The following is a 72089-nucleotide window of genomic DNA, read 5'->3' on the forward strand; positions in this document are numbered from 1 at the left end:
TCCTTCTGGCCTTCCTTTTTAATCAGCAGGATATTGTGTTCTTCTCATGCAAAAGCTTTGCAAAGGCCTGAGTTTCTCTCAGAAAGCAATGAAGCTTTCTCCTCTGCAGCTTCACTGATTCCGAAATGAGTCCCTTTATGCACCTGGATAGCTGCAGCCATGCACTTGCAGGGGGAAAGGATAGACTCCAAAGGGGAACTAAAGGCTTTTTGTTGATGACCTGATCCATGAGACACAATAGATAAAGGTGGCCATGCTTAAAACCAGGACACGAGGGTGTGTTTCTTTTGAATACTAGATATGATTTTGTAACAAAGCAATAAAGTTGTCACTTAAGCAGTCTCACTGGTTCAAGCATCCTTAAGGAAGTCACCATGCTTGCATCCAAACAGTAGGGCAGGTACTGGATATGCTGAAAGGGTCATTAATACCCACAGATCAGTTAATCAGTATGTCCTTTTTACCTCCCTCTCCCAAAATGTTCCCCCCCCATAGGACAACTGCAAACACATACAGATTATATTGCCATGAGACAACATGGTTATCTCGACTTTGTGGCAGCAGGCATCCTCTTCTCGGAAGTGGTATGCGCATGAAACAAAAAGCCCCCCTTGAAACCGTTATGTTTGCCTTCGGAAACTCCATAAAATAGCCAGATCTTATTAGTTGCATTATGCCTCTTATCATCCTGTTCCCTGATTTACTGGGATCATACAATCATGCACTAAATTACAAAATGCACCAAATCCCAAAACCTTGGGGATCCTGCATCAAGGCAACAGCAGGACAGGGTAACAGTGGCTGCAAAAATGTGTGGGAAAGTAGGGATTGGGATTGGATTTTGTTTTTGACCCTTGCACCCCACCTCTCTGGTTTAAATGGCAAAAAAAGTCATAAAATGAAATAACACCAACAATTGATGCAACTTGTTATTTACTATGAATTTTATTTCTTTCCCCCCCCCCCCCCATGTTTGGCTGATATCTTTGAATCACATCTATTAATCTTTGTCAAAAATCAACATTTCACAGCCACAGTGGTATGTGTTTAATGATTTGGTAACCTTTGCTAAGACCTATCCTGGAATTGCAGCTTAGTTCCCTTTTCTATTTCTGTCCTATGGCTTTATTGAAAGAGGCAATGTAAACCTCCCATTTTCAATCTTTTTTCTTTTCCCTGAAGAATGCTGTTCCCTTTCTTCTCCCGGTCAACCCCCTGCTTTAATACTATCACTGATGGACAATAGCAATGTAATGCATTAGCTGTTCTGTCCATTGTGATCTAATAGCAGAAACTAAGGGTTATAGTCTCATCTCTAATTGACACTTAAGGGAGATTGTGTGTATCTTTCACAGTGCATGAGATGAGAATATGCTCCCTTGATTCCACGTTCTTTCTCTGATTAATAGGTTATGCAGTGTACCTCTGCTGTATTCATTTATTCTGAATGTTTTAAGTTCTGCAGCTGATGCACTCTGTATTTTTAGCTCTAGGAATAAGCCTGCATTCAGTCACAACGAAGTAAATTGACGGTAACCGCACTGAAGCCAATGTAGTTGTTTCTTGATTTGTACTAAGGTAGCATAGGCAATCTTTGCTCAAAACCCAAACTGATTGGAAAACTCAACCAATATTTTGTTAAAAATATCTCCTCAGATGAGAACTCAGGACGCTAAAAATAACTGCATTAAGTAATGCAGTTAGGCTAAAAGAATCTCCATCCTTCAGTTTTTTCTTCTGTTTTTCAAGAGTTTCATCAAAGCCAGTAATATCTTGGAATCCCGGGCAGAAAGCCAAAACTCTGTAGCGAGCTGTCTACCAAATTTAGCATTACATTCAGGCAATAAATTTATCAGCACATTCAACCCATATTTATCCACACTTTGAAAATGTTCATTCTACCCCTCTCACCACCACCACAAAAAAGAAAGCAAATAAAAAAAAAACACACAACTTTATAGCACTATCTCAATATAATTTCCTTTGTATTCCTGGAGAATGGTGAGAAACAAGATCCAAATACTTGTGTGATTAGAAAACTCCAAGTGAATGAAATAACAAGTACTGTATAGTCAGCTCTTGATTTAGCACAACAACCGTGCTGGTGGCAGGGCCAGAGCATGTTGACAGGACAAACTGTCAGAGCTGAGCTGTAGGCAGGCAGTGAGTGATGTCTAGGCTCCAGGAACCAGAAGTCACAGGCTAGAGGTCAGTAGCCAGCAGTATTGCCAGAAGTTAAACTGGGTCAAATCAGAAGTCAAGCCAGGAAAGTCGGAAGGAGAGAACAGGCCAGGACCAGCAAGGGCTGCTGTTACCCTGGCAAAGTCTTAGCTTGCACAATACTCTTTTGTCATTTTTCTTGTTGAGAGGAGCCAATAGCCAGTTTGGATGGATAATGGTCCCTCTAGAATCCTTTATTGCCCAGGGACTGTCCCAATCTGCAGTCCTGATTGCTCACGACCTGGGGCAGTTGTTCCATGAATCAAGAACAAACAATTCTAATGGGGCTAACTTAAGAGTAGAGTCTGGACCAGAAACAAGAATGGTGCTGGGCTACACACCTCAGGTTACACCAGCACTACAGATCCCATCTAATTTAAATGACACAACTTCCTCACAATTGTTCTGCAGGTCTGTGAAAGTGCTAGGGTTATCATGGTATTCTTCATACTGACACAAAACTGCAGTTCCCAATGCTACTGTGATAGTTAATGAATTTCCAAGCATTTGTCATACATTGTGGAGATGCGCTCATAGTTTTCAGTCTCAGAACCTGTAAAATGGTACATCTTGCTTGCACACTTGGAGGACAGGATAAGAAGGCCTCCCTGTATGCAAATAGGACCTGGGGTTCCCCTGAGCCAGGGATGCATGTTAGCTTCACAGTAAATAATTAACCTGTATTTAACAAACTAGAAACCATGGATGTTTTGTGCTTCATTAAATATTAGTCACATACATCTTGAACATGCACATACTCATTGACTTCAAGGCATTCAGCTTTAATGGACTTTTTCATGACAGCCCTTCTCCCCACATCAGTCCCTTAACTAGAAGTTACTCTAGTTACTCTACAAGTTACTTGTATCCAGCCCACAGTGCTCCAGTGACAGACAGATCACTGTACACAAGACCCTCACATGGCAATGGGAGGAATTGTGTTTGAGGTGGGGCATCCAGCCTGCAAGCCCTTGCAGACCCAGGTTCAGAGTTGCTCACAACTGGAACATGTGGAGAGTCTGGCTGGAATGAGCTTATATGATAGGGGTTCTATAGATGGACATGCCTGGAGGATCCCCTAAACAGTCATATTTTTCCTATGATATATAACCCAATGCGGCAATTTAGCTGATTCTTTCCTCCAGCTTGACTACAAGAGCTTCGATAATGGCTTCAGGGATCCCTTTCTCATTTGGATTTCATTGGTAAAGGTACCTTAATGCACCACCCTGCTCCATGCCTAACAGCTCAATCATGTCGCTGCCCCTTAATTACTAATAAGTCATCTCTTGCTTCCTGTTAAGCACATGTATTAAATCTTCATTCAGTAAACCATATAAACAGCTCCGGGAATTCCATGTGACTCCCAAGGGACTGCATCTTTAATTTACCAAGTACAAATGGGTTTGTACATAATTCTTTTGTCTACAAATGTCAGAAATTACTATCAGACAATTAACTAACTACTATATTTCAGATATGTACATTTTGGAGGGTATAAAAAAATGTTTAAGAACAGCCCCACTGGATCAGGCCGTAGGCCTATCTAGTCCAGCTTCCTGTATCTCACAGTGGCCCACCAAATGCCCCGGGGAGCACACCAGATAACAGGAGACCTGCAACCTGGTGCCCTCCCTTGCATCTGGCATTCTGAGGGCAGGAGGTCTGGTCTAGAGGGTAGAACCTCTGTTTGCCTGAAGATAACATCCGAAGGTCACCAGTTCGAGGCCACCGGCACCGTGAACAGCAAGACCTTGAAGCAGCTGTCAAGCCAAGCCAAGTTATGCTGAGTTATTCCACCTGCTCTTTGGCCTCTGTCAGCCTGTGTGGGAGGAAAATGGAGGCCAGAATGTAATACCAGATCATTAAAGATCCATCTGAAATGTTGTGGTTCTTGAAAGACAGAACCTTCTTCAATTGTAAAAATCCCTATTGGGATTTAGTATTGCCTGCCTATGTAAACCGCCTTGAATTAAAGTCTGAGGAGAAATCTGACGACCAAGAAAGGTGGTATATAAATACCTGTATTATGATGATGATGATGATGACATAGCCCATTTCTAAAATCAGGAGGTTGCACATACACATTATGGCTTGTAAGCCAAGCTGTTCACCACCACCCCAAGATCTCTCTCCTGATCTGTCACAGACGGCTCAGAACATATTAGCCTATATGTGAAGTTTAAATTTTTTGCCCCAATGTGCATAACTTTACACTTACTTACATTGAAACGCATCTGCCATTTTGCTGCCCATTCTGCCAGTCTGGAGAGATCCTTCTGGAGCTCCTCACAATCACTTCTGGTCTTCACCACTTGGAAAAGTTTGGTGTCATCTGCAAACTTATCCACCTCACTGCTCAACCCTGTCTCCAGGTCATTTATGAAGAGGTTGAAAAGCACCGATCCCAGGACAGATCCTTGGGGTACACCACATTTCACCTCTCTCCATTGTGAAAATTGCCCATTGACACCCACTCTCTGTTTCCTGGTCTTCAACCAGGTCTCAATTCAGGAGAGGACCTGCCCTCTAATTCCCTGACTGTGGAGTTTTTCAGTAGCCTTTGGTGAGGGATCGTGTCAAACGCCTTCTGAAAGTCCAGATATATAATGTCTATGGGTTTTCCCGCATCCACATGCCTGTTGACTTTTTCAAAGAATTCTATAAGGTTCGTGAGGCAAGACTTACCATTACAGAAGCCATGCTGATTCTCCCTCAGCAAGGCCTGTTCATCTATGTGTTTTGAGATTCTATCTTTGATGAGGCATTCCACCATCTTAGCTGGTATAGATGTTAGGCTGACTGGCCTATAGTTTCTCAGGTTCCCCCTTTTTCCCTTTTTAAAGATCAGTATGACATTTGCTATCCTCCAATCCTCTGGAACCATGGCCGTTTTGAAGGACAAGTTGCATATTTTAGTCAAGAGATCAGCAACTTCATTCTTCAATTCCTTAATAACTCTTGAGTGGATGCCATCAGGGCCCAGTGACTTATTGATCTTTAATTTATCAATGAGGTCAGAAACATCTTCTCTTTTAACCGCTATCTGATTTAATTCCTCGGTCAGGAGGGGTTGTTTGGGCAGTGGTATCTGCCCGAGGCCTTCTGCCGTGAAGACAGATGCAAAGAACTCATTCAATTTCTCTGCCATCTCTAAGTCTCCTTTTATCTCCCCTTTCCCTCCCTCACCATCCACAGGGCCAACCGCTTCTCTGGAGGGTTTCCTGCTTCTAACATATTTGTAGAAGCTTTTGTTATTCCCTTTAATGTTGCTGGCCATGCGTTCCTCATAGTCTCTGTTGATCTCCCATATCACCTTCTTACATTTCTTTTGCCACAGTTTATGTTCCTTTTTATTCTCCTCATTAGGGCAAGACTTCCATTTACGGAAGGAAGCTTCCTTGCCCTTTACGGCCTCTCTAACAATATTAAATCTACAATATTAAATCCACAGTCACCTGTCCTCTGGTGGGCTCCAGGACTAGCTGCTCTAAGGCACAGTCATTTAACATGTCAAAAAATCTGGTCTCCTTTTCATGACCAGAACACAAATTGACCCAGTCAATTTAGTCTCAGTTTAGCTGAGACTCTGCAAAGGACTACTCTGTACTTCATTCCCTTACCAGGGGTAAGCCTCTGCAGCATGGGGGGGGGGGGTCTACTCAGACCAGTGCTAGCTAAATAGCTTATACCCATGGACCCATGTGACAAGATCAGGTCCAGGAAGGGGGATAGAACTTGGCAGCTACCACTGCTGCCAAACCACCCACTTCCTGGACACAATCTGCCCATCCCTATCCCCTCCTTGCTCCCATTTTACCCCTCCACCTCCGTTCTGCGCTCCTCCATCCCTCTCTCTTTCCCCAATGACTTACCTACTCCAGCATGTAATGGGGGCAGCAATAGCACAGGTGGGAAGATGCAGGCCTTCCTGCTGGGGCTCCTGGAAGCATGCTGACTAGCGCACTGTCAAGCATCTTTTACGACCAGCACTGACTGCTTTACGGCAGTCAGTGCCAGCGGGGGACCCACTGTTATGTTGCAAGGTAAGTATAAGATTGAGCTGTAAGATGTTTTAAAATGCCAGTTACTCCAGAAGGCATTAAATGGGCCCTGCATATTTTGTTATTCCTCATAAAATACTGCGGCACGGGGGAGAAATAAAAATGTTACCTGCACCCCATAAAACTCCATTCAGACTGTTACCTTGTTATACGTATTTTTGACAGTTTATCTGAGACCACTGCACTCTCGAAAGAATGCCTGAGTTTATAATGCATTAACAGCTCTCCATAAAAGCTGGGCCGCCAGATTGCAGTGCTGGAGGGCTTCTGACTGCATACAGCAGTCTGCCTGCCTCTTGATAATAAAAAAAAGATGCACAGCCTAAACGTACTGGGCACCGCATTCTGCCCTGGATTGAATGCTTTTGTGTTGGAGCAGTAAGCAAAAACATTGACCACTGAAGCATCTTCACACATTTTAATGGAATGATAACCATAGTTGTGCTGTGTGGTGTCACTAATCAAATCTCAGGGGTAGATTACACAGTCATTTGAGTCAAGCTGTAAAGCTTTTTCTGGACTGTACCATGTCAGGCTGCAGGTGGGGCACCATATTTTTAATACACTCCTCACTCCCAAACCCTCCAAAAACCCATGAGCCAAAGGAAAATAGCCAATGACACCGCAAATGTGCAACAGCTTGCACAACAATTCACACAGTGTTGTAATCAGATGGTTCTATAGTTGTGCTTGGCAGAAGAATATCTTTGGATTAGTCTCCCTTTCCTCTCACCATGTTCTTTCAGTGAGATGTAAAGCATCCTTTTCATGAACAGAAGATATCTTCTGCATGGTTGAAGGATACCTTTGGCTCCAGTCCACCATAGGTCAAAAAGAAGGGGAGACAAATCATTTCTGAAATCTTACATATGTGCAAAACAGTGTGTATGTGTGTGTGTAGATCCAGAACCTATCTGGATCCTGAAGAGTTACTGTCCAGGAAAACTTTATAACTTGGACATTAAATGTGTACCCTGGCCTGAAGTTCAGAATCTGAGCACAATTTGCTTTTCCATTAATGATTTATACCAGCGTTTTCCAAACTTTTTAGCATGGCGGCCCACTTTTTAAAAAGACGGTCTATCCTATCAGGACCCACCTAACACTTAGAACCAGAAATGGTATCATTAAGTTGCTGATGACCAGAGATAAGCATTTTGTTCTCATTCAGGTATGTATTCATTTTGGTACAAATAAAAATTTAACTGAATTGGGACCATTCAGATCAATTTTTATTCATTTCTCAGTGATGGTCTCTATGAGAGTCAAATAATCATTCAGTTTGTTCTTTATCTCTATTCATTTTTATAATTAAAGGGGGGTGCACAGCTGAGTGATGAGCCTTTTGTCTTAAATGGAGCATCGGAATTTCTTCTGCTTGCTATCTCCCCACAACATCTATGTCCCTCCCCCCACACTCATTGCATACCTTGCATGTTTTGTTGATTCAGGGCATTGGGGGGGGAGAGGGAGGGCTGGTGGATTCCAATTGGTACCATCATGTTTTGTGGGGGTTACCATTTTCCCTTCCACAATACCCGAATAAAAGCACCTTTGGGGGCATAGCAGGGGGGGAACCATCCTGCCCACTAGAAGGCAGCTGCCAGAAAGACCTCTGCTAATAGTGGTAGAGGCAGCACTTTTTTCCCCCTTCTCCAAACTGGGTAAAATTAGTGGATTGTGAAAAACCCACCTCCCGAGCAGGGAAAAAAGGAGCTATTTTCCCCTGTTCTGAGGTAGCTAGAAACAAACAGACAGAAAGGTGAAGGGAATTATGGAAGTTGAGGGCTTTGTGAGGAGTACAATACTTCTCACCAGGGATGGTGGTGGTGGTGGTGGGTTGAAGCGGGAAGGGGGCAGAGTGCACTTCAAATCCTGCTGCTGTTCCCACGTCAGTTCCACCTGTATGGATCAGCACAAATTTATGCCAGTGATATTGCAACATGGGTAACAAATGTCTCCTTACCCCAAGGAGGCCTCCAGCATTCAAAAATCCCCCATAGGATGCAGTGCAGCCTGGTTCGGCACTACTGTGTTGCCATGTAGGGATTTAGTTAGGATTGGGTTGGAAGAGAGGGGTTCCTCTGCATGGCTATAAATAGTCAATGGGAAGAGAAGTACAACCATTTCTGTTAGGCACTTCTGCAAACCTTATGAAATTCAAACTCTGTAATATCACTGCAAAATTCCTAGGTAAACCAGCAGTCTGCTTTGTCCACTTCTGAACGAGAACACTGGAGAAAACTGGCAATTCTTACTGAACAGTGAAAATTCAGAGCAAAGTAGCAGAAGAGTCATTTTTACCCAAATCTAAGACTGTTCAAATGTTAAACTATACCCAGGTACATCTGTGCACCCAGGTATACTCACTGTCAGTCTGTACAGTTATTCACATGTTCAATTCAATGCAGATAGAATCCAGTGTACGTGGATTGTTGATCTGTGAAAATCAACCCAGGTACAGTCGTTCAGCACAGACATTATGTATCTGAATACAGTACAACATGCAGGGCTGGCCCATCCATGAAGCCAACTGAAGCAGTGGCCTCAGGCAGTCTACTGATGGGGAGAGCCCATTTCTGTCTGCTTATCTGCTTCTACTGCTCCTCCTTCTATTTTCAGTTCTTGGATTGGAAAAGGGAGCAGAGAAAAGAGAGGAAGAAAAAATGTGGAGAGGAGCAGAATGCTGAGCTAGGATGTTAGAGAGTGGAAAGAACAGAGGCTGGCACATAATTGGAAAAGAGGGGCAGCATTTAGCATGCTGTGTCAGGCATCAAGAAGTCTTGGACTAGCCCTGACAGCATGTGAACAGCCCATAATTTTTCTGTATTTCACCTTTGTTATTATGAATTGAGCATTAGCCCTGCTTCAAATTGGAAATTCACTCAACACCTGGATATCACATTGGAAATTTGAATGTTTGAGATGTTTAGCTATTTACATGGCTCTCATCCCCACAGGATTTACATAAGCAATGTTAAATACCAGTACTTACGAACAGGGCCAAAAAGGAACACTGATGGCATTCCAGATTGGCAAGAAGATTTGATGAGCCTAGCCAAGGGTTTATGTCTGTGATGGAAGTGCATTACACACTGAGTATTCCAAGTGGCCATGGCTTCAATGAGAATGAGCTGACCATAGAGACTGAAACAGCAAAACATCATTTTCCTTGTAAGTGGCAACTCAATATTGAGAATATGAAGGTTCAATACAATTATATCAAAGATAGTTTATATACCTTATCATACATACCTTGGTACATATTTTAATGGTATGTAAAATTATGGAGAAGTTGAATCTTCCTTCAAACTTGAGTCTATCTACCTTTTTCTGTGAAATCCATTGATTCTTTTGGCTTAGTCCTCCTCCCCAACTGAAATAGGAAAAAAGTATGTATGCACACATTTGCTTCCACCTATCCATGTAAGTCTTCTCTTTCTCTCTTTCTCCCCCCCCCCCCTGCTCTTCCTTTACACCCATGCTGGCAAACTTTAGATCACAAGTCCCTTGGCATAACCACCTGTATTTGAGATGACAAGCTGCCCCTGCTGAAATTCCCTCTTCTATACAATTGTTAAAGGTCCAGGATCCCTGAAGTTGAAAGTTTGTCCACCCCCACTGCAAAGTACCATATTTACTGAAAGTACTGTATATATTTATTATTATGACTTATATACAGCTTTTTAACAAAAATGTTCATGAACTGCCAAGCCAATGGGCTGTGTACACTGCCAGAATCTGCGTTCTGACACTGTGCTATGCTTTGTGACATTGCAAAATGTGATGCATTGTTGCTCACTACCAGGCCGCTGCCCCAATGGTGAATGGCGAGGTGCAGATGGCAGTGGCTGCTGGAGCTGCAGGAACCCCAGTAAGATGTTGGGGGAGGTGTGTGATGGATAGGGATGGGGAGGTCAGGGTGGATCACCGGGTAGGCAGGGGCAGACAAGGGGATGGAGTGGATCTCAGTGGCACAGATGCTATCCCTTTCCCTTCACTTGGTCCCTCCCCCTTTTTTCTCCTTGGATTTATGCCAGTGCTATGGTTGTTGTAGGTCAAAGGAGAACCACAGGAGCTTACTCCACATCCTATAGGAGTCTATGCCAATAATGTTTCTGGTGTTACTGTCTCTGAATTAAACTTAATGGTAAATTAAGCTCCAACTTCTGTAAGAGCTCCCCCATTCATTTCAGTGGAAGGACACAAGATACATGCAAAGAAATATTCATATATTCATTCCCTCATTCAGGAATGGCAGCCAACAGGCACACACAAAAAATCCATGCCGACATGTTTCTCTGGATGGACAGGGGTGATTGACGTTAATGAGATTACAGCAGCAGTAAACATAGATAACAAATTGGTCCCTGGAATGAAAAGAAGAAGAAAGTTGTAGCAGGATTCCTTTCAAAGAATTTCTGCTTCAGTTCAATTTCTTACATTTCCCTCCTGTGCTTCCCTCTCAAATTAATATTTCTCTGTTCATCAATGCAAGAGGTATGTGGATAATATAATTCCCCCGCACATCCTTTGCCAAATACCAAGCTATGCTGATATGCTGAAAAGAGCTTTACTGCTGTAAATGAGCTCTGCAGAAAGGATCATCCCCTTGCACCTCAAACTCATAATGGGATTACGAGAGTCGTACCCACTCTGCCCCTGTGTTTGGAGATAACCAAATCTTTATGGATGAGCCTCAGGCATTTTAAATAATTAGTAATACAGTATGCCAGCAATCCTAGAGCAGTCATTTGGGTGCGTGTGTTTAATTTTCCTTGCTACTTGAGCTTTGGTTCACCACTTTCTTCATTTTGAGTCATCAGCAGATTTTATAAGTTTACAGTTGGCCTTTCCTTGCATTAGTAGTTCAAACAGTAGAGTACCAAGGACAGGGAGCATCATTTATGAGAGTCACTGCAAAACCACACACTACACTTGCTTTGCCTATCCTTTCCATACTCTCATGTTTCTGTTTTACTGATACCTAATCTCAGCTTTATTGATTGCCTTAATTTCCCAGTGAAGGTTTTTTGGTGTGTGTGGGAGTCACTGTACTCCTCAGTTTTCAAAATAAACTCAAATGTTATGATCATGTATATTGTCTCTATGTATGATATTGTTTTATTTCTTTTGCGATGTAAGTCACTCTTGCCCCAATCATATCCCCCACTATTGGCACCAATGCAGCTGTGCCATGGAATCATGTGCTGAATCGAATCCAGTGGCGATCAAGAGGCATCTGCAAGGTAAGGGAACAAAAGTAAATAAATGAAGCGTATTTAAGGCAAAGACCCCTGATGTCCTGTGGTCCTCCTCCTTTTACTTAAGGAAGCCTAAGATTGCAATCCTATACAGGTTGAGTCCTGGTATCAATGAAGGTTCCATCCACGTGGGTGCCAAAATCGTGTTAAAGGAAATCCATTTAAAAACAATGTCCCTTTGCTCAGTGATTTAGAAACAGCCTTGTTGACCTTTGTAATGAAAGGCAGAGTTATCAGGCAGGCAATCATTCTCTCTCCAGATGTAGAAAGACTTGAGGCAGACACCCCTCCCTTCACCTGGAGTGCGGGGAAGGAATGCAGAAAGAAGAGATGATAATCACTTGCATTCTTTCAAGTGCTCAGGGGGAAGGGAGGGGTAGCTTGCCTGGGAGTGAAGTTGCTCTAAGCATCTGGAGAGAGAATGATTAATGAATTGTCTGCAGGCTGCACTCTCCCCCATTAACAAGGCTATTGTTAAATGACTTTTCCCCCTTTAATTTAAAGGGCCCTTTTCATTGTGTTAAAACCACAGGTGAAAAAAAATCTGTGGATAATTAGGTTATACCTGTACATGCTTACCTGGGAGTAGATCCCCTTGAACTCCATGAGACTTACTCCTGAGTAGACCGGTATAAGACTGGGCTGTAAGTTTCTTTTAAGAAGCATATTTAGAAAATAGCTGGAATAAAAACTGATACAGAAATCTCTCTCTGTTAGGATATAAAGAAGTGATAGAAACACCCATCTCAGAATGTGATAAGAAGATTATACAGATTTTTGATAAGAGCCCTCTTAGGCTGCGACAATAAGTTCTGCTATGTGTTGTCAAAGAGATATGGTAGCACTTGAGAACAGCACAGGGCTGTGCAATAGGGTTTTATATCTAAATCTGGAAGACTGAAGAATCCTCTGAATAACCTGCATCTGTGTATCCCAGAGGGAAAGAAAGGATTTAATAGACATTTATGAAATCTTCAAGAGCTAAGATGATATCAGCTGGAACAACTATTTCAAGCTTCTTAAAGATCAGACAAGAGGGCATAATGAAATTAATATGAACACATTCACAGCAGCTATCAAGAAGCTTCCCTTTCTCCTCGCTAGCAGGGAAGGGAGAGGGACCTCAGTGGTTGTTTTGCCACATAATCCTAAAATGGATGGGAAGCAGGAAGAAATATTGGGATTTGTGTAGCTTCTCCCTGCGCATTAAAACTGCATGTGTATTTCTTATTTATATGTATTCTTATTATGAACAGGTCCATACAGTCTGAAATCTTCTTAATGAAACTGTTATGAGGGCAGCCAAGTGGAGGAAATAGCATCTGGAGTGGCCACATAGATGGGACTCACTTCGCACCAGCAAGTTTTGTGAACATGTGACTCACAAAGCACCTTTGGGAAGTGGTCCTTATTAGTATAGCTGCACTGGATCATACATTTCATCTTCCACTTGGCTGCAGCTAGTGCATTTAGAAAATGGTTGAACTCTTGTACTGACCAAAGACCTAAGGAGGAGCAACTCCAGCTGTTCTTTGGAGGGGTGTTACGTGAAAATCTCCTTTTCCCTTCCAAGTTATGATTTTGTATGTATTATGGACTAAAAACTCATGCAGATCAAACCTCAGAATACAGGGCACTCTTCCCCCCAGTCCAAGGCCCTGGTAGAAGTCACAAGTTTGCAAAGCTCACTGTGATTACATCCCCCCCTCCAGTCAAGGAATGTCTCCTGATTATGCAAAACAAGCATGCACCTCCTGAGGAAGAAGTCTTTTGTTCTATTGTTGTAGCTTTATCACTCTTAAACTCCTTATGCAAACTGCCTCCCTCCCCCAGTCATGGCTTATACCCAGTCATCATGTTCTTGCATGCTCCACGTGTACCATTGTGTGTACTGAGCATGCGCATCTAGGACAGCTGTAGGATACTTCCGGGTCATTCTAGGTCAGCCATAACCCTTTACGAGGAAGCTCGGGCCACATGATCTCTCTCTCTGGCTGTCCTCCCAAGGGAGTGGTCCTTCCTAGGACTCTTTCCCATCCAACTGCTCCCCGGGACAGGTAAATATATCTTGCATCTAAAACTCTCTCCCTTCCATCCTACCTATTTCTCCCCTTCTTCCCCCATCTTTAGTTAGCAAACGAGGTTAGGCAGACCAGGGACCCCTAAAATCCTTCCCTACAACCTATCCTTTTTGGATTCCTTATCAGATACACCAAATACATAGCACATGCAGCCATCATAAAGCTAGGTACACTGTATCCAAGTTCTAGGATTACCATTTTCCATGTGTATTATGTTTACCTTTGTGTGTTTTTGCAATAAAAATATAATCCTTTGTTTGAAAGTTACCTTTCTCCCAGCCTCTTCTTTAAGCTAAACAAGGGATTTCTTTGCTTTACGCTATCTTGCTATTCAGCCTATGGTCCTAAAGTTTCCCAAAGGGTAATATAATAACTCCCTTAAACATAACAGCCCTTTTTGGTAACAGGGAAAGGCAAAGACAAGCTGACAAAGTTGTTATAAACCAGTGGTTCCCAAAGTTCCTACTCGGACTTTGGGAACTTTGTAAATCTTTGGGTGGTGGTGGGGGAACAGCAATGCAGTTGCCATGATTGTGCTGCTTGCAGACAGGGAAGGGTTTTTGTAACTTACCTGGGGGTTGCCATGGCTCTCTGGAGGGTCTGGGGAGCCTGCATCCCCCCTCTGCAGCCCTCCCCGAGGCTTGGAAATGTTGAAAAAAAGAGGGGAAAAGACTCACTTCCTGTTTTGGGATGGAGTACAGAGCCGAGCCTCAGGTATTGAATGAAATCCATGAGGAGGTACATTTGGAAGGTATCCATGTCCACTGTTCCCTCTAAGGTGATCAGCTGAGGGGCTGCACACCTCCAAACTGAGCTCTGTGCAGTGTGGAACTTGGCAACCCAGATGTTCAAGAATGACATGATGATGTTCAGTATATCTCAAAGTATTTAAGGCTTTAACGGTAGGACGTTCATTGCACTGAGTAAGGTAATGAATAGATAGCCGATGCAGCTGGAATAATATTGGGCTGCACATCTTATTTTATTCAGACCTACTAATTCAGAAGTTCTCCTCGGGTATAGTGTCTTTTTAGGTAGCCATTTGCTAGTGTCTCTTTTGCGTCTTCTTTTTACACTTTGAGCAGCTCTGGAACAGGGAATCATTTTATAAACTCCTTTTATATAAACTGCTTTCTGAACTTTCCTTCCTTCAGAGACATTGATCAGGAATAGTGATCATGCATAGTATAAGCTCATGACAGCATTAGGTTACTTCACCAATTCTTTTGTTTTTGTGTCTGTCCTTCTACATTCTTTAAAGAGATACCGAATCAAATGACATTTTTAATACTGTATTTTTCTCCCTGAACTTGCTTCATCAGCACCCAGTGTCTTGTAGAACTATGTTCGAGAAGCTGTTTATGCTGGTATTCTCTTCCTTGTCACTTTCCTATCATAACTCACTGTGTCTGATCTGAACTAGAGAAGGAAACATAAAAAGCGTGTTTGTGTGTATGACTAGCAATATAATCCACAAAACGGATTTAGTGGCTCTACATTCCTTGAAAAATAAGAACTGCCTGTATGGTAATGTATAGAGACATTTAAACAACATCTATGCAAGGATTTAGGGTGGAGGTTCTCAAACCCGCTGTAAGTTCTTTCAGGGGAAGGGAGAGGGAACAATGCAATTGCCAGGATCACGTCACTTTTGGGGGTGCAGGAGCTCAGTGAGACTTAATCAGAGCCTGCAGCAGCCTCCTGAAGGCGTGGGGAACCCTGCGCAAGCCTCCACAAAGCTCCCCAACATGCGGAGACAGGCAGATTAACTATCGCAACCCGGTTTTGCAATCGCAAACCAGAAGTGGGTTGTAATAGTTATTTGTACATTCTCTGCATTCTGGGGAGTCGTGCAGAGGCTGACCCAGGGCTCCCCGCACCCCCAGGAGGTTGCTGGTAAGTCTCAGCAAGCCCCTGCACCTCTCCAAAGTGACGTGATCCTGGCAATTGCGATGCTGCCTCCTTCCTCCCCATCCCGTAAAGGGGGCAGAGACCAGGGCTCTCTGGCTGGGGTGTCGTGATGCCCAGGTTTGAGAATCACTGATTTCGGCTGAGACAGAATTTCAGGTTTTTTAATGCAGTTATGCCCACTCAAGAAACAAAAATATAGAATAGTGAAAAGATCAAAGTGTTTTTCTAATTTTACAATATTCAAAAAAGTACACTGCACATGCATTCATTATATCAAAAATATAATTATGCCTATTTTATGATTTTTGCTTTTGAATATATACTGATAGAATTGTGAATGAAAAATTATACATCTACTTCAAATATTTTTTATAAGGAAACCATTCTGTGAATTCTATAATAAAAATTGGTTGTTTTCTTCCTTGTTTATAGCTTCAAATCCACAACAGACATTCCAAATGAAATAAAATATTTTGAGCCTCCATGATGAAACATATGATGTACAGTGATATCACACTGTTGTTCTTTAATAAGCAGTGGACAAAAAGTGTAGGCAAATAAACCTAACATACCTTAAGAACTGAACAAGAGAAGTCAAAATGGCAAGTGAAAAGTAGAGAGCTATTGTATTGGATCTTACAGCCATCAGTCAACATGATGAACCGCACCCCTGGGGCAGGAGGAGGTAACAAATCAGTAGTCTGCCTGTTAGCCTAATCAAGAAATGAAGAAACTGGGAATCAGAACCCTTCAAGTAGCTACCTGTGTGTTTCCTTATGGGAACCAATTGCGTGGTTAAGGTTTCATAGGAAATAATTTACTCACAGTTCATACATGCATCTTCTGAAGGCTGTATTACTTTGTTACAGAGAACCTTAGAGCTGCCCCTTTGTATGGAAGTCTAGTGAGGATGGGCCTGGTGGACATAGAGCCCTGTCAGAGCACACCCATCTCCTTCAATGGGCTAGAGAGGAAGAGGAAATGTGAGAAGGAGGGGAGGAAGGATATAGTGTTAAGGACCACACCTTCTGCAAGAACCATAGATGAAGAGGTCTCAAGTGAAGTCTTACAGAACACAATGGGCTTACTTCTGAGTAAAATAAATAACACTATTTTCAAACACCTCTACTTAGGCATATTTACTGAGAATAAATCCTAGTGTGTTCGCTGAAGCATACTCAGAAATAAGCGTACTGCATATAGGCTGACAACCCTAGTTTTTTAAACTTGATGCACATGTGCTGTTATACATATCCTTAGACTTAGGTGTTATCACTCTTAGAAGTGTACTCTGCATAAATGACAGAACAGAAAAGAGGGCTAAAATAACATAAATAAATAAAAGGCTTGAAGTAGATAAGATGATACTTCATTGGAGCAAAATATGCTGCTGAAAGATGATAGAAGCTTTCCTAGTTTCACCAGCTCCTTTTGGATTTAACTAGTTCAGAGATGATCAAAAAAAGATGGCTAGAACAGACTGTAGACTAGGGATGCTTCTGCAGTCTTCCAAATTTTGCCTCAGATCCTGGAGTCCTGAATTACCTGGCCTTATTTCCAAGTTGGAATGGATGTAATAAGAATCCTTTGTTATGTCTGAATTTTTTTTTTCAGTTTTAACAGAGCACTGTGCATGTGCAATTTGCCATATATTTCAGTTCCTTCAGTTCATTTCTGATTTTTCCCTCTCTGTATCACCAGTGCACATGTGTGCATTGATAGCACACTGAAAAAAGCAAACTTTATGTAGTCAATATGTGCACATCCATCAAAACCCATGCAGAATTGTCCATATACCAATTCCATTTGTAGAAATTAGCCAACATAAACTGCAATTCAGGAACTGTGGAATGCAGGGCAAAACAAATCTAGGGAGCATTTAAGGAAGGGGACGTGGGAAATCTGTTCATTCCAAGTATCCACTATGTGGGATTCAAGGTATAGACCTGCTGGGAAACGAAGGACCCAATCATATCCAATTTTCCAATACTGGTGCAGCTGTGCCAATGGCACATGCACTGCAACTTGTGGTGGGGCAGCAGTCACAGAGGCCTCCTTAATGTATGGGAACATTTGTTCCCTTACCTTCAAGCTGCATTGCAGCTGTACCGGTGCTAGAAAATTGGTTAGGATTGGGCCCTAAGGCTGCAATCACACTTTCCTGGCTGTAGACCCTCTTGAATACAGTGGGACAAATTTCTGAATAAACATTCATAGGATTGCACAGTCATGGATTGTCACGGAGAATGAATATGTTTATAGAAAAGCTTCTGTACTTCCGATGAGAAGGGTCAATGGGATGACAGGTCCATGCTAATGAGGTTTAAATTCCACCCAACAGTGGAAATGTGTGAAAATTCCAAAACCTAAGTAATGTCCCAGCACATGTGTTCAGCTTAGAATCAGCAGCTCTGAATTCAAGATCAAAGGCCTGCAACACAAGAAAAGAAAATTGCAGCACAGATTTACCCAAGAAAGAGCTCATTTACCTTAGCTGCTTGAAATGGTCTATTAAGAAGTACCAACTGACCTCCTTTGCACTTCTGCTGCTTTGGAACTAACAACTTAGCACCAAAATACCCGTCACACACACACAGCCTCACCTTCACATGTATCATTTTCAGTGCTAAGACCTCTTCACTATGACTATGTCTACTCATCATCGAACAAAGAAGAAGTGAAATGCAGGGTCAGCAAAAATAAGCTATGCACTGTCTCTCTACCACTCTTTCCATTAGCTGGAACTTTTGCAAAGTTTTGATGAATGGTGAAATGAGATCTAATTTTTCTTGTTAGATCTTTCTCCCCAATCACATTTGCAAATGAGAAGATGCATTAAGTGAGTTCCGTAGATGAAGAAAAGAGATTTCCCCAAAGAAATTCCTCTTGATGTATATAATTAAGTGCCTTGTTAAAGTCAACTGTACTGGTTCTTTCCTGTTAAAACAATATTTTCTACTAATTTATTCTAATTCAGCAGGATGTCACAAGGTCACTTGTCTGCCTGCTTCTCTTCCTTTGAACTTCTTTTTAAAAGTTAAATATAAAGTGGCACAAATACGAAGCTATTTGAGTATAAGGAACCTGGCGGTTGCTCTCAGATACCTCCCGTGTGACTTAACTGTATCTTTCCAAGTGTTGGACTGCGAGCAGTCTGATGTTTGCCAAAGGAATCTGTACCATCAACAGAATTTGCTGGGAAAAAGAGCAGCATTTTCCTTCCTAAGTATTTTATACAAATATCGATGTCACTTTTGGATAAAGCTCCTTTGCCCATATATCATGGTCACAATACTTGGGATGGATATGAACTACGTCTGCATTTCTCATTAGTTAGGAATGAATTATTATGCATAATGATTCATTATAGGTACATGTTTAATAGTGGTATCGAGAGCAAGTCATTCACTACAACTCTGCTTCAGTGGCAACATCTGAAAGAAAAGGATGTCAGGATCCTCACACATACAGTGCAACCATGCTGCACCATAATGGGGTTTGTGGCAACCAAGGAAACCTTTGAGGTTTCCTTCCCTTCCTTGCCTGGCTCAGCAAACTATGAGGTGAACATTGCTAGCTCTTCAACAGCCTGACTCAAGGAAAAGACAGCTGTCAGAAGTTGTGGAAGCAACAGCAGAAAGCCCTGCAGGCTCTGGAAACTACACCACTGTCTCATAGGATCACAATCACTTGGGAGGACATTTGTACCAGACAAATCCATCCTTTTCTCAAGTACTGTAGAACTGGAAACAATTTTAAGATCACGACAAAAGGAATATGTGCATGAGAATCAGGTTAACAATCTAAAGGCCCAATCCTCTCCTCCCACCTCCCTGCCAGTGCAATACAAAATGAAGGAGAGGACAAAGAAAGGAAATATAAAACTTACCTTCTGCTAAGCCCTGAGGCCATCTATAGGTCTCCTCAGTCATATGACACCACTTTTGGTGGTCCATGCCCCCCCCCCAAACTACCAGCAGGGAAGGGCGCCTGCCAGGCTAGGAAGCAAAATTGGGTGCCAGGGGAACATCCACTGGGCAGGGTGCTGGCAATAGGAGTCCAGGTCTACCCAGCCCAGGTCTATTTGGTCTAAATGCAAGCAGGAGCCCAGGTCTACCAGCTGGGTAGACCTGGGCTCCCGCCTGTACTTGGAGCCCAGATCTACCTGCCAGGTAAACCTGGGCTCCTGATTTAACTTGCGGCCTCTGTGGCCAAGGTTTAGTAGGTTGGTAGACCTGGGCTCCTGCCTGGACTTGGAGCCCAGGTCTACTGGCTGGATAGACCTGGGCTCCCATTCTAGCCAATTGCTCAAAGTCCAGTCGGGAGCCCAGGTCTACCCAGCTGATAGATCTGGGCTCCAAGTCCAGGCAGCCTACTGGGAAGTCAGTAAAAAATATTGTTATTTACCTCTTGTTGGATGTCTGATTCCCCCCATAGCATGTGCTATGTCAATGGCACTGCACGTCATGGACTAGTGGTGGATAGGATTGAACTGTGAATTTTATTCTAGTGAGGGTAGTATGAATCAGGTCTGGGAGAGAACAGGATTCCAATGAAACTGGTTACTCCTCTAATCTACCCCTACCATGTCCCCAACACATCATTTTTTACCCTTGCATTGTTATACTTACAACAGCACTAGTAGCATTCCCAGAGGGAGACAAGCACTAAATTTTGCCGGGCATCTCAATGTGCCCTGTAAGCTGGCCTTCCCCCTTGCTGTCAAAGCCATTCCTGTCGGTGAGAGCAACACAGAGGAGATGCATCCGTGTTGCTCGCAATGCTGGGAATGGCTGCGAGGGGGAAGAGCGGTTTTCATTGAGGCACACTGCAAAACTTAGGGAGCAATCCGGAGACACCCATGGGCTGGCACAAGTCTCTTGCACCCGCCCAGGAGGGTTGCAAACATGCCATAAGGCACGTTTGCACCTCCTCGGGAGGAAGCCGCACTGGCACCCAGAGGTGTGCCAGCCTGTGAAGGCTGACACAAGCCTCCATGCCGGCTTCCTTGGCAAGCCTTGCGTTGGCCCAGCAGGGCCAATGCAAGGTTTTGGGGTGGGTGGGGAGGAGGCAGGAGGGAGGTGTTCCCGGGCAGGGGGAGGGTGGGTGGTGGGCGGCCTTGGGGGCGGGCAGGTGGGGAGTGGGGCTGGGATCCAGCACTTATGCTGGATCCAACCCTTATTCCCAGGGAGTTTGGAGTGGCGTGAAGCAGTGCAAGTCCAAGGGTGCCTTAGGGACACGGGTGCCTTACCCAGAGGGAAGGCAAAAAGTTTCCTCTTGCCTCTTGCTGAGCCTCCTTGGGCCCCTATCCCGCACTGGATATAGCGCAAGCTCTTGGCTTGCCCCAGCACAGGGTCGGAATGCTCCCTTAGTGTTTTGCCTCCCCTCTGGGAATGCTACTGAACAGCACAACACTTGCATTCATGTAAAGTTGCATTTGTGCAATGGCATCTATTTTATTCTGCACCATACTAGCAAAGCTTGATTTAGATCAGCGTAGAGGAATTTCAGTACCACCAATCCTATACTATCTTCATCCATCTGGCCAAACTCAGGGATAAACTTGTAATCTTGGTTTCTCTTATCTTTGAAGAAAGATTCTTGATTTTTCCAGTAATTCTTCAGCTTCATTTCCAAATGAATGTGTTTCAAAATATGGCACTTCATCCAAAAGTAACGATAACACTGGGAGAATAGTACAAAAGCAGAGCATTACAATTAAACGTATTTGATTATTTAAATAAGAGTAACAATTTTTACATTATTCAATAATTATTTAATTTTTTTTTTAAAATGGATTGATGGGGGGGGGAGAGAGAGAGAGAGATGGCCCCACATTTATAGATCCATAAACACTGTGGGTACGTACGTCAATTTCATGACATCATACTATCATGCTCTAATATAGTCTGCCAATCACATTTGGAATGCGCTAAAAAACTAGCCCAACTAGAGATAAACAGTGGTTCCTTCTGGGTGTAAAAGTGATTGAAAAGGTACAGATGGCACAGCCTCTGCCATTCTCCCCCATCTTGCATGTACAGAAGAGACAGCTGCTTGGTGTGATTGCAAACTGCATGCTAATATTTTACAGTCCAGTTCTCATTTAAAAATAAGGCAGTTTTACACCTCTGTGAGTTCAGAGTGGTTGTGATATGTTATGCATTGTTTTTCAAGATCTCTTTCCTCTGCCAGAGGGCCTTAGTGTAAGTGGGCAACGTAAATGAGAAAATACTATAAGCGGGACTCACAAATTTCCACAAGACTTTTAATGCCTACAACCCAGCAGAATGGAGGTGCCATGGAGGAGAAAAAAAGAGGGGAAAAGAGAATAAGTATGACCCTAAATAAACTTGGCAGCCCATTGCTGCAGCTGCTTTCTCATTTGCCTGATAATAAATCAAGACCCAACAGGCTATTTTCCATGTTGAGTAAAGTCACTATAGCCATAGACTAGCTGAATCAGGTTGTCTGTCCTTGTCCTGACATTGGTGGAGAGTTCTGGAAATTGGACCATAGTGCAGTAATGTCCAAATCCACATCTGGAAGGCATTCTAAATGGTACTCTTACTTTTGTTATAGAGCAGTGTTCTTCAACCTTGGGGTTGGGACCCCAATGGGGTTGCAAAGCATCAGTTGTAGGGTCACACCAACTTATGGGAATGGAAAAGGGTGAAGACCTCTGACCTAGAGTGCCACCAGTTAAAGGGGGAGGGATCTGGTGCACCCCTTCAAGTACCAGGTGATTGTGTCCCTGACCTGCTCAGGTTCTTAGCAATTGTGCTACAGCAGCTTTCACTAGTGCCAGGCTTCAGGGTAACATTTTCTGCACTCTCTAATAAGAATATTTGGTTACAGTGAACAGTGCTGGAAGGGCATTATGGGGATAGAGAGTGGGTGGCGATGGGGGAAGGGGTAGGAGGATGGGGGGGTTCCTAGTTTGTTTGTTTGTTTGTTTGTTGGGGTCATGACATGTAAAAGGTTGAATACCAGTGCAATAGAGCATGTTCTCAGGCTTTGAAATCTGGATATTCTACCCTAAAATTCATTCAGATTTCTATACTCCCCACACTCTACATAAACAGGTGACTACCAAGCAAGTCCTTCTGCCTGCCCCCTTGTTTGCAAATTGTTTCCTGCGAAATATTGTCCAGGCCTCTCACTTTTGGTTGGAGGACAGGAAGACACTTTCTTTATTCACATCAGAAGATCTTCCTGAGCTTCTAGTTATTGCTAACTTTGAACCGATTACCAGATTTTGTATTTAGGAGTTTAGTTCTGGTTTGGATTCAAAGCAATGGCGAATTTGGGGTTCCAGCTTAGTTTCAGTTCATGCTCTGAACTAGTTTATGGGTTCCAGTTCTGGTTTGGGTTGATGCCCTGTTCCAACCAGTGCTGCACCAGATTACTGAGAGCCCACTTGGGGAAAGAGGATCCTGTATGGCACCATCCACACCACTGATGGTGCATTGAGCAGTACCACTAGTAATGAGGGTTAGGGATTGACCAGGCTGGATGGGTCCCTTGATGGGTATGGGCCAATGTCAGGTTGGCCCACCCCTGATGTTACTCTGTTCTTAGACACCCATTCTATAGCAGGCTTTGTGTAGGTTCCCTGAGGTCAGGGTTGCTTTTCACAAAACAATTCCCCTCTCCCACACTTCCCAAACAATGTCCCATATGTTATGGCTGTATCAGCACTTGTTCAGAATGCAGTGATTTGGCCCCCATGCCGACAGCTGGGTTTGAGGTTGTGAGCTTTTCTTTGCAAGTACTTTAGGCATTCCTTTTGTGCTCTCTTGTTAATGAACCTGATAGAAGAATGTCTGCAGTACTGACTCTCTAAAAGGCGCTATAAAGAATAAAGATCTGAGGTACCAAAAAAGTGCTCTTGGAATCTGGAAGATATGGAGACAGTTTCAGTGATCCTAGGTGTAGAAGCGTTCAGTTCACACCTTTCTGAAAAGCATCCCCATTCACTTCAGTAGAGAAGACACCTGGTTAGATCTGCAACCTAATCCTAGCCACAGGATACACAGGCAGATCCCAAAGTTCACCAGTGCACCACATGACACATTGGTGTGATAGATTCTCCACCTGTCTGGAGTGCTGACTCTAGTGCAAGGCTCAGAAGGCAGTCTGTCACCAGCAGTGTCCTGAATAGTGGCCGCAGGTGGGGAAATAGTGTCCTGAATAGTGTCCTGAATAGTGGCCTACTGGTGTTGGTGGTGGATCAGGGTGTGGATCAGATCAGGACAGGCTGGATCAGAGGCAGGGTGTAGTGGATCTCAGTAGCAGGAACAACCAACATATCCCAAGCACCCATTCTGGGCCTGACATGTCCCCTGTGGTGGTTCAGATCTACACCAGCAAAACAGCTGGCAACCCATGGGGAACTGTCCAGAGACCAACACAAAGGTAAGTGGTTTTTTTTTTTTTTTTTTTTTTTTTAACTTGCCTTTTCCTCCTGGCCTTGTCCTGGCTAGCATGCAGGATGTAGTAGAAAGATGACATAATCCAGTGTCAGATTACAGACAGATGGGTAATCCAGTGGTTAAAAGTCAAGTGAGGCACATGCATGTATGAACCAACCCTATTACTGAAAACATCCAAATGTCAAATCATATAACAAAATAACCAAAGGCATTGTCATCATGAACTGTGACAAATATCTCATTGCAATCTAATGAAATGTAAACGACTTATTGCTCCCTATTGTTAGCTACAATGTCCCACAGAATTAGTTATAAAATATCTCTATCAAATTTAGTTCATGTGCATCGTAATGCATAATGACAGATCTAACACTTTCGAAACGACTACAGGAATTCAAATGTTTGTGTATAGCAGTAAAAAAAAAGATAAAATATACACCTCATTAAGCACTTACTAAAGTAGAAGCTGTTCTTTTCTTTGTGAGAGAACATAATTAATTCCAATTGAAAGTTTCAGGATAACTCACAAAGGAGCTTTAAAAAAAGCCATTGGTTTGTATATTTCTCCCAGCAGTTTGTCTGGGCACCATCCAATGAACACTCGAGACAACACAAGTGGGAGAAAGGACCGCTTTATTAGCATTTTAATACAGAAAGGAGGCTGAGACCTGCAGTTGCAGGGGCAGCAAAAACCCCTTTGTGGTGCAGAGGCAGGACCACTGGGCAGCCCCAGAACCAAATCTGTTCCCCCGGCTGCATGTGTACCTGACTCCAAGCTGCGCCCCTTTCTTGGGCGACGCAGCTCATTCAGGTCTGTCCCATAAGGGGAAGGGAGCTGGACCGCGGGCTGTGCTGCCTCGAGCCGCTGAGCCTCTGAGGACCCCCGTGGTCCTGGCCAGGGCCCCAGTCAATGTCCTCGTGCTGTTCAGCCCCTGAGGACTGCTTTTGGATACTGCCCTGCCTATGCTGTCTGAAGGTGCACTCCAAAGTCCCAAGCACGCCTCTACCGCACCACCTGCCACAAGGAGGGGCAACTTGGCGCTTGACCCCCCCAGTCCCAAACAGGGGGAGAAGTGCCTTAAGGCCATCCTGCAGGTCTCTCAGAAAGATGTCTGCCCCCTGCTCAGACAAGTGCCCCCATCTCCTCTGTAGAGAGCAGGCATCGAGAAGGCAATGGCTGGATGCACAACGACCCGTCCACCGGTCCGTGCCACAAACTGGCCAATCTCTTTGGCAACTTTCCTCATCCTCTCCACCTTAGCACAGTGGCTGGCACCACGCCACACCTGCTGCCGTAGGAAGTCCAGCCAGACCACCATGATGCCGGGCAGCCAACCCTGAAGGGTGGAGAGCTCCTTGCCTGCTCTGGGCCTGAGTGGCAGCCCGGACATCCCACACAGATCATTTTCATGCAGGTGGATCACCAATATGTCAGGCGACAAGTTCTCCTTCAATTACTCCGCCATTGTGGGCAGCAGCTGGCCCCACCGCATCACCTGCAGAAGGAGAAAGAGAAGTTATTGCCACAACCCCTGACCTTTGCAGCGCCCTCCCATAAAGGAGGGGTGCCAATGAAGGAGCCTGCCTCTAAAAGATCCGAATGTAATGCCTATAAGCTGCAGAACACCAACGTCCTATCCACTGAATGTCACCCCCGGACAGGCACAACGCCGCAGCTGCAGAACCACTTCAATACGCAGGGAATGATGGCTATACTCCTTTGGCTGCAACTCCAGGGCTATGAGGCACGTGAAAAGACCACCCTGGACTGGAGGAAAGTCAGCAGGGAGCCGTCTGCGTGCTGGAACAAGTCTCCTGCTCGCACCGCTGAATGTGCCACGGGGGGGCACATTCATAAGTTTCTTGGGGGGGAGGCAGCAGCAACAGCCACCCGCGCAAGCAAGTAAGGTGCTCCCTTTTAGGCCATGGGGGGGCTGAATTGGGCTGGGGGTAGTGCCCTCCTACAGGCTGGTGCAAGATGGGAAGCCACAGTTCCTTGCATCTCCATGTGCCCCTTTAGGAGCTGCTGGATCTGTGCTGTCTTGCACTCACAGGAGCTCATCTGATGCTTGTATACTCCTCAGTAATGGAACACACTCCCAGGAAAGTGTGGACAGGATCGTAGCCTTAAGTCCAGCTATGTCTACCTGGAAACAAGACCCCTTATACTCGGTGGGACTTATTTCTTGGAAGTTGGGCGCAAGGATCTGAGCCCTATGTTCCAAGCCTCAGCATGCAGACTCAGAAGCAAGCCCCATTATAGCCCCCACGGGGCTTACCCCTGGCAAGTGGGGCAAGGACTGAAGCCCTATGTTCCAAGCCTCTGCATGCCCCCATTATTGCCCAAGGGGCTTACTCCCTGGAAAGTGGGTGAGGACAGCAGCCTTATGACCAAGCCTCTGCATGCCCATTCAGAAGCAAGGCCCCTTATAGTCCATGCGGCTTACTCCCAGGAAAGCGTGGCTAGGATTGTGGCCAAAGTCCAAGGTTCTTCATGCCTGCTTCGAAGCAAGGCCCCTTATATATATGGGGCTTACTCTCAGGAAAGCGTGGTTGGGGTTGCAGCCCCAGCGCTTAAGCCTCTGCCTGGCTCCTCAGATGTAAGCCCCATTACAGTCCCTGGGGCTTATTCCCATGAAAGTTGTTGACGGCGGAGTTGCTGAGCTGACGCCCGCCTCCCATGGTGGGGGTCATGCGGCTCCCCATGTGCACGATGCTGCAGGGATCCGGAGGTCGTCCGCTTGGCGGGACACCGCCTGGAGCCCTGGGCTTGCCTGCCAGCTTGAGCGCAGGGAGCTGCAGCAGTCCTGCAGCTCGTGCTGCGTGTGGCCAGGCGCCTGTGCCTTTGGGTGGGCTCCACTCCATGAGGAGCCTGCTCCCATGTGGAGTGCACTGCAACCTGCCCCCTGGGCAGGCGGGAGCCCTGGAGCAGCCACGTGATCATGGCGCCCCTCTCCAGCAACCCATGTGGGTGCCCTCCTGGGAAACAGCAGCAGGAGCTGCGAGTGCCACGTGAGCTGGAAACCCCGGCAAGGCCAGCAGGGAGACCTGGCTCTGAGCTCCGCCCATCAGGCCAGGGACTGAGCACACACTCCAAGCATGTCTGCCCAAAAGCAAGTCCCCCTGCGCTCCATGGGGCTTACTCCCAGGAAAGTGTGCCTGGACTGCACCTGATCCTTTCCTTGGGCAGAGCCTGTCCAAGCCCCCATCCCCACCTTACAGATCAAACACGCTGCACGTGGGATCCAGTGCAGGAGGCTTCCTCGGAAGTTGCACTGGTCCTGAGTCCAAGGTGGCTGGATGGGGTCAGGTCCGCTCAGTACCCACGAGTAAAGAAGGAAGGGGGGCTGTTGCTGTGTCCTTAAAATACCTCTGCTCCCCCCAGCAACAGCCCTCCACCAATCCCCTCACAGGGGAAGGGGCTCATGAGTTCCGGCCAGGTCATACAAACTCCAATCTCCCTGCTTGAAATTGGGCGATCGGGATTCTAACATTTAAGCATTTTAATGTGATTTTTTTGAAGTACATTTTAGAATGAATGGAGGTAAAGTATTTGGACTGAACTCTAGGGTTAGTGGGTATTATCACTGTCTACCACTACTCTGCCCCCCTCCCCAATGTTATAACCACCACTAGTTATTTCTGCAGTCTTTGGTCACACAAGCATGCTTTACAGCACATCTGTGACAGTGCGCACCAGTGGTAAGCTGGTGGGCGTTGCACACAATTGAGCTCTAAGTTCCTTTCCAGATGTGTTCCATATATACTGACGTTGAGGCTTTGGTCAGCAGACTAATACATGATCATTGCAAGGCAATGACGGTTACCATTTTCTAATATTGTGAGTGATGGGCAGCTCAAACATATTCCGTACCAGCCCGCATGATGCAGTAGCACCAATGGAACATGCACTGCATGCTATGCTGGGGGCAGGGGAAGCAACCAGATGGCCTGGGATGGATTAGTCAAAATAATTTTTACTTCTCTCCCCATAAGCTGCTTGGTCGCCAATGGGTCTCCTATGACCTACCACCGCTAATTAGCTGGTATAATTCCAAAGAGCCTCTGGGGATGTGTCGGGTTGGGAAAAAGGGACTAGGATTGGTCCAGCACAACAGCTGGGATGGGAATCTACTGGAGACCACATATGAGACTGGGATACTGTGTTTAATTATTACTAAAGCTTATTACTCACTCTAAAGACTATAGGGATGGAATGGTTAAAACCCAAATAAATATGCCAGCTATTCAACCCTATTCATGCAGCTTCAGTAATAGAGCTTCTCATTGTTAGCAATGAGATGAAATGATTATCTTTTCCCATCTTCCCACTGCAACCATAGTCATTCTGAATATTAGGAGGGAGAAAAAAATCCCTCCGACTTTTTATATTCATTTTCCTCTGAAACGGAATATTTGACATTCCTTCAGTGCAGACTAACGATATAGCTTCTTTAGAGGCAACTCTACCCAATGAACCATCAAACGCATCCCATTCAGCCCAGACCCAATCTGTTAGACTGACCCAAGGCTTAGCCATAATGAGCTGCAGAAACGCAGAGGAGCCATTGGTTTGGTTTTTACCCAGCCAGAACTCCCATTAATTTAAGCTATGCAAAGGGGGAAGCACAGGAGACATGTAATGTGTCTATTCCAGTTAAATGATCATCAGTAGTCACATTCCTTAAATGACTGAAATGTTCATACAATTGCATTGATTTGGTTTGGATCTGCTTGACTCTTATGACTCTCATTTCCAAGACAGTACAGCACTTACTCTCTGATTGAGAGAGCTGCTCTAGACATTCTATAGGGACTGAAATAATCACAGTGCTCAGTCCAATCCCTTCCTTGTTTACTTAACAGTAGACATACTTGGGAATTTGTGGAGCAGTATCTGAGTGTGCAAAGCACTTCATAGATATTATCTTGATGTTGACTTCACAACAACCATAGTGAGTATTATTATCCCCATTTGGTAACTGGCTGAGGCTGAGGGGCACTGGCTTGTCTGCCTGGCCCAAGCCTCCCTCGCTCTTGGGACCAAGGTGGTCTGGTACTACATTCCGCAGACCTCAAGGAAGGGCACAACTTTGGTTTGTCCGAGCAATCTCTCTCTCTCTCTCTCTCTCTCTCTCTCACACACACACACACACACACACACACACTGTAGGCTTGGGAGAAGCCCTGCCTTTCATTTGTCTGAAAATTCTATGAATGACTGCACCTTGCTTGCACAGCACATTTGAACCTGTCAGCAAAAGCCACCTGCTGGGAGCTTCCTGACTTGGAGTAAACAAAGTCATTAGCTAAATCTAATCAAGAGGTGTATGTTAATTGAGGCATTGGCCTCCAGAGTAAATAAAAAAGCCCAATTCTACACAACGCAGCAATGCAGCAGGACCAACATGGGTACGCTGCATCCTGTGGGGGAATTTTGGTTGCTGGTGTAAGCCCCAGCAGCCACTGTGGGTCAGTTCAGACTTGTGGCACTAATATTTCTGGCACAAGTCCAAATTGATCCATGCAGGCAAATCGGGCCTAGGAAGGGGGATAGGATATGGTACGCACCAGCATCACCAACCCTGTCCCCCTTCCGGACCTGATCTGCCCAATCTCCTCACTGTTTTGGCTTCCCCATCAGCAGAGCTGTGCTGCTCAAAAGTACACTGCCATACTTCTGCGCCAGTGTCTGTGGCTCATCCAGCAGCTGTCAGACTGCAGTGCAGGCAGAACTTGGCCTCTGTGGATATATGCCATGTAGTTTGACTTTGAAGGCATATATGGACTTTAGGATGGGACTGCAAATGTATGGGTATTCCTATTAGCTTGTGTACATGCGCGTATGCTCACATTTTAGCAAACGAAAGCCCATTCATATGCTTGGACAATTTTTCTCACCATTCCATTTCTTATTATAAATACACGGATAAGCTCTTTAGACAAATACTTTAGAAATATGAGTGCATTTAATTCTTTAATTGGAACGGTTTTGAAGTAAAAAGCTCATCCGTAAGCTTCAGTTACAAGTGATTTTCAAGACCCTCTGTCCTTCAGTGAAGAAAATGCCATTCCACCATTTTTGGGTCACAGTCCCACCTATTAGTGTTCCTTTGTTCCAAAGAAAACTACAAGTTGTTCTTTTCATTTACCCTGTGAAAATTATCCTTCAACAATAGAAGAGTGACTATGAATATTCATGGCAGTTAATTATCTGTCTTTTCCCTTGATTGTTTGCAACTGTGGGGAAGCTTATCCATGCAGAATAAAATGTGAGAATGTGGGTGGTAAGCAGCCACAGACCTGCAGAGTTTTCTGCATACATAGTGTGGTAATTTCATTCTAAGTGTCAGGGAGGGCAAATACAAAGGAAATGCTAGATTCTCTTTAAAAGTATGGTTAATGCTCCACATGCGCCTCGATATTGTAACAGTAAGGTAGAGCTCTCAAACATAAGGATCCTTTGGAATCTATGGTGTGACCTCCAGCACCTCACAAATTACTGACTCATCTTCAGACTGAGGAAACAATACCTTTACTTACACCAGTGGTTCCCGAACTATGAGCCGTGGCTCCCTGGGGAGCCAGGGAAACTAACCAGGGGAGCTGTGGAATCCTGAAAAACTCACTGCCGCATTCAATGTATAGAATTGTAGCCCTAATGGGGATCTGCGGCCAATGGCCCAGTAGGTCAAGGGATCTACCATTTAAAAAAGTTTGGGAATCATTGACTTACAGCCTATGCATGGTTACTCAGAAATATGTTCCACTGTACTCAGTGGGACTCCCAGTGTGCATAGGATTGTAACCTTATGGCCCAATTCTAGCCACTGTAGTAAACAGTGCATGCTGCTGCTGAGTATGAAATGGCCACCTGTGGAAATGGCTGGGGACTCCCTATGCATGGCAACAGCCCTCCCAGGCTACACCAGAGCAGGTAAGATGGCAGCAGGGATGGGCTGTGGGCAGTTCATGGTGGGGAGTGGGCTGAACCAAGCAGTGGTTTGAGGGAATTGACCCCAATCATGCACACTGGATCATATCCCCCTTTCCCAGCCCAGACCTGCTGCCTCCCTTTCCTTTAACTTATTCCAGCAAAACAGCTGGCAAGGGTTCAAGGAGACCCATAGACGACTAGAAAATCTACCCAGAGTGCTTTGCTTACCTCTCATTGGCCTTCTGGTTGCCCCCCACCACCATATCATACAGTTCACAATCTGCTGATGCAGCTGCTGGCTACTGAGTGGAGGGAAATAGGGTTGGGCTACAGTTAGCTATACCATATGCATTTGTGTTAGCTCTGCATAACATCAGCCTTTACTACACTTTGTTTAAATTAGCTGCACACATTTACAGCTTGTATAATCTGCAGTTTACCAGCATTTTCAAAGGAGAAGGTGTAGAATGGGTGAAACTGAACTGAAAAGTATGAAAATATGCAAAGAAGTATGTGACAGCTAAAGGCTAGTATTTTGACTTGTTAGTTGATTGATGAGCTCCCACAATTTGATTCTGAATTAGGCCAGCAATGAGGAGGCATCATCTGCTTTGAGGAAACAAAGACTGCAACCCTATGCAGACTTTCCTGGCAGTAAGCCCCATTGTACACAATGGAAATTACTTCTGAATAAAGAAGCATAGGATTGTGATGAGGATGTGTAAAAAATTCTACACCGGCTCAGGTTTCGTGCTCTTCCTTTTCAGGAAGCAAGTATGATCTTGTAATTCAATGCAGAATTTGTAGTGGAAGAGCAGAAGGAGGCATGTTCAATGACAGTTGCAACTGGAGAATCAGCGACTGTGGGCCCAGTCCTATCCAACTTTTCAGCACCAGTGCAGCCACAATGCAGCCCTGAAGGGAACAAATGTTCCTATCCATTGAGAAGGCCTCAGTGACTTCTTCCCCATCACAGGATGCCATGCAAGCCTCATTGGCATGGCTGCACCTGCACTGGAAAATTGGATAGGATTGGGCCCTGCTTTGTTTGCTAGACAGACGGAGCTACCACTTGGAAGAAAGCATCTGTGGTCATGCAACAGCTCCTCTAATTTCCTCCCAGTTCTAACCAATGCAGCATTTTTAAAACAAGTCTTCCCTCCTCCCACCAAAATGATCATAAATTGTTTTAAAGATCACATTTATTTGCTGCATGCCCTCGGGGCATACCTGACTTTTTCCAAACGTGCAAATGTCCTTGGCCAATTGCTCAGCAGCCAGGTTTTAATTATATTCCCATTTCATAAAGTTCTAGCCAATTGCAGCACGCAATGACAGTTTCAATGAGAATGAGGGCTGAAAGTAATCTACTTCTGAATATGCGCCAGGAGCGGATGGCAGCTTGCAGTGTCTAGTCTGATGACTGCAGACCATATAGTCACAAAAGGGGCACATCAATTTGAAATAGTCTAATTTGTCATTCTGAGCATACAGTGCTAAGACTGGGGTGAGGAAACTTGTAGTAGGGTATTTTCACACCTTGTGTTCTCTTGGAATCTCCTGCAAGGAAAGTTAGTGCAGCCTTAAGGATATCCTGAGTTACCACTTAGCACACAGCGCATCCAAAAGGAATCCTCTTCAGATAAGCATTGAACTCAATAGGATGCAAAAATGTTTCAACTTTGATTGGACCATGCCTTTCACTGGCAAAAGGACACTGTCTTAAGGTCACAAATCACACCCCTTCTGGGTATATTCCTATGTATTTGCAGTAACATCTGTAAACAGAAGTGATAACACTTGCAGGATATGGAAAGCAATTGTATCTAGTGGTGAGCAGTCAATGATTGTCACATGAATGGGACAATGGCAGGAACATCAAAGGCCTATCTAGTCCAGCATCTTGCTTCTCACTGTGACAATCAGATGGTAAGTCCCAAGAGATGCAAATTGTGAGAGAAGCAATCATGAGCATAGACCAAAGTAACAAGAAGAACATTTTGAGGGGAGGGGGTTGTACTTTATCCCAGGTGGAATTTGGACTGGGATCCAGAAATCAGGCCATGAACAGACAGGTTCTCAAACACATGTACATGGATGTTTTAACGTTATGCACCTGTCATTCATACTTGATTTGTTTGCTTCAGGAAACTCTTTCCTTGCAATTGCTGTGTTATGTGTGCATTAGACTTTAAATTGCTCATTCAAGTGTACTTATGCCTACAAAAAAATCCTGATATTATTTCTGAATTGACCTTTAGTTTAGTATTCATGTTCCACTCATGCCCTATATCCCATATTTTCTTCAGATCTTTCCCTCCCTGATAAATCATTGCAAGGTTTAATTTTTCATTAATGCGTAATTTTATGAAAGTTCATTAATATGATGACATAATGTGCTCCTTAATATTTTATGAGTTTGCCAGCATACTGTCTGATATTACATTTTCACAAATGTCATATATGAGTGTTAACAGGGTACTGCTTCATCTCCTTAGTTAGCAGCCTTGTCACCTCATGAAGTTGGCTTGCAGCTAAGTTTAATTAAAGATCTATTCACAAACAGCTCCTTCCCCCCTACCTCTTTTTTTACAACACAGAAAAAATCATGTTATACATCTCTCTTTCGGTAATGTATCTGTTTTTGCCATACTGTTGACATAATTTTGCTTGTCATAGAGATATATTAGTTGCATATTATACTGTATGATTTACAGCACAATCTGATGCATGTCTCCTCAGAATTATGCCCCATTCATTTGGAGAAGAAGAAGTATGTCTCCTTCATTTTTAATATAATTTACCTGGCTGGATTGGTGGTGGCACAGGCAGCAGTACTTTAGTTCCAGTGCAGAGACAGGTGAGATAGGTGCTTTCTCCTATTCCCTGTGTTCTGTGCCCTGGCATGCTAGGGTAAAAGGCTCCAGTAGCTCTTGGGAAATGTAGTTTTCTCAAGTGCTACTGCAATGGCATTTATATACAGAATTCTTCTGTGAGTACACATAGAGTGTACCAGAACACATAGGTAGTGTTACTGTGTTATGGTGAGATCTCTCTCTGTTCTGGAGTTAATACCAGGGATGTGCAGTGAGGGAGCACCACCCTATGGGCAGCCTCCAAAAATAGCCACAGTCTAACTTGGTGTTTGTGTGTACATTCGTCCCGCTTGCACCTAATTAAAGGCCCAGTCCTATCCAACTTTCTAGTGCTGATGCAACTGTGCCAGTGGGATGTGTACTGCTCTTGAGGTGGGAGTGTAGTCTCCTCAAGAGAAAGGATTAGTTGTTCCCTTACCAAGGGGCTGCATTGTGATGCACCAGCCCTAGAAAGTTGAAGAGGATTGAACCCTAAGTGGGCAGGATGCAGGCACGATCACCGGTTTAGGCTGTGCAATTTTCGGAGGGCACCGGTGGGGCAGTCCTGCCTCACCTGCTGCCCCCACATCTCACATCCCTGGTTAATATATAGAAAGAATGAAAGCTGTGTCTGATTAGGAGAACTTGCTGAAGAAGCTTAACTTCCTACTTCACCCAACATTTATGCACATGCCATGTTCATTAAGGTCAGGAATATATAGCCAGGCTGTATACATGCAGAGAGTAGGAAATATAATGCATGCTTCCATTTTTAAATGAAAATGAAGTTCAGAAAACAAAACCGATACCTTTTGTAGATCCTCTGTCATTATCTCTGCACTCAGCTCAATTTCTGCAAAGAATGAAAAATGATATTGAGTCCATGTCAAAAGAGGCCTTGTGCCTCTTACAGTGAAAATGGCTAATATTTGCTAATGATGAATGAATAGCAAGCTGGCATTCTTTCCCCTGCCTTCCTTTGTGTACTAAAAAGTTAAATAAGAAACATTAGCAATTAAAAAAAAAAAATGCCACTCTGCATTTTTGCAAAGCAGAGGTCAATGTGATTGAGTGATAATAGGTAGGATAAATAAACTGCAGGCAGTTGAAAATGCTGAGGAAGATAACAACCTATTGATCTACAACATTTAATAAAGAAAAGTTGCAGACAAAGGCTGGTTATGCACTTGATATAAGTAGGCCATAATAATAGAATTTAAGTAGCTTGGGTAATGATATAGCATTTTGGTAAGGTTAATATCACAGTCAGAAATAATGGAAGATAACATACATTACAGTTTAAATATCCTTTCCATTCTGTAACTAGCTCCCCTTGTAATTTTCTGTCTTTTGTGTCTGTTTCTGAATATTGCATTCAATTCTGTTTTTTATCATTTCTCAATATCTGCTGTTTTCCCCCAATTCTCACCACTGCTAAGGATATTAATTATTATTATTATTATTATTATTAACAGTATTTATATACCGCTTTTCAACCAAAGTTCACAAAGCGGATATTATGCCTTGTCACTGCTATCCCAACACCACCAGGTATAAACTAGAGGGCGCGTTAAAGATTTGTTAGCAGATACAATAATTAGTTGTCTAGATTTGCAGTGTTTCTCAAACTGTGGGTCAGGACACACTAAGTGGGTCATGAGCCAATTTCAGGTGGGTCCCCATTTATTTCAATATTTTATTTTTAATATATTAGACTTGATGCTGTCATGGCATCTGGAGAAATGTTACAGATCTGTACTTTTAACAGGCTACTATGTATATGCTTTTAACAATGATAGTAAATGTGACTTACTCCTGGGTAAGTGTGGGTAGGATTGCTGCCTAGGATGGTTAAAAATTTTCCTGTTTGATGATGTCACTTCTGGTCATGACATCACTTCCGGTGGGTCCTGACAGTTTCTCCTTCTAAAAAGTGCGTTTCAGTGCTAAACCTTTGAGAACCACTGGTCTAGAGAGGTCCAAGAATGTGCTCTGTCCAAAAAAAAAAAAAAAAAAAAAAAAAAAGAAAGACACTTAACTTTGAAACTGAAAGCACTGCTCAAAAAGCCCAATCAGAATAACAAGTCTGGTATGGTTTTGAGCATTTGTTGAGTCCAAGAAAGTCTAATTCAAAGATTATTTTACAATATATTTTGTCCACCTCCATTGAATGCTCATTACAGATTCCAAATGATAATATGAAATTGATTCTGCACTAAAATTCTGTGAAGCTCTGCAGAGTTAATGGAATGATCCCATATTGTTAAGAATTAGGGTGTCGTTAGCACTGTAGTATAATTAAAATGAAACCTTTACATTTCCTAGTCTGCATTATTCTTCTCAGTTGTCACTTCTCAGTTGTCCACCCATTGGAGCAGTAGAAGAGATGAGAGGGTATGGAGGGTGGAACAGGGGCAGGGAGGGGGCAAACTGGGTGGGAAAGGGAAAATGGGGGGCAGGGAAGCTGCAGAAGGGGGTGGATCTAGCAGCAATGGCACACACCGATTCCTATCCCTCCGTCAGCAGCCTTATTACCTCTTTCCTCACGCTTATATCACTGAAATCGCACGTGCAGGTTCAAGGACACCCATTGCAAGACAAGAGGCATACGGAGGGGAAAAGGGACTTAATTTTACCTTCCCCCCCCACCGCTTTATACAGCGCACACCTTTTTGGCACTGCTGCACGGGTGGGGAGAAAGGACAGAATTGGACTGTGAAAGTGATAGTGGATGTCAAATCCTACCTCAGCTGTGAACTCACTAGGTGTTCTTATACAACACATGTTAAACTATGTTAAACTGGCACTTAGAAAGTCATTGCAGTGCAGCTGCTTCTTCTGCCCTGAGAACAGGGGTGTCCAAAACCCAGCATGGGGGCCATTTGCAGCCCTCGGGGATCCCCATTCTGGTCCATGGGGAGCCCTCAAGTCTCCAGTGAACCTTTGGCTCTCTGGAGATTTGTTGGAGCCCATGCTGGCCTGACACGCCTACTCTCAGTGTCAGGGCTGACAATTTGACCTCTCATGTGAACTATGGTCTGAGGGCTCCCTCCGCTGCTTGCTGTTTTACATCTGTGAAGCAGCAGTGGCAACGAAAGGCCAGCCTTGCTTTGTGCAAGGTCTTTCATAGACCTTGAGCTATCGCAAGACCTTCATTCATTTATATAAGTTCCATTCATTCATTCGCTTATATTCATTTATTCAAATTTGTTCAATTTTAAATGCAAATTAATTATTTTTTTCCCCGAGCCCCCACACAATGTCAGAGAGATGATGTGACCCTCCTTCCAAAAAATTTGGATACCACTGCCCTAGAAAAATGTGAAAAAGGCCAGGTGAAGTGGGAGAAGCCCATGCTGCTATGACTTCACCCATCAACAGTCATCCCTCCAGGAAACTGGAGTAATGGGGGGCTGGGAAGAAGACAGCATAGCCTCTTCCAGTATGGCCCAGCGCTCCTCAAATAACCGTAGACGCACAGGAGGGAGCATGCTGCAGTGGTTCTCATTTCAACAACATAATGTGAAAATGGGGCCCTAGTGATACTGTCCTGCTATCAGAGCAGCCGTGCAGGATTAGACCAGACTTTGATCCAGTCCAGCATCCTGTTCTGCACTATGACCAACCAGACACTTCTGGGAAACCCACAGCAGGGCATGAAGGCAACGGACCTCTCCTGCCATTGCTGCCCTGCAGGTGGCATTCTGAAAAACACTTCCTTACATGGCTACAAAGATATCTGAGCTAAATGTGTAGGAAGTGGTTGGACTCCTATAAAATGAATCATAAAGGTTTATTATTTTAGAGTTATTGTTTGAGAAAAAAGTCTATCTAGATTCAGAGGTATTGCAGAAAGTAGGTTAGTGGTGGAGAAGAATGTCTCTCTGGTCAGCGCTCCTGTACTGATTGGCTGATACAGAGGTTGTGTGTGTGTGTGTGTGTGTGTGTGTGTGTGTGTGTGTGTGTGTGTAAGAGAGAGAGAGAGAGAGAGAGAGAGAGAGAGAGTTTACAACATCTGTGATTCAGTTGTGTGCTTAAGGTTTACAACATCTATGGTAGGATTGTATTATGAAACAACCTGTTCCTGCCCAAATTTTTTTCACTCTATCTGTACAGCATTATTTTGGTGATGTTTTTAAAAATATGATTCATATCAGAAGAGCTTGTGTACATCTTATACACATTACCTGTCACAGTCTGTCTCTCAGAAAAAGCTTGCTCCCAGAGCATACAGTCTATTATCTGTATTTAAAAAAAAAATTGGGGAAAACAAACTGCATTTATATTGTACGTAAATATTGAGAAATTTGTCATCCATTTGTGATGTTTCACTGATGATGGCACTCCTACACAGCGCCAAATATTGTCAAATTCAGTATCGAGAGGTTCCTAGTAGGACAAGTTCCAGGGATAATTCACACAATAAACTAGCAAGCAATAGATAAAAAGATGAGGGACAGCAATAAACATACAATCATTATATTCAATAAATGAAAATGCTACACTGATGGCAGCTTTATGGTCCGGGTAATAATTATGTTTACTGTCATAATTTTTATAGCACGTTTGATACTTAAAACAAGTATAAAACTAGTGATAAAACTTTGTTTGGCCTTCAGAAGCCTTCTTGCAGATACGCTGAATATATCATAGGCTGTTGCAGAGAGGGAAATGACAATCAAGAATACATCTTCACTTAAAAATGGTTGATACTGCCTGAAAACTCATGGCTTTATGCGTATGGTAATGTCACAAAAGTGTAATGTTCCATTATAATTCTTCAGATCAGCTGATAACATCTTCTGGAACATAGCATGGTACATGGTTTCAGTAAATCAGAGCAGAAAAATGAGAGCCTGGAAATGCACTTTTTAAAAAAATTATTATTATTTTTCCTTTGCTGGAAGAAGGAACCAGGAAGCTAAAGCGCCATTAGCTTTACTTCTGTCTGTTAAAAAAAAGTATTAAAATAGATCATATAACAACAGATTTGTATGCACCCAAAACAGACTGATTATTAAACGAGAACATGAATTCCTTGACAAAATAAAGCATCAAAGTCACCCACTTTTGTACTTTGACAAGATACCTACATTAGTATGCAATCCTAAACATGCTTATTTGGAAGACAGGCTTAGAAACCAGTGCATCTTTGAACAAAAAAGCGTAAGACAGGGCTATTGGTGGATCAGGGAACTGCAGGGGGGAGCTATGCTTCTAGCATGCAAAGCACAGCTTCCAAAACAGCTTCCTATCAATGACATTTGCACAATCCTGGTGTCAAATTGCTGGGAACCCTGAGGGTTATAAGGATTTCACAGCCGACACCTCCACACACTCCCTGAGAGTGCATTGGACACTACCATTGCTATCAATACTGAGGTTTCAGGTGTCAGCCCTGCCAAGTGAGCCCTGTGACTGGCCAGCATCTGATGTGTCTGACCCTGGATGCCACCCCTCCATTTGTGTGAATGAGTTGGAGAAAGAGGGTACTAGTTTAGTCTAGCTAGCTTGGTTGGAAAGGCTGATATTTAATAAATCTGTGTGAGGCTGACCAGAAGATGCTTGCCTCTAACAATTCAACACCTTTGTGAATTATTTAGATCAGTGGTTCTCACACATTTAGCACCAGGACCCACTTTTTAGAATGAGAATCTAAACCCACCAGACCCACCAGAAGTGATGTCGTGACCGGAAATGACATAATCAAGCAGGAAACTTTTTCACAATCCTAGGCTGAAATCTACCTACACTTACCCAGGAGTAAGTTCCATTGACTATCATTGTTAAAAGAATATACAGGCCCAGCCTATTTATACATGGATTTTTTATACATGGATTTGACTCAACATGAATAGCCCCTGCCAAGTGAGAAGGAATGTACTGATCCCTGGAGAAGGGGAAAAATGCATCCCTTTAAAATCAGTTTAAAAATCTGAACAGTCCTTTAACAACAGCCTCCTTAATGAGAGGGGGGGGGGCAGCTGGCTGACAATCTATCAATCCTTCTCTCTCCAGTGGACCCCTCCCTTCCCCCTGAGCAGTGAAAGAAAGGTGATCACTTTGCATTGGTGAAGGGGCTGAGTGAAGCACTGATTGATGGATTGTGTTCTTAATGACTCTTATCATAGAGTCAAAAGGTCAGCAAGGCTGTTTTTAAATCACCAGAGTAAAGAAACTTTGTTTTTTTAAATTGATTTGCTATAGTGTGGTGTTTGCCATCCAGGTGAGTGGTTGGAAGGGAACCCATGTGAATAATGAGGCTCAACATGTACATAGTAGCTTGTTAAAAGTACAGTTTCTGTAACATTTCCCCACATGCAGTCACATGCCATGGGAGCATCAAGTCTAATATATGAAAAAATAAAATATTGAAATGAATGGGGACCCACTGGAAATTAACTCGTGACCCACCCAGTGGGTTCTGACCCTCTGTTTAAGGAACACTGATTGAGATGAATGAGTAGAAAGGACACTCATCCAGTGTGCCAATGATTCTAAAAGCGGGACAGCTGAAAACCCTGCAGAGAGCTGGATTCAACCTGAACATCCAAAATGCCCTTGAAAACCGGAGAACTGAGGTGCAAGTAATTCTTAAAAATAAACAAAAGTACTTGTACAGTACAGCTTCCAGGGAAGAAAAATAGTTAAACAATACCAAACTGGTTTTGCTTATTGCTTTTTTTCTCCAGTGTTGCTCTCAGGCAATTTCTAATCTTTGTCCTCGGCTGTTCAGATACCTATCCAAGGCTGCAATCTTATCAATTGGGAGTAAGCCAAATTGACTGTAAGGAGACTTACTTCTGAGTAGACATGCAGAGCATTGGGCTCAAATCATTGAATTTCCAGGAATCTGGTAAGTCCTTTGAAGATGGGATGGAGAGTCTGGTATCATTGTTATTGTTGATATTACTATTTTCTGTTTCTAAGCATATTATCGTTAAAAAAAAATAAGTTAAAAATTTATACAGTTCAAACCATAAGACTTTCATATCTGTAAAGGACTGTTAGTTCCTCAGTACTGGAACTCATTAGCTGCTATTATTTTCCACCCTGAAATAATTGCAGGTGGCACCTATTCAAATGAAGTAACATTCCTTTGAAAACAATGTGTGAAAATTAATTTTCACCAAACTGGCACCTTCAGATACCTAGCCCTCAAGCAAGTTTCACGGAATTAAATCTGTCTCTTTGCTCAGCTCCAACCTCATTGTCTCCCACCTTATTTCCTGTGTTATTTTCTCACAGCAATATCAAGGATGGGGGGGGGGGGAGGCAGTTCTGGAGTCATGCACACAGATTGTCATGTTGAATCCTACTCTTCATAAAAACTTAGATTTTGGCAGGGTACCTAGACTGATTCCCTCTCCATGCAGCCTCTCCCACCAAAGGCCTAAGTATGGGTGTATCCTGCACCCTGCCATACCTTTAGTCCCTGAAGACCCTTTCTTCTTGGGGTGTAATTAAACCTTTGTGCCTTCCTGGAAGGACATCCCTTAACTCCAGGCCCAATTCTATCAAACTTTCCAGCGCTGATGCAGCCAGGCCAATAGGGCATGCACACCATCCTGCAGTTGGGGGGTGGGCAGTCATGGAGGCCTGGGAGTATGCCAAATTCACTATAATGAGACTTACTTCTGAGTAGACATGCATAGCATTGGGCTCCAAGCCACTGGATTTCTGGGAATCGTGTAAGCCCTTTGAGGACAAGATGGAGAGTCTAGTATTATAAGTTAGACCATCATTGGTTCCCTTAGCTCAGGGCTGCATTGCAGCTGCATCAGCACTGGAAAGTTGATTAGGATTGGGCTCTATCATGCTCAGAAAACTCCTGGCTACATGCCCAGGAGATGTTCTAGATATCATTTTCCACCCAGGCAGTAGGTAGCTATCAACTCACACAGTCATTCTGAGGTGCAGGAAGGCCTACAAAGGGGGTGGGGGCACCCTCCACACTCCCGAGGGCCATAGCGACCCCCAGGTACATAAAACCCCCTTTTTGTAGCCGTGGAACGATTGCTGAAATCATTACTTCAATCCCCTTTAAGGGGGAGCAACCATTTTCCAATGGCTGGCTAGGTCGTTGTAACACCTAGTTTGGGAACCTCTGGGCTAGGCAATTTCTTTTCTCCATCCTCTTTTTAATCCTGGTAACAACTCCTAATCCTTCTTAAAACCCTGCATTCCTCAGTGCCTCTTTTAAAGCTCCAGTAATTCTCTCTTTCTCTCCCATCAGGACATTTCTGGAGATGAAAATGCCCATCTAGCTGGCAGCCTGACTGTGCAAGTCTATGCATGTCTACTCAGAAGTAAGTACCATTGAGTTTAACATGACTTACTCCCAGGTAAGTGTCTATAGTCCTGCAGTCTGACTCTCACTCTGTCTTTCTCTTCTTCATAACCCATGCCTGTCCAAAGGGAGCTGTTGACAAGTATTCTTTCATCCACAAGCACTTAAACCTCTGTGCAACCAGCATAATATGTAAACTGTGCCTTTTTCTTTTTTTTCCTTTATCTCTTAACAAAATCTATATTCTTTAGAAAAACTCTTGGTTACTGCTTGCCTAATTAGAAACACTCTAAGGCAGCCATTTTCAACTGGTGTGCCGTGAATGGTCTGCAGGTGTGCCTCAAGACTTTGGGAAGGGTCATTTATTAGTAGGGCAATTGGGGAATTTGAGCCCCTACCAGCAGAATACTGTGCCTTGTCAATAGTCAAAATACTGATGATGTGTCTTGACAATTTTAGCAACTTGCCAGTATGCCATGAGAAGAAAAAGGTTGAAAATCACTGCTCCAAGGCAGGGGTGTCCAAACATTTTGGCAGGAGGGCCACATCAAATCTCTGACACTGTTGGGGGCAGGGGGAAATTTACATTTCAAATTTGAATAAATTTACATAAATGAATATATTAGAGACAGAACTTATATGAATGAATGAATTACTGAGCTTATTTATAATACACATGAGATCCAGAAAGGGGGGTTGTTAAAATAATTCCTGATGCATATAACACACCTCTTCTTAGGGAAAAGTACACAACAAACTTAAGAGGAGTCAGCGTGGGCACCTCCCCTCCCCCACCATGTAGGAGCATATTTTTTACTCTCTCCCACCCACCCCCCACCCCCATCCTGGCAACAAGCAGCAGCAAAGGAACCCAATCAGTCAGGTAGCTGGTGGGCACCTGCCCCCTCTGGGCAGGAGTTTGTTTCTCCTCATTCACACAGAGAGGGCCACACAGAGGGAGAGCCTGTCTCCCTCTTGCAGTCCCTCCCCCAGCCTGCACCCAGCACCAAACAAACTTAGAAGCAGGCAGAGAGCTGTGTGTATTTCCCCATTCACAAATGGATCTCCCCTCTTCCTCCCTCTCTGCCAGCAACCCCAACAAGCAAAAGCAGTAGGTTTCCTCCCCATTCACACATCCCATGAGTTCTCCCTTGCAGCGCCCGCCTCCAACACCGAGCGCTCCCAGCCCAATTGGAGCCACACTTCCCTGGGAGTAAGCCCCACTGACTCTGATGGGTCTTACTGCTGAGTAGACATGCTCTCCAACTGCATTCAAACATTCCACATTTTCTCCCTTGCAGCACACTCAAGCAGCACAAATAGACTCACAATTTCCCCGTCCCTCCTCAGTGCCTACCCCCTGCCCCCCCCAAGCCAAACTCAAGCAGCACAAACAGACCCAGGACTTCTCACTGGACTCAGCTGTACCCTCCTCAACCTAATGGGAAGATTGCAGATGGGCAGAGCTCCTGCTCTGCTGTGAGTGCTTAGCCTTTTCCTCCTCTTGCTGTGAAGAGCTGCTGCATCAGGCCAGTGAGGGCTCCTGTAAGTCTCCAGCAGACCAGAGTCTCGTTGGAGATGAGGAGCTCCCTGGGGGCCAGATTGGGGGTCCCTGAGGGCCACAAATGGCCCATGGGCCTGGGTTTGGGCAGCCCTGCTCTTAGGAATGGCCCCAAAACAGCCACATGCTGCATTTCAGTCTCTCCAGTTATAAATTCCCCAATTGAGGGCACAATCCTAACCAACTTTCCAACACCAAGGTAAGGGCAATGCAAGTCCATGGTAAAGGAACAAACATTGCCTCATCTTGAGGAGGTCTGCTTAACTGCCCCCCAACTGCAGGATGCAGCACATGCCCCACTGGCACAGCTATGCCAGTGCTGGATAGTTAGGTAGGATTGAGCCCTGAGTTTAATTCTGGGCCAGCCAGGCAAACCTGGGACTGAATGTGTGTGTATACATGTAGCAGTATGCACATACCATAGGTATGAAGGCAGTACTGGGGAAGACCATTTCCCCAGTCTCTGAATTTGTTGAGCCTTAGACCTTGGCACTCTTTTCCTTTTTGACCTTCTGGCAGAGGGTAAAAATCCTCTTATTTTAGTGGGCCATTCAGAACACAGAACTTCTGCTAACTGGGCAAAGAGGCAATTTTTAAATGGGAGTTTTCTTATATTGAGCAGGAGGATAGCTTCTGTCCTTAGTAATCCAAGTTTAGCATCCTTCCCAGTGGCTGTTTGCTGATGCCGTGTCTTTTTTTCTAGACTGTGAGCCCCTTTAACAGAAGGACCTCTCTTTCATTTCATTTGCTATACAGACTGCTTTAAGAACTTCATTTTGTTGAAAAATAGTAGATTAGCAGAAGCACCATGCCATAACAATAATACTAATAAAAATAATAGGTGCTGTAGTAATTTAACAGCTTATGATTTGCTACTGAGATTTTGCTGCATAAGTTTCCATGCTGCTAAGTGGTCTTAATGGCAATTTCTTATAATTATTGTCATGGTTTCACTAATTGTTGTCTGGATGGCTTTTATTTTGTTAGCCACCTTGAGTATTTTATAAATAAATTGGGATAAATATGCTTTTAATGAATGAATGAATGAATGAATGAATGAATGAATGAATATGGTAGCTACTTCTATGTGCACAACTTTCTTACAGAGTGAGTGCAATGAGCATTACAATGCATTAGTAGTTTCTTCAGAACAGAGAGAGCATGTCCCATCACCTAGCTAGATTAGCCTCTCTCGAGCCACCAGTTTTGTTCTTCCATCCATCCATATATATATATGCTTGTCCCAGGCATCTTTCTTCTCCCATCACATTAATTTCTTGCAAAATACAAATCCTGACAGTGAGGTGCCCTTGAGGATGGCTTAGGATGTGGCACAAAGGGCTGCCGACAGAGTGGAGTTGGTGGAAATCTTGGATATCACCCATTGCATGAGCAGTATACATATAAATCTATAGATTTGGTGAATTAAATCTTGCCTGCTGAAATCAAAAGCTGACTGTATAGTGGAGCATGCCATAGTAAGCAAGCATTAGTGGTGGTAGGTAAACTAAATCCTGAGTTACTGTGGTTTTGGGGATAGACTGTAGGACTTGGGCTGCAATCCTAACCACACTTTCCTGAGAGTAAGCACCATTGAACAAAATGGGACACTTCTGAGTAGACCTAGTTAGGATTGTACCCTTAATTATTTGTACTGTTGTTGTTGGCAACCTTCAGTCTTGAAAGACTATGGTATCGCGCTCTGAATGGTGGTTCTGGAACAGCGTCTAGTGCAGGGGTCGGCAACCTTAAACACTCAAAGTGCCATTTGGACCCGTTTTCTGGAAAAAAGAAAACCTCGGGAGCCACAAAACCCTTTTGACATCTAAATGAAGATAACACTGCATATATAGTTTGCACTCCCCTCTTATAGGTCCCAGTTATATAATACACTCCCCAATTGTAGGTCACAGTTATATAATACACTCCCCTCTTATAGGTCCCACTAAAAATCAGGTCCAGACCCACAGTTGGAGAACAACTGTTTTAGATTGGGCACAGGTGAACTGCTTGTGAAGGATACTGTCATTCTTTACAGTCATTTACTTCTGTACTTTTGTAAATGCCTTTACACACAATACTACCTCTGAACAAGACCACTTAGTACTACATAACACTATTCACAAAGGTGCTCCTGAACAAACAAGCTAAGAGTTCAAAACTGCATAAAATAAAAGGCTTACTAACAGTGATTACTTCCCAACAATGAAATATGCTTTGGTGCTACATATACATTGTGTTACACATACAGTATACATATACAGAATACCATCTGGTGTAGGGGTCTCCAAACCCCTTTCAAGTTTCCAAGTGAAAGAAATGGAGCAGTGAGAGTGTGAGTGAGTGACGGGGAATGCTGAGTAGGGAGCTTGAAGGCTGTAATCCTGTGCATACTTTCCTGGGAGCAAGCACAATGGGACTTACTTCTGAGGAGACACGCACAGGATTGTGCTCAGAGCTTGGGAGGAGGACAGAGCAGCTGCACTCAGGAAATGGGGCAGTGAGAGGGTGAGTAAGCCATGGGGGAATGCTGAGTGGGGAGCTTGAAGGTTGTAATCCTGTGCACGCTTTCCTGGGAGCAAGCACAATGGGACTTACTTCTGAGGAGACACACACAGGATTGTGCTCAGAGCTTGGGAGGAGGACAGAGCAGCTGCACTCAATTGCTTGCTTTTGCACTGCGGCTCGGGCAGGAGGGAACGTGAGGCGGTGGCTCGCCCTCAGAGGCGGTGCAGGCTCTTTGGACAGGTGCTGCTCCGCCAGCCCGTTTGCACCCTCTCCAATGGGGTGCAGCTGCAGGAGGTGTGGGAGCTGTGTTCGTGCACTCGGGCTGGTGAGCGGTAGCTGCGTCTCGGGAGGGGCGAGCCTTGGAGCCGCAGCAAAAGGCTGAAAGAGCCGCTTGCGGCTCCAGAATGGCAGGTTTCCGACCCCAGGTCTAGTGTGGCTGAAAAGGCCAATTCGGGAGTGACAATCCCTTCCACACTTCTGAGTAGATCTAGTTAGGATTGTGCCCTTAATTATTTGTATTGTACGCATACAAGAAAATCAAAAAAAAATTGATTTTAAATTTTGCAAAGTAAAGCAAATCAAAATCAAGGAAGCACAACCCCTATCAATCCCCCTTTGTATATTATTTCTAGCTTATAATTTATGGGGAGAACCCTGCCTGGGAAGTAGGACTTTATTGGCCCAGTTTCCAGGCAGTAGCCAGAAACATTCAGCATGCTACATGGGAGCTACATTTGCAAGTGAAGGCCTTTATTGGCCCATGGTTGCCTGGTAGTAGCTGGCAAGCATTCAGCACCCCATAAGGGCTATGTTTGTAAACTGCTTGCCTTTTTTGGTCTGGCCTTTATCAGCCCATGGATTAGCCCTGGAAACCATAGGGGTATAGACCCCATTCCCCTGGCCCTCTCTTTTGTCGCTCCATGGACCCTTTTTAGTACAGGGCCTTATTTCGGCATGGCCTACTGCATCTAGTGCTCCCAGAAGCATACAGGCTGCATTCCTTTAGGATTGGGTCAGCTTTGGTGGCTGCCGAGTTGGGCCTTGGAATATTTACATAAACATATTGAGATATCTTGGGGATGAGACCCAAGTCTAAACATAAAATTCATTTACATTTCATATACTTCTACACCTAGCCTAAAGGTAATTTTATACAATATTTTAAATAATTTTGTCTATGAAACACAGTTGTGTACATTGAACCATGATTTCTTGTTTTGTTATGCTGCCAGTTTAGCTCTGTCATCCAAGTCAGTTCCGAGGATTGAACAATGGTTTTTGTCAGCCTTCTGGAGATATAACCATTAGATGGTGCTGGCCAGTGTGGCGAAATGGTACAGCCCACTGTGGGTTTGTTCTGAGAGCATGTACAGTGGTGCCTCACATAACGAATGCTCCGCGCAGCGAAAAACTCGCATAACGAAAGAGTTTTTCGATTGAGTTTGGTAACTCGCATAACGAAAATTTCTGGCCGTGCTTCGCACAACAAAAAATTTTTAGGTCCGTGCTTCGCATAACGAAAACTTTTTAGGTCCGTGCTTCGCATAACAAATTTTTTAAAAATTAAAAATTTCGTGTATGCTTCAAATTTGAGAAATCCTCTGTACAGTATGTATGCCTTTAAAGAGCATGTAATAAACACTTTGTAATCCAAATTTGACTTCATTTTGACCTTTTTTGCCCATAGGAACGCATTAATTAGATTTCAATGCATTCCTATGGGAAAACGTGATTCGCGCAACGAAAATTTCGCATAATGAAAGGATTCGCGGAACGGATTAATTTTGTTATGCGAGGCACCACTGTATTAGCCTTTTGAGTTTACATTCTCACTGATTAATGGGTGCTAGCTAGTGTAGCCAGGTTAACACCTCCCAGTGTGGGTTTCGAGTTGCCCATGTGACTGGCTTTATTTCTCCCAGTTTGGGCTGCCAGTTGGTCAGTGAGTCTATTTAGCTACTTGGGGTGGGCTTCCTGTTTACCACTCAAAATAGATTCACAGTATTAAAAATTCAGTAAGATAGATTTTGTTAGAGACCTGTGTTCTTAGTGTTTGTGTTTTGTTCGACAGGTCACTGCTGAACCCAGCTTGGGCTTGGTGATGTGGCGCAAGAGGAGTGGGCAGTCAAGAGGGGAATGGTCTGTGGCCAACTTCTTTCACTCTTCCATGAGTTTTTGAATGCCAGGTCATGTGTTCAGGTCCTGGTCATACATCTGGGGGAAAATGACATTGGCCAGAGGACCTTGGTGTCCTTGAGGCTTCAGGTCTGCAAGGACATTGCCATTATAAGGAGCTGAGTATCCAAAATAATTATCCTGTGGTCAGAAATACTCCCCTGTTGGGTGTGGCAAGGGGCTGTCAACCCCCGGCACACTCATGTGGCTAGGAGGAAGGTTAATTCCTACCTGAGAGCTGTTGTCTGTGCAATGTGTGTTGCCTTTATTGCACACCCGTGCATTGCATACACTTCACCAGCCCTATTTAGGGGGAATTGGGTTCACCTATTCCCGACTGGGGTTGACATTTTTCTTACAGACCTGCAGCAGGGTTTGTGTGGTGGTGGGGATTAAGCACTTGGCTAACCCCCCCACCCCCATGTGGCAGGTGACATGTGGGCACGGTAGGGTAGCCACAGCAGTAGGGAATCTGGCATACATTCCGAGGTCAGTAAGACTGTGTAACCCAGGACTTCTCAGACGATACTTGTCCAGGTCATTGAGGCTGGCTGGCAAGCTCCCAGGCTGAACTGGGCAGAAGACAATAATGGATGTGGCCTTTGGGGTATCTGTTCATCCAGCTGCCTTGATCTCTAGGGCTTGGTGCCTTAAGAACATAAGAACAGCCCCACTGGATCAGGCCATAGGCCCATCTAGTCCAGCTTCCTGTATCTCACAGCAGCCCACCAAATGCCCCAGGGAGCACAACAGATAACAAGAGACCTCATCCTGGTGCCCTCCCTTGCATCTGGCATTCTGACACAGCCCATTTCTAAAATCAAGAGGTTGCACATACACATCATGGCTTGTAACCCGTAATGGATTTTTCCTCCAGAAACTTGTCCAATCCCCTTTTAAAGGCATCCAGGCCAGATGCCGTCACCACATCCTGCAGCAAGGAGTTCCAAAGACCGACTACACACTGAGTAACGAAATATTTTCTTTTGTCTGTCCTAACTCTCCCAACACTCAATTTGAGTGGATGTCCCCTGGTTCTGGTATTATGTGAGAGTGTAAAGAGCATCTCCCTATCCACTCTGTCCATCCCCTGCATAATTTTGTATGTCTCAATCATGTCCCCCCTCAGGCGTCTCTTTTCTAGGCTGAAGAGGCCCAAACGCCGTAGCCTTTCCTCATAAGGAAGGTGCCCCAGCCCCGTAATCATCTTAGTTGCTCTCTTTTGCACCTTTTCGATTTCCACTATGTCTTTTTTGAGATGCGGCAACCAGAACTGGACACAATACTCCAGGTGTGGCCTTACCATCGATTTGTACAACTGCCAATAAACTTTCTGGGGCTTGGAGCCAGGATGCGATGCCTGTGTAGCCTGGGGGAAGTAGACGGCTAGCACTGTTTTTCCCCAAATTAGTAGCCCGCACATGGGGGTATTTTAGATTATTAATACAGTTAGAAAACCTGCAGCAGGGCATAAACAAAGTGACCCTTTATCTCAAGACTTTGTCTGGTGTGCTCATTTCGGAGATGCAAGGGTAAAGAGTTCATTATATCAGTTCAGAAAAGGTTATCTCGAATGTGAGATGTAATCAATTGATTGTCTGTATCTCTCTTTTTGACTGGATCCTGATTACAAGTTGTGCAGAAAAGCATTTTCAGAATAGCAAGTTAGCCCAACTCAATTTAAGGTGCTATTGACAACAAACAACAAGGTTTGGTGCTGGTACTTGCCACCCCTTCTAGTCCCAAGTGAGGGCAGGGGACTATTCATTTTCAGCAGCTTGACACACACAATAGGCAATGTTTTTAAGGAGGCTTCCAAATTTCACTTATTCATTTCCCCTGGATATAGCAGTTCTGATTTAACTTGTCCTGGTCGTGGAGTGGCACCAAACCACTTGGCTTTCTGCCACCCTTCTGATACAATTTCCAGAATTTGCAACAGCTGCAGTGCTTGCACAGTTAGCTATCATTGCACTTTCCTCTTCCTTTACGATTCTCTGTCCACACACGTCTGAATGTGCCATGCTTGTGAGTGATTGTGTCTGGCACCAGACAATTTTATTTTATTTGAGCTGCAATCCTAACCACACTTTCCTGAGAGTAAGCCCCATTGAACAAACAAGGACTTGCTTCTGAGTAGACCTGGTTAAGATTGTGCCCTTATTTACTTTCCCTTTTCAGCACATAGTGGTGCACACAATTCCATCAACATTCCTTTTAGAGAATGGTCCTTGTTCATTTGCGTCTTGACAAGGATCCTAAGGTGCATTTATACACACACACTTTATGTATGAGTGTCTCAATAAGAACCCCAAAAGCCTTTCTCTTATTCATAGAGCATTTCTCAATTCACGACAATGATGCTTCATGGATGTTTGTTGTAGGCATTACACTGAATAGAGGGGTGGCTGCTAGCTTCCGATATTGTTTCCAAACCATTGTAAGTTTGCCAAAGCCTACGTTAGTTCGATACATTGCTGTTTTGGCCTGGCAGGCTTAAGATGTCTTGCTAAGACTCACTGGCTCAAAATACTTTCTTGCTGATCTTGTCGCCACTGGTTCTTCCAAACGTTTCTCAAATGACTAGAACCACAACACAGGAAATCGCTTGCACCGCTCAAGTGCAATGGCTTTTAGAGTGATTTTAGGTATCATGGCAGTTCCCAACTGAGCAACATATGACAGATGGCAAACACTTCAAAGTGATGGCATTTGGTCTTTATCTGCAAAGCTGCTTGATTGACAGATGACTGTGGAAAGCGTTACACTGACTTTCTTTGGAGGCTACGCAAAGGTAGCCTGTTCTGAAGCCCTTTATTGATGGAGTTGGAAAACCAGTGCGGGTGTATCCACAGAGCCGGTGTCATTTTCTGCTATGCCCATTTCTCACCTATCCGTGGTATTTCCTTGAGTGACAGGCTGCACTCAGAATGCCATTTCCCCCCTCACTTATTGTGGCTTTTTTTTCTGATTTTCTTGTTGCTTTCAAAGACTCAAAGATATGCAATTCTTTCATTTAAAAGGCTTAATATATAGGTACCAGTACTAGGGTATTTGCATCCTGGACAATTGTGACCTGGTCAAATGTGTCCTGGTCATTGGCAGCCATGGACATTTGCATCTAGTCTGGTGTGTGTGAGAGAGATAAAGCTTCTTGGTTATTTGCATCCCACCACAATTGAGCAACAAACCCCATGTTGTATATCCTAAGCTTCTTATCTCAGACCTTATACCAACCCTTGCTTTGTATTTTAAGAATGAAAAAAAAATCTAATACAAATACACATATATTGGGACACAAATGTCAGGATGCAAAAAGAAGGGATGCGATTGCCCGATACAACTGAACACAGTTGCTTAGGATGCAATGGTCCTGTCACTATAAATACTAGTGATGGGTGGAATCCTAAGTGGAGGAAGTGGCCCTTGGAGTCCAGGCCTAATTCTGATCAGCAGGTTTCCACCGATGCCTGTCAAAGCACTTTTTGTGAGCCCGCCTTGCTGTTCTGTCCCAGTATGCTACAGAAAAGGAAGCATCAGAAAAGGCTTGTATCTGTAAGGTCTGGATACTACTACTATTAATTAATTAATGCTAGAATCCATGAGAAATATAGTGTTCATGGCCCCTTGCTTCCCTGGGCACTATTGAGTTTGTTCAAGGCAGCATTCAGGACCAAAGGAGACAATAGTACAGCGCTTGAGAGAAGCTCTCCCACCCTTGACACAAGTGGAAGAGACTTTCTGTCGTAAAATGGCTGCTGACAGAATGCGCAGCACTAAATTGGCAGCTGTTTTGGGAGTGCTGCCACAAGAGGTGGCAATGCTCCGTATGCATCACTGGAACTTGCTGTGTCTGCCAGAGGAGGTAAGATAAGGCGAGGGTGGGATGGGTTAGGGGAAGTGAAATTGAATGAGAAGGAAGGAATGGAGGGCAAGGAGGCTACAGGAGGGTTTGATTCAGTGGCGATAACACACACTGAATCCTATCCCTCTTTTTTCAGTCTCCCCATCCCTTTCTTCTTCTTGGACTTGTGCCACCTACAGAGCTGACACAGGTCTGAGGAAACCCATTGCAGAGTAGGAGGTATATGGATGGGTAAAGTCTCCCAATCCTCCTCCTCCCCTCTGGATACAACACACTCCTTTTTGGCACAGTTTTCCCAATCCGGGGGGGGGGGGGTAGGGGAAGATAGGATTGGGCTCTAAGTTAGAGGAAAGATAGGCAGATAGGAAGAACTCACACTAAGCACTGTAGGAGAGTTCCCCTGGTACACAACAAATCCAAAATTTGGAGTCTGGGTCATTTGCCGAACATCTGGCAAAATAATCTGAATTTTCAGAATTATTGCATGAGAAGATAGGTAGGTACATCCACCCATCATAGATAAGTACTATCTCTGCAACCCACTGAAGAATGTGCTTTTAATTTTGAAAGAGATTTCTTGAATGAGGATCTCAATAATGATGGCAATCGGCTGAGGACAAATAAATAAATGTGATTATTTAGAGAGAATCATACTTACAGGGTTTAGAGCAGGATATAAACGAAGCCTGAAAGTTTCCAGTGGGTTTTGGTGACTGAGGCAAAGATTTCATACGTAACCAGGAGAGGGAACTTGCATCTCACAGAAGCATGTTAAGTATGTCCCCAAGTGCCAGTAGAGTTGAGAGGCATAGAAGGTTATTGTTAAACTCTTTGCTATCTGAATTCACTGTGTGCCTCCAAGTTACCATAACACTATGTAAATATAAGGCTAGTTTATCCCAACCTCACTTTAAGTGTCCCTCAGGCCTCTCCGTTCAAGGCTGTTTGGCTTCATATTAAGGGAGTATTAATAATGGTAGTCTCTATTTGTGGCTCAAAGGGACCCTGAGGCAGTAACAAATATTTGTCTGCTCTGCAAGATTTCATCATGATTAAGGTCTGCAAGCATCTTTCCACGCTGCTGCTAAGTCATGAAATGAAACTGTACTTTTTTTAATAGGCACATATGTCAACTGGCTTTAGTAACATTGCAGGCACCAGCAAAGGCAACAAAGGAGTTGCAAAGGAGTTGCAAAGGCAACTCCTGAAGGTAATACCCTTCTGTTAGCACTCTGCTATAACATATCAAACAGCAGCATATCTTGTTCAGTGGTAGTAACTCTTTCAGTTGGAAAAAGCCAAGGGAAACTTTTTCTCTATTAAAAATAATGCAGGCGGGAGAGGGGGTGCAACTGGGATGGGAATCATAGCAGCATCAAATAACTAAAGCCCCTCTACATCCCTTGCTGTGGTTTTGACTTATTTTGTCACACTGAGGGCACAACCCTAACCAGGTCTACTCAGAAGTAAGTCCTATTTTGTTCAATGGGGTTTACTCTCAGGAAAGTGTGGTTAGGATTGCAGCCAGATTCACACAACACGCAACTCAACATGCATGCTATTTATTAAACATAAACAAAACCAGAAGCTTTATTTAGGGTCACACTTGGTTTGTCCATTAATCACCATTTGATATCATGGAAATTAATTGGATTTAAGATCATATTGGTTGCATCCTATTCTACTGTCTCCTCTGGGAACTAGCTGTGCCTAACCTTTGCAGGTTTGTGCCTTTTGTGGATTATCTTTGAAAAAACTGAAATGAGACATTAACAAGTAAAAATAGGGAAAGTCTTTCTCTGGTTTTTATATCTGTGTGTCTCTGATGTGTTTGATTTTCTGTTGGCACTATATAATTTGTTCTTTTGTATTTATTAAAGTACAGCCCGCGTCATCACCAATGCTCAAAGCAAGTGACAATAGATCAAGAGAAATATAATAAAATCCTTGTATAAAATGGCTGTGGTATAATACAGGTATAACCTAATTATCCACCAACTTTTCACCCATGGTTTTATCTCAATGCAATGAGAAGGACCCTTTAAATCAAAGGGGGAAAAAAAGTTGTTTAACAATAGTCTTATTAATGGGAGAGAGGACAACTGGCTGACAATCCATCAATCATTCTCTCTCCAGGCACTTAGAACAGCTTCACCTCGAGGCAAGAGACCTTTCCCTTCCTCCTGAGCATATGAAAGAATGTTAAATGGCAGTGATTATCACCTTCTCCATTCTTTCCCTGTGCTGAGGCTCCTGGTCAAGGGAGGGATTGCTGCCTAGGAGTGAAGCCTTTCTAAGCACATGGAGAGAGACTGATTGTCTGCTTGATCCATGTACAAAGGTCAGCAAGGTTGTTTTCAAATCGCTGAGTCAAGGGTCATTGTTTTTTAAATGGATTTGCTTTAATGCAATTTTTGCCATCCACGTGAGTTCTGGGAACAGAACCCTCTCGAATAATGAGACTCAACCTCTAGTGGTAAAATATTTTGAGGATTTTTCAAATACATAATGAATGTGCTTTAGAAAACGTGGTGCAAAGGCCAACTACCAGAATGTGCACTGGCCAAGGGTTCACACACGCATCATGGGGCATACCTGGCCAGGCTGAACCCTGAACTCGCAGCACTAGTGGCAGTGCCCAATGCACCATCATCAGTGGAGGACACCACAGGGATCCCAATGCTGTACTTTTCCCCAGAATCCTGCACAATTTGATGCCAGCACTGATTCTTGGAGGTCATAAGAACAGCCCCACTGGATCAGGCCATAGGCCCATCTAGTCCAGCTTCCTGTATCTCACAGCGGCCCACCAAATGCCCGAGGGAGCACACCTGATAACAAGAGACCTGCATCCTGGTGCCCTCCCTTGCATCTGGTATTCTGACATAACCCATTTCTAAAATCAGGAGGTTGCGCATATACATCATGGCTTGTACCCCGTAATGGATTTTTCCTCCAGAAACTTGTCCAATCACCTTTTAAAGGCGTCCAGGCTAGACGCTATCACCACATCCTGTGGCAAAGAGTTCCACAGACCAACCACACGCTGAGTAAAGAAATATTTCCTTTTGTCTGTTCTAACTTTCCCAATACTCAATTTTAGTGGATGCCCCCTGGTTCTGGTGTTACGTGAGAGTATAAAGAGCATCTCCTACCCACTCTGTCCATCCCCTGCATAATTTTGTATGTCTCAATCATGTCCCCCCTCAGGCGTCTCTTTTCTAGGTTGAAGAGGCCCAAATGCCATAGCCTTTCCTCATAAGGAAGGTGCCCCAGCCCCGTAATCATTTTAGTCACTCTCTTTTGCACCTTTTCCATTTCCACTATGTCTTTTTGGAGATGCGGTGACCTGAACTGGACACAATACTCCAGTGTTGTGGAGTCTTACCGTCTTACCGTCGATTTGTACAACGGCGTTATAATATTAGCCGTTTTGTTCTCAATACCCTTCCTAATGATCCCAAGCATAGAATTGGCTTTTTCACTGCCGCCGCACATTGGGTTGACACTTTCATCGACCTGTCCACCACCACTCCAAGGTCTCTCTCCTGATCTGTCACAGACAGCTCAGAACCCATCAGCCTATATCTAAAGTTTTGATTTTTTGCCCCAATGTGCATGACTTAACACTTACTGACATTGAAGTGCATCTGCCATTTTGTTGCCCATTCTGCCAGTCTGGAGAGATCCTTCTGGAGCTCCTCACAATCACTTCTGGTCTTCACCACTCGGAAAAGTTTGGTGTCGACTGCAAACTTTGCAACCTCACTGCTCAACCCTGTCTCCAGGTCATTTATGAAGAGGTTGAAAAGTACCTTGAAAAGACTTACAAACCAAGCACACTGCTGCTATTTATGAAACTCAATTCATATGTAATGTTCTTTATAATCATTACTGGCTTGTTCTTCCTCATAACTATGTAGAATAAGTGAGCATCACTGCTGGTTTACAGATGGGGCTTAGAAATAGTGACTGGCCCAAGACCACACAGTGAGATGAAAGACCATCCCATAATTTCAAAACTATGGAACAGTGTTTCTCAAACTGTGGATCACAAACCAGTTTCAGGTGCATCCCCATTCATTTCAATATTTTAATTTTAATATATTAGACTTGATGCTATCGTGGCATCTGGGGAAATGTTACAGACCTGTACTTTTAACAGGCTACTATGTATATGTTTTTAATGATGGTAAATGGGACTTCTGGGTAAGTGTGGGTAGGATTGCTAAAAATTTTCCTGCTTGATGATGTCACTTCTAGTCATGACATCACTTCCAGTGGGTCCTGACAGATTCTCATTCCAATAAGTGGGTCCCGGTGCTAAAAGTTTGAGAACCACTGCCATAGAATGATAGTTTTTAGATTAGAGAAAAAACAGTGGTAGACAGGTCTCCATCTCACAAGTGCTGGGGTCCTTTCCACCTTTGAGAGTGTGCGCTCGTGCTCGGCAAACAAAGCTGACAAAATCAATGAATAGGGGCCACTGTGAGCACACCAAGTCTCTGGAACCCATCCGGAAACTAAAGCCCGTTTATGTCTTTGGCATTGGTAACTATAGAGTCTGCAGCATTCTGAATGTAGGGCTTCAGCAGAATATTAATAGCACTGGAAATTTTAGACCGCATTACCTCACAAAACCCAGCACAACTTCCTGATAAGCCACTGTTGCACTTCTGCCTGCTTGTCATGAATATTGGATCAAAGCTGAATTTAAATGATAAAGCCACAGTCACGCTGTTTTGTAATCATAAGTTAAAATGATTTCCTGTGAGTACAGAACAACACACGTTCTCTGATTTGTCACATTTTTTTCGCCACACGCAAAAGAGAGGGAAGTGAATGGGGAGGGGGAGGGATGGTAGGAGGAGAGGTGAGAATCAAATTGCTAAAAGATAACTGCAGTCTCAAATTTCAGCTGGACAAACAGGGATTTTTTATGTGAGCATCTGCTGGCTACTGCGTATACTTTTTCTACACAGGCAAACTCCATCCTTTCAAATATGAGTGCCAATAATTTGTTGCGACCTCCGATTTTCCCCTCACATTATGACAATATTTTAAGCATGAGTTGCCAGTTCTCACTAAGCTTCCTGTCATAGAAAATACCTCTTAATCACATTACCTAAGAGAAAGCTCTTGGTCATAATTAGGTGACACCCTCGGCAAGGTGAGATGGACTTTCCCTGAAGGAATGCTTTCTTTGCTATAAGTGCAGGTAACAGGTTTCTCAACATTCAAGGAAGACTTGCTTTTGCAAGTTAAATGTTCCTATTTTCCCTCTCCTTCTCTGCCCCCCCCCCTTTTCACCAGGCTCTGACAAGCCATGCGGAACATCATGGTATAAACAATGCCAGGGATTACAAATAAGATTTGCAGACATGTCGCTACTCGATGCTATCCTATCCTAACGTGGACTTTCCAATAGATTTGAAGGAGAGATGAGCTTTAGAAGAAACCCGTACTAGTCAGGACCCAATCTTATGCAAATCTTAACACATTCCAATTAGAGATTGCATATAGTATAATAAACATTTTATGCAGGGGTGGGGAAGAAGGGGGCTGCCATAAATATTGTTTTGATAATGAAAATGTAATGGCAGTCGTTGACTGTTTACAAAGCTGGGATTGATTTATGCATTTTGGAAGGCAAAACAGGAAAAAAAATCCATAAAAACCCATGAAAAATCTCCCTGTTACCTTGTGATCTGCAGCTATTTTTGGTAGTTGATAGATATTTATGACATATCGCCATGGTAACAAAGAACTATCTGAATAACTGTATTATCTGGCAAGAAGAATAATGCTCTGGGATGCCTTATAATACAATAATCATTGCTTAAAGTTATAGATAACATATAAGGAAAGCTTCCTGCTTCTACCTGAATGCATAAACAAAGCATTCATTTATTGATGATGAGAATATGAACCTACCTGCTTCCACTACAGATCCATGAGGCCACTAGATGGAGCATTCATCATTGCTAAAATTAATAATAACCAAGCTTACTTTTCCAGAAATGCCATTTAAGTATAGTCCCCATTTCCCTCCCTTAAAAAAAAATGCAGCACATTTTCCCTACAGAGTTTCTGTATTTCTGCCAGGTTTTCAGAATAGAGTCTTTCTGAAAGGACAGAAGAGACCACTGGTATGTCAGTGCCAATTCCATCTCTTTAAAGAACATACTAATAAAGGGGGGGAACCCACATCGCTATTATTTTTAACTTATCTTTGCAATGCTGTTCTGGAGGTTGTGTGGATTTTTATTTGGACATATATGCATCTTATTAGTGTCTGAAGGAGTGAGGAAGCTAGGCAGCTAGGAGGAGCTAGGAAGCCTTCATTCTACAGCAACCAAGGAATGCCTTGCAAACTGTGGAAGGAGAAAATAAAAACTAATGAAGTAACTGAGGGTGAAAGAAAGTAAGTGGGCTTGAATGGAAGGGAAACAGCAGTGGACATTGTGCTGCTCTGGGATGAGTTTGAAAATGAGGCAGGAGTTTCAAAGACTTTAATAGAAGCACTATAGAAGACAAAATTGGCTAGCTTTCCCTTCTAAGGGTGGTTAATGCTGATATGTGTGTGGTCCATGGGATTGAGCACGCCATTGGTGAAGTTCAACAGGATACCCAGAAAAAGCAGCTTTGCATGAGGGACAAATGTGTCTTTTTTTTCTTTTTTTTCTTTTTTTGACACAGAGAGAGAGAGAGAGAGAGAGAGAGAGAGCGAGCCCGCGCAGGATGTTTTCCAGAAAATTGGCAGATGGCCAGGTTAATTTATGCAGACACAAACCTATGCTTCAACAAATTACAAGAGCCCATCATTGTGAGTCTGCTCCAATGTGCAACTGTTTTAAATGAGGCTGGAAATAATTCTGTCCCGTGATGCTGATGTCAGTTAAAAGCAGGGTATTAGTGGAATGGGGGAAAGCATCAACCAAGCATGTCTGCAACACTGCTCTGTGATCTCCAGCGCCTAATAGATCAGGGAGACAGATATGCCTAGCTCATTGGCACATAAAGTTAAGTTCAGATCTATTACCGATTACGCACATGCATGTCTAAGAGCGGAAGCATTTAAAGGAGAAGAATTAGACTGGTTCTGGCAAAGGTCCAATGGAAGGACTGAATGGAGACTTTCAGGAAAGGCAGGCTTTGTAAATGCCATGAGTACAAATGCTCACAAACGGTAGATTATGGGGGTGGGGAAGGAAACAGGAGCAAAGAGTCCTACAGCCCAGTGACCAGTGACCATGATGCAGCCTTTAAAAATTAGCAGTGGAGTATAGTGTGAGAGAATTGTGAAGCTGGATTCACATACTTTGTCTCAAGCTGGAATACTTTCATTTACAGTGTAGGCCAACAGAGGTATCATTTAGGCAGAGGTATCATTCAGGCAGAATTGTTAGCTAAAGTCTATGAACTCTGGATTAACTTGTGTATTACATCCATATGGTTAGAGCAAGACCTGATAATGCACCAAATACTTTTCACATGCAACCACCATAAAGCTAGGTACACTAGATGTAAATACTAGGACCAAGACACATCATTTTTCCATGTGCATTATGTTTACCTGTGTGCTTTGTAATAAAAATATCTTTTATTAAAAGTTATCTTAATCTCAGTCTCCTCCTTAACCTAAAAGGGAATTTCTCTGCATTACGCTGTTTTGTTATCCAGCCTACGGTCCTGAAGTTTCCAATAAGGGCAGTGTAATTATTCCCCTATATAAAACAGCCCTGAGGTTTCAGGCATCTATGGTACCAGCAGGAATAATTTCCCCATAGATACTTAGGCTGCAATTCTAACCACACTTTCCTGAGAGTAAGCCCCATTGAACAAAATAGGAGTTACTACTGAGTAGACCTGGTTGGGATTGTGCCCTTAGGGTGTTTGTATGCAGTATTTGGTTTTGCCCACCTAACCCCAACAACGAGCAAAGCTGGTTTGGATGCAGGATGACTTCAGAATGTTTGCCTATTCAGGACTGTAGCCCCCAAGCAGTTGTTTGGCAATGCAATTCAATCTGTTTTGTTTTTAAAACATTATTGAGCATGCAGATGTGCCGTAAATTCTCAACAAAGCAAGGAAGGGTGACACTTTTAAGCTGGCCCTTCTTAATAGTCCAGTGTGGGGGCTAGTTTGATTCAAAAGGTTCGTACACAACATGGGCAGGATCGACCCATCAGTCCTGCCTCCGTTTCTGCCTGTCCATTCTTACCACTATGCAACATGTGCAAAAGGAAGTTAGAATAGATGGCTTTGCAGTACCTTCCAGCTATGCGCAACTATGATTATTTATGGCTTTTTCATCAAGTAATATCAGACACAATTCATCAACTTTAGATTTAACCCTCCCTTATCTCAGGACAAACAAAAGTAATTTCATCAACCACCAGTATGAATGCATCCAATCTTCTCTTCCTCACAACAAGCTTTTAAGTCAATTGATATATGATTAATTCATTCTTTGCCCTGACCAGGTTTATTACTTGGTCTAAAAATGAAAAGAGAAAAAAACAAACAAACAACTCTCTGACTGATGTGCTTCATATTTCTGTCTCTCACAATCTCTGAGGTGGCAGTTTTTCTTCCCTAGCAAAGGTTTAGGGAGGCAGATGTTGATAGGCTGTGGGATGTCCTCTAAACAGTTCCTGGTGAACACTTCCTAGAATGTTTCATGTGCAACCAAAGTTCAATGCAGAACAGGCCACATTAATTCCTACTCCCCAATAGCAAAGCAGTGTCTCTCCCCCCACCCCACTACCCCCAATGATGTCCTGTAGTTATGTTCAAAAATTCCATGCTCTGTGGAGAATCAACCGCTGTACAGTGAAAGGAGGGGACCATAGGTATTAAATCCAGGTACCCTTTTTGGTGTTGCTGTTTCTCTGCGCATCTATGTGTGCACTGTCAGGTTTTAGCAGCAGAAGAATTTACATATACAGCAGCCTGTGCCTCAAAACGTCAAATGTATCAAGCCACCTTTTATCAAGTCAGCCCATTGTTCCACCCTGCTCAGTGTCATCCATCAGATTAGCAGCAGCCCTCCAGGCTTCACACAGGGATCTTTCTAATGGCAGGCATGCTAGGGATTCAACCTGAGACCTTCTGTCTGCAAAGTGCATGCTGTAATCACTGAAAGCTCATGGTATCTCTGCACTGAGGATTGACTGAGAATTAATGGCCCAATCCTATCCAGGGCTAGCCCAGACGGTGGAGTGCTGCCAACACAGCATGTGCTGGATACGATGGGTTGGCCAGGGGCAAGGCAGCCTGGAAGGGGTAAGAAAAGAAAATGGCTAATAATAATAATAATAATAATAATAATAATAATAATAATAATAATACAGGCATTTATATACCGCCTTTCTTGGTTGTCAGATTTCTCCTCAGACTTTAATTCAAGGCAGTTTACATAGGCAGGCTGTTCTAAATCCCCGTAGGGATTTTTACAATTGAAGAAAGGTTCTATCTTTCAAGAACCACAACATTTCAGATGGATCTTTTATGGTCTGTTATCACTTTCTGGCCTCCAGATTCCTCCCGCGCAGACTGACAAGCAGCTCCTTCATCTCTCCAAGAGCAAGTGGAATAACTCGGGTGGGCTTGTCAGCTGCTTCAAGGTCTCGCCATTCACGCTGCCGGTGGCCTTGAACTGGCGACCTTCGGATGTTATCTTCAGGCAAATGGAGGCTCAGCCCTCTAGACCAGACCTCCTGCCCGAGGTTAGTTACCTATCAGTAAGCTGCCTGCTCCCCAATGGATCTCCTCAGATGAACATTGTTTCTGGCAGGCATATGGAGTGGGTTTGGGTCTGTTGTGCATGGCTTCCACTGAGGTCTACCACCTCTTGCTCACTCCCACCCCTGCTCTGGCCCAATTCCCACTCCAATATGCCCCCACTGCCAATTTACCAGTGACAGCAAAGGTTCTGAGGCCTGCCGCAGCTGGTGTGGAGCTTATCGGATACCATTGGGAGATCTGCCAGTATGATACAAGGATGGCATTGGGCCATTAGGCTGCAATCCTCTGCACACTTTCCTGGGTATAAACCCTACTGAACATAATGGAATGTACTTTTGAGTAGATATGCATATGATTGTGATTTGCTAGATATTCCAGCATTCAAAATGATATTTCACATTTTGGTAATGACACATGTGTTTTTAAAATTATTTTTTATTACCAAACTAATACATATTCAGAATTCTATGTAATTCAAATTACAATCTATGTAACTCAATTAGCAGTACCAATCAAAATTACCATCAAGATATGATTATTCCAGTGTAATCTACTATTTTTTTAAATGCTAGTAACTCTATAATCTAAATGAGACACCATAACAATGGTTATAAACATTATACTGCAAATGCTCTTCGTTCTTCCCAACTAACAGTTGAGAAGGCTCCACCCCCAAGCAAAAGGCACCGATCAGGTACCTAGAAAGTTGCATCACTGCCTCTCGATATGGAGAGAGCCAGACAAGATTGGCTCATGTGTGACGTGCATGCAATAATCTAGCACCTTAACTTTTCCCTGTAACCCTGTGTTTTCAGTTTGGAATCTTAGCTGATTTTGCATTTGACAATTTTTTGCAATAACCTTTATAGCATATTTTAAAGTTCAGCTAAACCACATCAAGGATGGGGGGACTGGACTGGATCCTACATTGACTGAATCTCCCAAGCCATGCATTGTCTAACATTCCTTAAGAACAGCAGCCCATTTAATAACTGGCTCTGGATTAAACAACTTGTTGAGATACTGTAGCAAATGAAGCAGGTGGCTCCAGCCTGCTGGAACTTTGCTTACCGCTGTGTCTTGCAAGCTTGAATGCTTTTCTCTGCAGTGTGCTGTACATATTAGTACTGTAGGCAGATGAGCCCAAGACAAGCAGGCAGGTGTTTGTGTTGACCTTTCCCTAAAAAGTCTCACTCAATTTGCTTACCTTTTCCCACGATTGCCATAGTGATGGAAAGGAAGAGACAGTGCTAAACAACCTACCATTTGTATCAAGGAACCCTAAATAATATGCCTGCTAAAAGATTGCTAGTGTTCTTAGACCATGTCGGATCTTTGATCTCTAAAGCTTTGATTATGTCTGAGTTACAACAATCTGCATCATTTTATGAGTAGATGGGAAAAGGAACATAAGAACAGCCCCACTGGATCAGGCCATAGGCCCTGTATCTCACAGCTTCCTGTATCTCACAGCGGCCCACCAAATGCCCCAGGGAGCACAACAGATAACAAGAGACCTCATCCTGGTGCCCTCCCTTGCATCTGGCATTCTGACATAACCCATTTCTAAAATCAGGAGGTTGCGCATACACATCATGGCTTGTACCCTGTAATGGATTTTTCCTCCAGAAACTTTTCCAATACCCTTTTAAAGGCACCCAGGCCAGATGCCGTCACCACATCCTGTGGCAAGGAGTTCCACAGACCAACTACATGCTGAGTAAAGAAATATTTTCTCTTGTCTGTTCTAACTCTCCCAACACTCAATTTGAGTGGATGTCCCCTGGTTCTGGTGTTATGTGAGAGTGTAAAGAGCATCTCCCTATCCACTCTGTTCATCCCCTGCATAATTTTGTATGTCTCAATCATGTCCCCCCTCAGGCGTCTCTTTTCTAGGCTGAAGAGGCCCAAACGCCATAGCCTTTTCTCATAAGGAAGGTGCCCCAGCCCAGTAATCATCTTAGTCGCTCTCTTTTGCACCTTTTCCATTTCCACTATGTCTTTTTTGAGATGCGGCGACCAGAACTGAACACAATACTCCAGGTGTGGCCTTACCATCGATTTGTACAACGGCATTATAATATTAGCCGTTTTGTTCTCAATACCTTTCCTAATGATCCCAAGCATAGAATTGGCCTTCTTCACTGCCGCCGCACATTGGTTTGACACTTTCATCGACCTGTCCACCACCACCCCAAGATTTCTCTCCTGCTCTGTCACAGACAGCTCAGAACCCATCAGCCTATATCTAAAGTTTTGATTTTTTGCCCCAATGTGCATGACCTTACACTTACTGACATTGAAGCGCATCTGCCATTTTGTTGCCCATTCTGCCAGTCTGGAGATATCCTTTTGGAACTCCTCACAATCACTTCTGGTCTTCACCACTTGGAAAAGTTTGGTGTCGTCTGCAAACTTAGCAACCTCACTGCTCACCCCTGTCTCCAGGTCATTTATGAAGAGGTTGAAAAGCACCGGTCCCAGGACAGGTCCTTGGGACACAACACTTTTCACCTCTCTCCATTGTGAAAATTGCCCATTGACACCCACTCTCTGCTTCCTGGCCTCCAACCAGTTCTCAATCCATGAGAGGACCTGTCCTCTAATTCCCTGACTGTGGAGTTTTTTCAGTAGCCTTTGGTGAGGGACCGTGTCAAACGCCTTCTGAAAGTCCAGATATATAATGTCCACGGGTTCTCCCGCATCCACATGCCTGTTGACCTTTTCAAAGAATTCTATAAGGTTCGTGAGGCAAGACTTAGCCTTACAGAAGCCATGCTGATTCTCCCTCAGCAAGGCCTGTTCATCTATGTTTTTGAGATCCTATCTTTGATGAGGCATTCCACCATCTTACCCAGTATAGATGTTAGGCTGACCGGCCTATATTCTCCTATCTCTCCTACGGAGAGGAGCTTGCCTTCTGTCACATGCCTGATCTCATCTGATCTCGGAAGCTAAGCAGGGTTAGGCCTGGTTAGTATTTGGATAGGAGACCGCCTGGGCATACTGGGTGCTGTAGGCTTATACCATAGTCTTTCGAGACTGAAGGTTGCCAACCATTGTTTTACGCAAATTACAGCATTATTTGATCTAACAAGAAACTGACATGGAAACATACCAGTGACTGCTACCAGAGACTGGGGGCGGGGGTAAGGTGTGGCAGGGGAGGAAGTGGAGCAGGAGGGAGCAGGACCAGAGGAGCTCAGCTCCACCAGATCTGGAGCTCTGCATTGGGCCTCCGGGCCTGACACGGGTCTTCTTTATTCTGGGCTGTCTATTTAGCTGGAGCAGAGTCGAGTAGCTCCATTGCGGAGCCAATTCCCTTACTCAGGGGAAGCATCAGAACCCCCCTCCCCCATGGCTGCCTGAAAAGACATAGGATGCTGCCACAGCCATTTCGGCGCTGATGTCAAAATGGCTGTGGTTTGGGCTATTACTCCCAGTAAATATATTTAGGATTTCACTCTCAGATTTGGAATGGGCTTCAGACCCACAGATCTCTGCCTTCATCTGCAGTTTATGAGGAATGAATCAGGATTGTGTGCTCAAATTCCTTTGTCACAAATATTGAGGATTTATTTTGGGACAGCTAAAAGTGGTATGATAGAGGTTATGATTATGATCTAGATTATCATTGTTATGGTGTGTATATCCTCATTTCTTTTATCCCATTATTGTCTCTCCTTAAATAGGGTTTGAAGGTTTTGGAGTGTTAGCCGACACCATATTTTAGCTTCACTGTTTATGACTTTCCCCCACTGCTATTAACACTTTATATCATGATTTAGTTTTACTATTTATAATAATGTTTTAGGCATTTTTATCAGCATGTACATAAACCACATTCTAAAAATTGCATGCATCCCAACAAGGTTTAGTGCCAAAAAGCTCCTACTGAAGTGAGACTTCCACCTGAGGCCAATTTGCAGATTTGGGCAGGCAAATCCAGCTTCATTGTATTGTAAAACTGCAGGAAATCAAATAATTGCTACTTATAAGTGCTTTCCCTTCTCTTCCAGCTTCCACTTCTGGGTGCATTTGCTATGGCTATTTTGTTGTTGTCTTCGCTATTCTTAATGTTCCCCACCCTTCTCCTGGGGCAGATGACATTTCCCTGACTGTCATTCTAGTACAGATGTCCACCACTGTCCACTGGCCTTTCCTTTCATTTGATCTATGCAGCAGATGGTGTAAATGTCCAAGCATACATTTGTTGGACCAATTTTAAAAAGACTTGCCAGATTGCTGAATTCTTTGGCTCTAAGCTACTTAGTCCCAATGATAGGCTGGGGAAACTGAGACTAGGAAAAAGAAAAAGAAAAAAAAAAAGATTGCAACTAAAGTTTTATATTGTGATCCCTCTAGTTGTTGTTTTCAATGAGAGTGTGTCTGGCATCATCCCATGCATTTTCTGTGTTTCTAAAATGTCTTCTCTCATACCTTTTTTCAACGAAGTACTGAAAACACGGTACCTTGTGTTTATCATGTTTTATAAATACAAGCACCTGAAACATGCGTTAAGGCAGTGGCACTGCTTAGGGGGTGCGAGCCGCACTCGGTGACAAGCACACGAGGGGTTACAAGCACACTACGCACCAAAATTTTTAAAATCTTGGTATTTTAAATACCGCCCAGGGCATTGTCTCACCCACTGCATAGGAGGACGTCCATCATAGGGGTGACATACTGGCCTTACACATCAGGTGATGCAAAATCTTAGCTACGCCAGTGTTAAGGCCAGTGTTTCCTGCCGTTTTTGAACCTGTGTTTGTTCCTTCTCAATGAACTCTTTCCCAACCATACAGAGCCAGAAACAAGAGCTGTGCCTATAATTCCACAGATGCATCAAGTCCTTTTTTCACTCTGGAGTGGATCAGGCTTCTCCAAAATCTGGTCTGAAAAACTGGTGCCTGCCTCTATTTGCTCCACTGCACTGGAGTCCGGAAGCAAATAGAAAGACAGTACTCAAAGGGGACGGCAGAAGCAAGGGAGGTAGAGTTTTGGTAGAGCTATTTTGGGTTGTATCCAAATAAAGTTAGTAACAAGCCATTACTAAGGCTTAGAGCAAACATGCAAAAATTCATTTGGAAATCGGTTATTCACATGGAATAAATGCACATGTGAATGTGAGACCCACTTGGATCTCAGATTCTCCATGGAGGTGTTGCAGGTAAACCAGAAAATGAATGACAGGCTCATGGAGATCCTCAACTGCCTCCGGGGCAGATACTTCAGTGTGGAGGTATCAGCAGACAGCAACAAGCAAACCTTGCACAGTATGACCAGCAAACTTGAGGCCTTGGTGGAGCGAAGGCTGCACGGAATTTGGGTGCTGATTGGGGCTGCTGAGGGCACTCAACACACATAAGTTGCTCTAAAGAAGCAGAGCACGCTAATGAACAGTTCTTATCTAGGCCTAAACCTCCACAAGTGGGTAGCCCTAGGAAGTCACATCATCACATGTCCAAATTCAGCTGACAAGCAAGGTGAATGTCCATGAACTGTCATGTGGTGAGTTTGTGGGAGCTGAGGCACATGGTGAGGGTACAAAAAAGAGCACAGATCCATTTGTTGGATGAGGAAATGAGGTGACATCTGTAGGGCAATCCTTCTCACATACCAGCACATCTGCCCCCAATATGAAGATTGAACATGTCCTGAGGGGCACTGGGACTTGTTTTCCCCCAACAGAAACATGCACAGAAAATAAATTCCTATGGAATACACAGGTTTTTGTTCCATTCTCCTTCCTTTGCCCAGGTTCCTCACTGAAAACTTCACAGTCCTCACTTTTGTTGTGGTTTCCAAAACTGCAATTGTGGGGAGAGAAGCAGAACTCGCATGTTGTGGAAACACTAGCAGGAAGGCAAAGGCCTTCCCATGTACTTCAGAGCTGCCAGAAGCTGCTGCTGACAGAAGTAGTGTGACAGGGGAATGGGGTGGGAAATAATAGAATGGGGCAGGGAGGGCAGAATGAGGCAGGACCATTGAGTTCTATCCCTCTTCTTGGACCCATTTCCATGGTGTGGGTCCACATAGATCCCCACCAGTGATTTCACTAGCACAGGTCCAAGTAGACCCCCCTGTGCTGTGGATATGTACCCCAGATAAAGGGACAATTGTTGCCTCAGAAGGGAGGGATAGGATTGGGTTTTTAGTAAGATACAATCTATACTCTAAGGAAGTGCAGTAACTTAGGAATATATTGGGAGAAAGCTTGAAATGGAACTGCAAAGGTGGAGAAAATTCTTGGAATAGCATTTTGGAATATAATACTTGGATAAAAGGCTGTCTGCTGTTGAGGCCACAGTTCACAGTTTTGTTTGCTTGCTTGCTTACTTAGGGCCCAGTCCTAGCCAACTTTCCAGCACAGGTGCGTCCACAATGCAGCCCTGAGGTAAGGGAACAAATGTTCCCATACCTTAAGGAAGCCTCTGTCACTGCCTCCCCACTACAGGATTCAGTGCACTCCCCATGGGTACAGCTGCATCAGAAAATTGGATAGGATTGGGCCTTCACTTACTTATTAATTATTAACAGTATTTATATACCGCTTTTCAACTAAAAGTTCGCAAAGCAGTTTACAGAGAAAAATCAAATAACTAAATTGCTCCCTGTCCCCAAAGGACTCACAATCTAAAAAGATGCAAAAAGAACACCAGCAGACAGCCACTAGAACAGACACTGCTGGGGTGAGATGGGCCAGTTACTCACCCCCTGCTAAAAAGAGGAGCACCCACTTGAAAAAGTGCCTCTTACCCAATTAGCAGGGGTTACTTACTTACTATATTTCTACCCCACTTTATCTCCCTGAAGGACATTTTCCTGTTGCTTCAGTGTCATTCGTGCTTCTGTCTCTCCTCCCCTGCATATTAAGAAATTTTCTTAAGAAAATGCTAAGAAAGAAATATTAAAACATATTAAGAAGTTTATGAGCAAGTTCCTAAAATACCAAACAAGGCACACCACCATTCTGCCTCCCAGTCCTTAGTAATAACAGATGGAATTTACTAGTGAATTGAGTGAACCCAAAATGTTTATGACCAATTTACCATTCTACATTTTGCCTCCAAATCCTGAGTTCCAGGTGACCAAAGCAAGAACTTCAGCTTGTGGTTATGTATTGCCATGGTCCTCTATGAGCTGGACAAGTCATTTTTTTTCCTGGATGTGCATTCCTCCCTTGTGGTGCCCCCTATCCAGCTGTTGGAAAAATTAGTCATTAAAAACAGCTTTGCAGTCAGCTGAACAATGTTTCTCAGGGAAATTATTTCCATATTTCTCTTTACTTACCACATCATTTAGTATGTATTCATTAATTTTGTTAATGGAAAAATCTGCTACTGTTTTGCTTATTTTAACAACTGCAGAGACTGTGACACAAGTCAGAACAGACCGTATTTTCCAGCTGCATCATGCCTGGGCATTTACATGGCTTTCAATCCACTTCCAGCCTGTCCTGTTACCTCTCTTTTTTCCTTTTTTAACTTCATCAAAGACATCATTGACCTTACATTTCCTGTGAACAGTGTAAGTAGTTCCTCTCAGGACCCCATCAAACCTTAATTAGTGCTAAATTTATATCTTCCTTGACATATACTAATCTCCTTTCTCCCATTCATCTGTCTCATTAGGTTATCTCTTCTCCATACTTAGATATTCTTGCATCATGTTCAGTGTTCATAAGTCCACCTGTCTGCATTTGGCCACCGTAATCTCTTCTACCAGGCCATTGACCTGGGCAGATGAACTCCACTTAGACACAGAATGGCCCACAGGATAGAGAGCAATGAAGATAAATCACAGGCGTTGTTTGCAGTTGACATAACTGAGTTCAGTTCTACTGAGGGGAAAAATAACCAGAACGCAGAGGGACCCATGTATTCTTTTCACCGGAAGCATCTGACACCCACACTTCCTTGAGCAAAATGAAGCATGTCATTTTCTTGGAAACAAAAAAAAAATCAATCTCTTAAGCATAATCACCATGAAATATGTGATGACTGTTACCCATGTTACATCTTTTCCCCAAACGATAAAGCGCATGTTTCCTGCTCTAAGGGAAAGGCATGTTTCCTGCAAATAGGCAGACTCCTGTCAGCCATCATTTTACTTGCACACAAGAAGACTAAATATATAATGTGCCAGCATGTGTGAGAGAAAACTTTAAAGTGGTCCACTTTACTGCACACCATGTTCGAGTAGTGCATCTCTAATCCTCTCTCATTTGCATGTGAACCGAAGGAGGAGGAAGTGAACAGCTTAATTGCCCTTTGGCATGAGTAAGGTTAGTAAAAGGGCGAATTCACATCCTCTCCCCATATCCGGCATAATTCAACTGCAACAGAATCCTTGAGTAGAAAGGACTATGCTGTCTCTCCAGGTTGTATGTGCATATTCATGGCTTCTTATCTTCACAGACTGCATATGGGAGTAGATGTGAACATTCCACTTCAGACATTATGTGAAAGAAAGAAAGAAAGAAAGAAAGAAAGAAAGAAAGAAAGAAAGAAAGAAAGAAAGAAAGAGGCACTTTGAGGGCCCAGGACAGCCCTCCAGAACCTGAGATCTGCAAACCCTACTCATATTTCCAATTTTTCTTAAGTATCTCTGCAGTGGCTAACATGCACCTGCATTATCCCAGCTAATACAAAGGAAGAATTAATGCAAAAACAATGCAAAACACAACTCACATTGAAACTACCAATCTATCAGGGGTGTATGACCCTGTTGGTCCTGCCTCTCTCAGTGGCTCTCAATATTTTTCAAGCCTCTCAGTGGCTTTCAAGACCTCAGCCATTGTGTCCCTATAGATCATTTGGCCAAGTTAGGGGCTGGAGGCACTGTTTGCAGTGGTTCCACTCCTTGGTTGATAAATCCCAATTGATGGTGTTGGGGGACACCTGCTCAACTGGTGTGGAGTAGGGTGCCAAAAGATTCAATTTTGTCCCAATGTTTTTCAATATTTACATGAAACCACTGGGTCATTCAGTATGCAGACGACACTCAGCTCTAACTCTCCTTTCCACTAGATACTAGGGTGGCTGTCTAGGTCCTGGTGTTCTGCTTGGAATTGGTGGGGATGTGGATTAGGGCTAACAAACTGAGATTAAATCCAGACAAGGTAGAGGCTCTCCTGGTTCAGAAACCCATGATGCAAGTACTGGATTATTATCCTGCTCTGAATGGGGTCAATTACCTATGAAAGAGCAGGTCCACAGGCTGGGGTGGTGGTGGTTCCCCCACAGCCCAATCCTACACATGTCTGCTCAGAAGTAAGCCCCATTGTGTTTAATAGGGCTTTTTCCCAAGACAAATGTGCATAGGATTGCAGCCCTAGACTCACAGCTGCTCCTGGATGCTCAGTTGTCAACTGTGGTCAGGGTGGCCATTGCCCAGCTTCAGCTGGTGACCAGCTACAGCTGTTTGCTGCAGCTTGAGACGGCTGTGGTATTAGACAAGCCGTCACTTACAGAGAAGAGGAGCAGCAGCTTGAAACCTTCTCAGTAGTGGCACCTACAGTATGGAATTTCCTCCCCTTTAAAGAACATCTCCTTCTTTCAAAGCTTTTTGGCAAGTTCTAAAACATTCCTTTTCCATCAAGCCTTCTGATTTTAACCTTCAGTGCCTTGCAGTGGTGAGTTTTATCAATGCTTTTGTTATATTATCAAATTATGATATTTTATTTTTTCTAGCTTCCTTTGGCTGTTTTTAATGTTTTTATTTGTTTAATATTCATATATTTTCACATTTATATTGGATTTTTCTAGTTTGATTTTAATTGACTGCATTTTTAATACTGTTGGGAGCCACTTTGGGTGCTTTCAGGAGAGAAGCGGGATAAAAGTTGAATCGCTCAATCATCAATAACTAATTACAATACCAAAAAGGGTTTGCCCCTAGAACATGCTGAATGGGTGAACTTGCTCAGAGCCTTCCCAAACTGGACCTCCTGATGTTTTCCATCCTTTCCCCTTCATAGCACACAACCATTTTTTTATTTTAGGCTTGTATCTTGGGTACACTCATCTTGGATAACGTAAGTGAACCACCAGACATAGCAGGCTGTATTTTACTAATAGGCATTACGAGCTCTGCAAGCTGATCTGCCAATTATTTTTGATGGGAAAATGAAAAAAGGAATCTTTAACATTTCCCTTTTCAGTAAAATAA

General features: G+C 43.7%; 1 long non-coding RNA gene across 1 annotated transcript; it reads right to left on the reverse strand.

Annotated features, from left to right (window-relative positions):
* Positions 1-24600: 24600 nt before the first annotated feature.
* LOC136635264 (uncharacterized) lies at positions 24601-52935 on the reverse strand. Its single transcript, XR_010793384.1, has 3 exons — positions 52825-52935; positions 34577-34620; positions 24601-25471 (listed from the first exon to the last, which is right to left on the reverse strand). It is a non-coding gene; the product is annotated as an uncharacterized lncRNA (long non-coding RNA).
* Positions 52936-72089: the final 19154 nt, after the last annotated feature.

Source organism: Tiliqua scincoides, chromosome 1, assembly GCF_035046505.1.
Source record: "Tiliqua scincoides isolate rTilSci1 chromosome 1, rTilSci1.hap2, whole genome shotgun sequence".
NCBI classification, from domain to species: domain Eukaryota; kingdom Metazoa; phylum Chordata; class Lepidosauria; order Squamata; family Scincidae; genus Tiliqua; species Tiliqua scincoides.